The sequence below is a fragment of the Mangifera indica genome, chromosome 2 (genome assembly GCF_011075055.1).
Source record: "Mangifera indica cultivar Alphonso chromosome 2, CATAS_Mindica_2.1, whole genome shotgun sequence".
NCBI lineage: Eukaryota > Viridiplantae > Streptophyta > Magnoliopsida > Sapindales > Anacardiaceae > Mangifera > Mangifera indica.
Window position 1 is genome coordinate 11,422,024 of NC_058138.1, and position 72,089 is coordinate 11,494,112.

Sequence of the window (72,089 nt, forward strand, 5' to 3'; positions counted from 1 at the left end):
TTCCTTAAATAACTCAAGTGGATTATTACCCTAGTTATTTGACTTAATTGACATTGGACAGGTGTTTCCATCTCTAAAACAGTAGTTAAATCCATCTTTTCACTTATAATTCAATTTAAACTCAATATTCAACAAATCATATTCATATTATACTCATTTTCATCAATATATAATATAAAATGACTAAAATAACCTCTATACACACTTGCGAGTATTACACAAACATCAACATCAAAGATGATTTGAGATAAATGCTAATTCTTTGCGTCATTCTTGATGCGATATTAATTGATAAAGGAGTAAATTGCATGATAATCATACCATTGACATGGAAAATAAATCTTCTACTAATTTTCTATCATTTGGATAGTCATGATGCCTTGTTAGAAGTCATTCATGGTTAGTGAATAGAGGGTTGATTAATTCTATATTAATAATGAGTTTATTCATTGTCAACATGATAAAAGACCTATGGATCACACACAATAGAGGGATGTTAGCCAAAATTAGGCAGTTTTAGGTTTACTGCGTATAGAGTAAATTATACCTATATATGGTAATTTCAATCTCTATCAATGAGTGAGTTAGTTCCAATCCTTTAATGATAGCGCCTAAACTCATTATTGGACCTAAGTGTAATAAATTAAAGGTTTATGGACAAAATAGTTATAACCCAAAGTTAAAGGATTGGAATGTAATTTGTGAGAGTATTAACATGGGGGTTGAATTTCATATAAATTCAACCTTTTCTCATTATTCTTAGGTCAACCAAATTTGATAATTTTAAAGAGAAAAATTACTCTCTCAAATTATCTAAACTTTCTCACACAAATTCCATTCAAATCTTCATGTATTAACATTTGTAAAAGTCTCCAATGCCTTTGCCATCATTCATAACTTCCTTGGTACTTTCATATAACACCCACGTGTTGAGTAAGCTTTAATTTGATGTTATACAAATATTGAGTAAGCTCTAAAGGTAGTTAGTGTTTAAATGTGGAAATTTGAGCCGCTGAACGACCGTGCATGAAGGGTGCACACTCGTTCATGTTATGCTAGATAGATAGAATGGATAATGTGCCAGTAGGATTATTTTAAAAAAAAGATGACTGTTCACTTGGGTGAATGCCCATTCTAGCGATTATCATTTAAAAATGCACTTTACACATAATTTAACCATTTTTTATTAAACATGATTTCTTAGCCAAAATTTTTTTTTGGTCTTATCATCTAATAAAAGATATTTTTAGCTAACTACAACGTATTCTGATAAGGAGAAGGGGAGATAACAACAATGATTTCATCTTGTTAGGATATAAAGTAAGTAAGAGACCAAATTAAGTTATATAAATCATGAGATTTTATATTTATGTAACTTGGATATTCATGAGAGGCATGATCTAACATTTGATAAATTCTGGTATGATGGTATGATTAATAAAGGTGTTACGTGTGTGTTTGTAGGTGAAAAACAATAAGAGAAATAAAGCATGTAGGGAATATAAAGTTGTGAATCTACAAAATACATGCCATGCTATCCGTATGAATCTATGTGTAGAAAACAAGTTAAAATATATGGTTTGATTGGTTTATACATGAATGTTTAAATTAAATGTTATGTTGTTGAGATTCTTGGGTAACATAACACAACTATGTTTTGGTATTTGGAAACTATGTTTTGGTATTTGGATAAGTGTATTTCGTGAGGTATTATTGTATTTAATAATCCAGATAGGAGTTAGGGATATTCAAGTTTTGGTTGTTATAGATTTAAAGTGGAAACTTGACAATAATAGTCGTAACAAACCTAAAATTAGCATTTTGTATGTGTAAAACAATTGTTTATAAGACATGTACGATCATTTGTCAATTAGGATAAATTCGTTGATAGATGTCAAATGGTTATATCAAGGGCACATGCAATCATTCGTGACACGCAGGACTAGTTGTGATAAACAGTTGTACTAAAGAGCATATGACTGTTCATGCATAAGAAAAGATGATATTACCCTTATAGCAAGGCATGACGGTGAACAAGAGGTTGATAGATGTTCATAATGTAAGTATGAATAACTATTCAAGGACAAGTAAAGTCATTCATGATGACCAAGACATTGATGATTATGAATGAAGTAAGGAACTATTCATTTTTAGAAGAAGAATGTGTCTATTAATACAATGAGTACGGTAGTGCAATGTAGTGATATTGAATGAATGATCATGGAAGATGTACATCTGTTTGTAGAGTTGTCTTGTCATTGTATAAGGATGTATAAGGTACGTAGTAGTAACAAATCATGCCTATAGTATAAATATGAGTTATGAGAAGGATAAGACAAAAGTTAAGAGTGAAAGCAAAATGCGGGCCTTAGTTATATGATTATATGGTTCAAGTACAAACATATAGATTTCATGAAAGCATATCTTAGTCTAATTTCTTAAGACCAATTTTTCATATGTGTTTTCCTAGACTTAGGGTGTAGAGTAATTTTTTGGAACCGATCCTATAGTGCACATATGAAACTAGAGATCCATAGTATATGTGCTTGAAGTACACATATAGACCTAAGATACTTGTAGTATATGTATGGGACATATTCTGTAGTTTCCAAATTCCTAGAACACCTATGAAAACATGTTTTCTCATGACAATTTTTTATTGGCGCTTATCAACCTATGAGATTCTTTCTACACACGCTTATAGGCATAATAGTCTAAATAATGTGTGTAAGAAAAGGGAATTATATAATTATGCTACTCACATGACCAAGGCTTACAAGATCCCTTCATTATCTACAAGTGATTCCTAATAGAGGGGATGCCTTTATGCAAATAAATGGTGTTTTCCTAAAAGTGTGAGTTATGTTCTACATGTAATAGGTTGACACTTGTGCAATCGTTGTTACGGTTTGCTTGTCAAAGGGATGCCTCTAAGGCAATAGTAAAGTTTCGATAGCAGTCATGTATGACACATTGTTTAAGGCATGAGTTATGACATGCATGTAAAAGTGATTCCTATGCATGAAAGTAACATGTTATTGTCTTCGTTGGTGAAGATGAAGTGTTTTGTAGATGTTTACGAATAACATGAATATAAGTCTACATGTTGATAAGGGAATGAATTATATTCATATATGGGACACAAATTTTCTACACATTGAAGTTTGCATTAGTTATATGTGCATCATATTTGATGTGAGTTCTGTACGTGATCGACAGGACCTTAGGCCTTGGTGATATTTGTTGGGATAGCACGTAAATGTTGAATTGAGGTTTCCATAACATTAGTTAGGTTATGATCAAAACATACAATTGCCTCTCAACTTGTGATGTAATCAATTGATATGTAAGTACATGTTGACTATACATGGGATTGCTCATGGAGGTAAGAAATTCGATAACCAATAACAACTATTTTAGTATGGACAGTAACTATATCAGTTTGGTTAACTATTGTATTTCGTTCATCTTGGGTGGGTAAAGCATTTTGGAAGCATTTTTGGTGCAAGCCATATGAAAATGCTTGCTTTGGAAAAAGTAAACTTTATTGAAAAGTTAAAGGAGAGTTTTTTAGAAACGTTCTTTTTAGTGAAAAAAAATATAGATGTGAAAAATTGCACAAACTTAATTATGAAACTGTTCAAAGATATTATATGAGAGTTTTAAGTAGAGTCCAATAGATAAGTGTTCATGTAATAAGCCAAAAAATAATAAAACAAGAAATGAATAAAACATTTTTAAGTGATCCAGTTGCATGAGCAAAACTTACATCTATTATAGTATTATTTACTTTTTTTTTGATGTTCTCATTAGGAATAATTACAAAACGTGATGTTTCTGAAAATAATTTAGAAAATGTCTTTTGTTTTGGTTTTGGAAGATCAGAATGAGATAACAAAAAATCTAAAGATGAAACCCAAATGATCCAAAAATCCCTTCAATCTGTTTTTCCTTTTGCTCATATACTTTAAATAAGATGTTATCATCACCCATAGGGACACGGTGCTTGAAGGTTTTACTAAATTTGCATATATGCTTGATTAAAGTAATACGTACATACCATCATAATCATTACATGATTAAGTAAGTTGAATGCAGTTTTTATTGCTTTTCATTAAATATGATACATAATATTTGACCGACTCAATCACTTTTTATTTAATATGTATATGGAATAATATCTTTATTTTACATGAACTGTGATACAACTAATTTGACTAACAAGATGATGATTATATTGCTTCCTAGTTTAACAAATGAAATACTTTGCTTAATAATGAGCACGATGTCATGATTTGTTAGCACAAATATTTTCTTTCTTAAAGAACAATATACCGGCGTTATATAAATATATTTGTCTTAATGATGTGAGTCATCTATACCCTGTTAGCGCGAATGATGGATACAATTGTGTGAAAGCGTTAAGTTATTGAGCTGAAGATATTAATGTCTTATTTAATTATGACATAATAATGACATATTATGACAAATTTACCCCATTCCTCCCAAGATTTCTATTCTGCTAGTGCTACTGATTGATTCCGCATGAAGCAACAAGCTTGGCGTTGCGGCGCTGCCCTGTGTTCGATTGTTGTTTAAAAGCAGTTTCTTATTTTGGTCTCCTGATCGCTTGGAAGCAGAGAAAAAAAGAAAACCAAGTAGAAATGAGAGATAATCAGCACCACTGCTGCATATCTCACGCGTTTTTGAGAGCAGCAAAAGAAAACCCCAACAAAATTGCTGTGATACATGCATCTTCTCCTGGGAAAAATTTGATAAATTGCAAATATTATCCTTCAATTTATGAAGGAGACCGTTTTTTCACTTTCGCTCAGGTGTTGGCGTCCATTGATTCCTTCAGTTCTCGCCTTCGTCACACTCTTCATGATTCTGATGAACGTTCAGGTTCTTTTCTTAATTTATCACGAATGCCATTGTTTTTCTTTAATTCTAATTAACTATCTTGGTTTATCTGCAGGCAATAATTTATATACGCCAAAAATTATTGGGTTATATATGCCACCGTCCGTGGAGTATATAATCTCTGTTCTTTCGATTTTGAGAATTGGGGAGGCTTTTTTGCCTCTGGATCATTCGTGGCCACGACAAAGAACAATGTCGATTATTTCTTCTTCAAATGTTAGTCTTGTTATTGCATGTGGGTCTTCATTTGGTGAGCCAATTCATGAATCACATTGGCTTGTAAAATGTGGGATTTGTCCTGTGTTGTGTTTTTCCATGGAACAGATTGTTGAAGAGACAATTCGGCCATCAGAATTAAATTCTGCTTGGCATTGTGAAAGCCAGAGACAGAGATTATTCTGTTATTTGATGTACACCTCGGGTTCCACGGGAAAGCCTAAAGGCGTATGTGGCACTGAGCAAGGTAAACAGTTAGAGTTATTGATAAATTTTATGAATAATACATATGTAAACTCCTAGTACAGAAAAATTCACACAAACTCATATGCCATAAAGTGATTTGATAAATGCATGTAAAAAGTCAACCTAAGAAACATTGAAGAAAAATGTGGAAATAATGAGGTATGCTGCATCAGTTTAGTTTGTACTTTGTACATGTAGCACCACAAATTTTATTTTTCTTCCTTTAATTGATGATGCTATCTCTTTTATTGGTGATTTTAAGGTCTTTTAAACAGGTTTATTTGGATGCAAGACTCTTATCCCCTGAACGGAGATGAAGTTTTATTGTTCAAGACATCAATAAGCTTTGTGGATCACTTACAAGAATTTCTTAGTGCTATTCTTACTGCTTGTTCTCTTGTCATACCTCCCACTATGGAGCTGAAAACGAATTTGTTTTCTATCATCCATTATTTACAGGTACACTCAATACACTTTCATCCTTTTCCTATGTTAATTAGAGCAGTTTTATACATTCAAAGTTGGATGCCATATTTTAGTATAAATAAAACAACTATCATAGCTAGATTGCACATGCACCTTTAATTAGAAATTCTATGTAAAGGTGTAAGTCTTGAAATTTCAAAATAAGATATTTATTGTATGAAAAATAAGTGTTTTGCATGAAGTAACTTACCTGTGAAAAAAGTTCATCCATATGTGTTGATGTTTTGTTGTTTGTTTTTGTATGCAAGCGTGCAATTTTTCCTATATTACTTTCTAGTGGCATATTCTTTTACTTATGCTTTCATTCTATGGCTAAAGCTAAATGTTGAGTTTACTTTGTAGGCATATTCTATTTGTAGGCTTACTGCTGTTCCATCACTGCTAAGGGCAATACTTCCTTCTTTGCAAAGTCAACATGACTTAATTCCACGTTCATTAAAATTGTTAGTGCTCAGTGGTGAAGTTCTACCTTTATCCTTATGGAATATGCTATCCAAGTTACTTCCAAATCTCTCTATACTGAATTTATATGGGAGTACAGAGGTTAGTTATTGATACTCTTGTTTTAGAATTCCAAGAAAACTTATTGATTAATGTTTTTTTAATCTGAAAGTCTTCTAAGGATTTCAATATTCTTTATTCTCACTCAAATCTATCTTAGCCTTTATCTATTCTTTGCATTATATTATATGATTGTGCATTCAGTCCTTGAATGGATAGAATATTTCTTCATGTATTAAATATATTTCAAATGCTTCTTATTTGTTGCTTTCTTCTTTTTATTTTCTTTTATTTCTTTCATATGAGTTCTTAATGCAAGTCCTGGTTGTTTAAATTTAGGTCTTAAGAAAGATGTTGCAACCTTGTGCATCTATAGTTGAACATATATTGTGATTTAGCTTTAATTTTAAGTTAGCGTGATTTAGCATTTGTTTAGGTATCTGGAGACTGCACATATTTTGATTGCAAGAATTTGCCTACAATTTTGGAGACAGAGATGCTTACAAGTGTACCAATTGGTGTCCCTATTCCAAATTGCAATGTAGAGCTTGTTGAGAGTGATATTGATACACCTAATCAGGGCCAAATATATGTTGGTGGTCTCTGTGTTTCTAGCGGATACTTTTCTGAATCAACTTCTATGTTTTCAGAGTTTGTCAGGTTACATAAGAATTCCATATGTAACTGTCGTGTCAACTGTGGAGCCCATTTGTACTTCAGAACTGGTGATTTTGCTAAAAGACTACCAAGTGGTGACTTGGTTTTCTTAGGTAGAAAAGATCGTACTGTAAAGGTGAATGGGCAACGTATGGCTTTAGAGGAGATTGAATATACACTAAGGGAACATCCAGATCTTGTTGATGCTGCTGTGATATCTCACAATGTTCATGGGGAGCCTGCATTCCTTGAAGCATTTATATTGTTACTAGAGAAGGATAAAGCTAGGGAAATATGCATAGAATCTATAAAAAGTTGGATGATCAACAAACTTCCTTTAGCAATGATTCCTAGCCGCTTCATGATCATGGACTCGCTGCCTATGTCTTTTAGTGGAAAAGTTGATTATGCATCATTAGCGAGTATAAATGTCATTGGGCCTGCTCATGATGTCACCAGGGAGACCAAGAATAGCGACCTGAAAGTTATCAAAAAGGTTTGCTGTCTATACGCCAAATATTTTCCCAACTTTATTTATGATCAAACCCTTGTCATCTTTGTTGTATTATCACAGAAGAAAAACTAACTCATTTAGAATTTATTTGAAAGGCATTTGCTGATGCTTTGATGATCAAAGAGGTTTCCGACAGTGATAATTTTTTTAGTATGGGTGGTGATTCCATTGCTGCAGCACATGTTGCTCATTGTTTAGGGATCAACATGAGGATGATTTATACCTTTCCAACTCCGTCCAAGCTTCATATTGCTCTTCTTGAGAAAAGGGCATCATTTAATGTAGACATTGAAGCAGATGCTAATTGCTGGGTTGATCAAGAAGCTGATATAGGGAATGCATTAAATTCAATTTATTCCTCAAACGATGATCTACTTACACGAGGGTTGTTGATGACTTCATATAACGAAGATGTAAATGTAATTCCCTTAAAACGTGTGAAGGTGGATACAAATGAAGATGTCTCTCCAAAGTATACTGATCAAAAGGATGAGTTTTCATGGAATGTGCCATCATTAACCGTGCAATGTTCATTCAGTCGATGCAACAAGGTTATGTATGAAGAGAAGTTTAGGGGTACTCATACTTGTCAAGTAACCTGTTCAGTTGAAGTTCCAAGAGATAGAAAAGGTTATATGAAAGAATTGTGGAAAGTTCACTTGGAGTCTTGTGTTGATGCATCTCCAATTGTTATCCTTAAAGATTCAGATGTTTATCTCTTTGTTGGGTCCCACTCGCACAAATTTCTTTGTCTTAATGCTAAAAGGTAAGCTCCATTCTGTAGCCCTTGAAATCAATTTATGTATTTCTATACTCCTAAAATGAGATGCGTGTTTATTGCTATAATTAACAATAGATCTGATTCTTCATTTCTCTATCATGTGTTGTTGTGGTGGTTGAATCATGATTTGATTGCTCTGTCAGTGATGGTTATTCTGGATTTGCTATCTCCATTTTTTATAATTATTAATATATATGGTTGATGTAGACTTAAAATATCTAAGGATTGAGTATTTTTATTCTGAAATGAATTGGTTGATTTTCAACTGCAGTTAGAATATATTTGAATGACATGTTTGTTTTTACATTATGATATCTAAATATATATATTGATTCAGTTAGGAAATTTCTGAAAGCTGATATGTTTACTTATAAACACTTATAACTGAGTTAAATATTAGACAATACTCAATCCAGTTGTTTAAATGCGTGAAACAAAAAGCCTAGATATTTAATCTAACAACTTAAGGAAAAAAAAGGTTAATAGCAAAATTATGTTAACATTTATGTACTCAAAATTGAATACAATCATGTTAGAGCCAAGGATTTAGGTCACCTGCAAGAGAAGGGAATAGGGAGCAGAAGTGGCACACAGGGCAATTATGAAGGCATGGTCAGATTTGGGCATATGAAAACATGGAGACATGGAAGAATGAGAGTGAGATTGAGGAAGGAGAGAAGTAAGGAAACATGGAACATGGGCAAAACATGCATGGGCCATATGAAATGAACAAGCATAAAAGGCAGTGGAAGTGGAGAGAGTCTAGCCTCTTGAATGCTAGAGAAGCAAGGTCTTTTTCTGTATTTTGTTTTGGGAACTCTGTATCTGTGGTTTTTCATTTCTGTTGGTTGGTTTCATTCATGTGTTGGCTGAGTTTGTGGATTCAATTGGTTACTGGGTGAATATTGGTTGGGTTCCGAACATATCAACCCGTGATGTCCCAATTTAAGTGGTTCATTGTTTGGCAATTTCCAATGATCATCACCCTCTCATAGAACTTGAAATTGCTTTCTGATTCAAAATATTTTGGCATATGGACTTTCTAGGGAATTTCTGTCAAGCTATGCCTTATCTATACAGGATGATATGCCAAATGGTTGTACATGGTGTCTGTTTGTTGTCTCTTATTTATTCTGGAAAGTGTAGTTCTTATTTGTTTTGTATGCTTTCATAAGTAGAGGCAAGCATATATTCATGTTTGATGATATGACTCCCACAGTATCCTGTGTATATACTTTTTGTAGATTGTCATAAGCATCAATGGGTATGTATTTTATGCCTCAGTTGGTGCTTGTCTAACATTTTTACAAGTCTGCAAGTTCTACATTGATACTAGCTATAAAAGTTTTCTTTATGCTAAATTGTAAGAATTAATATTCATTCAGATAAAGGCAGGCAAGAGATTTATGTTTCTGTTAATGAATCTAATGTATTTCTAACAATGCATTTGGCATGAAATGTAGAAGCATTTGAGCATGATCTTCATCTTCTAACTTGAGTATTGTATTATCACATATATGGACTAGTGGTTCTGTTCAATGGGAAATCAAACTAGAAGGTCGAGTTGAATGTCCGGCTGCAATTGTTGGTGACTTTTCTCAGGTTGTTCATATTAATGTGTGTACTTTGCCATGTCGTTCCCATTTATGCCTAGCATTATAAGGGTTGTTAATATTTTCCATATGTGGTGGCTCTAGGTTGTTGTTGGATGCTACAAAGGAATAATATATTTTATTGAATTATCTAATGGCAATATATGTTGGACTTTCCAAACTTGTGGTGAGGTATGTTATGCAAAAGTTATTTCATATTTGCTTAATTTCTTATTTAAGAGGTCAATGTTCACTCATATGTGATTACATTATTCTTTTCTTGCAAATGATATGCTGTCTTCTGAAATCTGCAGATTGTAGCAACCTGAGAATGTGTATTATATTTGTGGTGGCCTAAGAACTACTCAAATTTTAATGATAGTTTCTGTGATTCAAAAACATGTTTTGAAAATGCAATATCTTTCTACTTTCTTCAACTCTCTAGCAATTTATTGCTTTATTCAATTATCATTACAAAATTTGTTCACTTCAACTGCTACTACTGTTGATGTTTATTACCTTTTCAACATTTGAAGGTGAAGTGTCAGCCTGTTGTTGATGTACCAAGACAATTGATTTGGTAATCTTTCTGTCACTTTGAATTTATCTTATGTTGGATTTGGAAGAGTGAACAAGTTATGCTCATTTGCGATTCCTGTTTTTGTACCTTTGGTTGAGATTAAGGGTCTCAAATTATCAGTTGTGGCTTTAAATAGTTGAAGTTTAAATTTCAATCATGTAAATTCATGCAGGAATAATGTTCTCTTCCATTTCATTTAAGAATTAATTATGATGTTTGACCAAAGATCTCACTACATGTTTTTATGGCCCTAAATATATCACCAACTATAGTCTAGCAAAATAAAGTGTCTTACATTGTCAGTTGTGGCTTTAAGCAATTGAATTTGAAAATTTAATTATGTAAATTCATGCAGGAATAAAGTTCTCTTTTATTTCATTTAAGAATTAATCATGATGTTTGATCAAAGATCTCACTACCTGTTTTCATGGCCCTAAATATATCACCTACTCTGGTTTAGCGAAATAAAGTGTCTTACTTTCTGGTTTATTTTATTATAACCAACAGAGGCACCCTAATCTAAGTGAAACTCCTATCATTATAATTTAGATCTATGTTTCCACGATTGAAACTTCTGTTTCTGTGGTAGAATTCTTATATGAAGATACAAAAAACAGTCTTACAATTGTAAGATAAGGTTGATGCATAAAGTTTACCACTCTTTCTATCCATTGTTGGTTATTGCGTGGAGATAGATAATCTTCAATGCAAGTTTGAATATATTTCCACACTCAATTTTGATTGTAACTCTATGTGCATAAACCTTTGTAGGACTAATTCTGGCTTGCATGGTAATACCTTGCATAATTGAAAGATGACATAAGACATACTGGAATATCCAAGATAACTCTCTTTGATTTTCTAATTTATGCCACATTATAGTTTCCTAGTTCTTTTTGCTCAGGCTTTCATTGAGAAGTTTATTCAGCTTCTCTTTGGTAATATTTCAAGCCATCTTCATATAAACTAAATGAGATTCTTTATTCTTCTGTCTGCATGTGGAATAAAAGGGTCATCAGTGTGTTGACATTGTAATTAGATTATCCAGTGCTAGGAGTTGTATCATGGCTAATCTTGTGCAGGTATAACTTCTAGCCAGAAATGCAGTAGCTTACTGATTTGACTAAATCTTTATGGTCAACGCAGGTGTGGATCACATGACCATAACCTATATGCTTTAGATTATAGAAACCATTGCTGTGTTTACAAGCTTCCATGTGGTGGCAGTATATTTGGGGCTCCTGCAATTGATGCGGTATAACTTTTCATTCAGTAATTGGTTGGGCTGACCAATTTTTTTATTTTATTCTTCTGCTTTAGACAATCAGAACAACATGCTTGATTCATCTCAGCATTTTACCGTGAATGGTCAGTCTCAGTAGCTTTGATTTCTGTCCTTTTTCATGAAGAAATGTAAAGTCATTATGTATGCTCAGAATCAGGTTTCTTTTAATCAACTATTTCTTTCTTCTGAAAATAAATATTACCTGGTTATTAGTTTTGAGTCATAAAACTTGATATACGTTAAGGTAGGATTGCTTGCTGAATGTTCCCTCTTGTGGATTAAATTATTTACTTATACCTAATTTTCCCAGTTTTTGGACCAACTTTGAGTCTTAGATGATATGACCATTCAATTATTATTTGATTTTTTCTGAATATTATTCATATTTCTATTACATTAAAAAAAAGGATACTGTAAATAGAACATTTCAGGTTGATAACTTAATCTAGTATGTTATTTATATTTTACGCAGGTCCATGAGGCACTGTATGTTGCATCTACTAGTGGTCGGGTATCTGCAATATCAGTGAAGGTAAAAGAGAAATTAATTAATTATCTTTTGTTTAGAAGATAGATTATCTTCAAGAAATTTGGATTGTTTCAAGTAATTGGACTCTGATAAAATTGAGTTGAAATGCCTGTTTTCTGATATGAAGTATAAAATTGAATACAATTAGGAGCTTGAGTTTCTTCATACCCTTGATTGAATTGCATGTATGTGTGTGTGTGTGTGTGTGTGTGATATTAATTAAAAATAAGAGGGACTCATTTAATATTTTGTAGGGTAACAACTGATATTAGGGGTCCCATATGTAGTTTTCGATATAATTCTGTTGCACAGTACACTAAAGGATGCCAATTTAGATATAAATTTGTTATATACCAATTAAACTCCTAATATTCATTATTAGTTTATTTTAAACCCTGCATAATGTCACATAAGTATCTAATGTTTCTCATTGATATCACAGATCCCAACTTGTGTCAACGTAGGACACTTGAGGGCTTGAGTTTTTTTAATACCCTTGCTTGAATTGGGTATATATATGTAATATTAACAATAAAACTATAAATATCCACTTTGATTAAGTGATTTTGAATTAAGAATAAAATAACATCTAATCACGTAATGATACACATAAGTGTGTATCCATTTGTGTACTAGAAATAAGTACATATAGTATTGCTCTAATATTAATGAAAATAAGAGAGACTTATGTTGTATTCATAAGGTAAACATTGTTATTAGTGCCCCTATTAATAGTTCTTGAAATAATTCTGTTGGTTATGACACTAACTGAAGGACAATGATTTGCATATAAAATTGTTAAATATCAAGAAGACCACTAACATTTATTATTAGTTTATTGTTACCCTACATAATGTCACATAGTATTTAATATTTTTCATTAACATCATATGTACCTAGCTTGAGTCCACCTATGAGACTCGATGGCTCAAGTTTCTAAATACTAGTGTTTCAGAAAACGGGGAATTTCTCCTAAGTTTATAATTCTAACATTCAAACTCATTTTCTTTTAAAAAATAAGGATCATTCAAGTTAACCTGAACACTGTGTTAGTCTAAATAAAATCTATTTATGTTTTAAACTAATGCAAAAAATATGAATTCAGATAATTGATAATTGAACAGAAAGGAAAAGTCTTCTAAGAGATGTAGTGTTAGGATCCATTTGGTTTATGATGCAAAAATAGTTTTCAAAAATCAATTTATAATTCAAAATTCTGAGTTATGCCTGTGTATTTCTAATTTGTTAATATGTTTGATATATAATATATATAAAGTTAAACTGCTTCTAAAAGCTAAGAGCTTCCTGGCACCCCAAAATAAATAAATAAAGCTTAAAAACTATAAGAAACCAATTTTTTTTCTATTTTTCTATTTGATTTATATTAGTTTGTTCGATCATAGTCAGAACATTTTTTTTCAAAAACAGGTCAGCACCATTTCAAAAAATATTTAAATACAATTTATTGTATCTTTTGTTTTCCTAAACAAAATGTTTAGATCTACGTTGTGCAAGCTCATATAGATTGGACATATTTGACAATTTGAACTCATTTTTTGCTATGTAGTTTGCTGAGAATAATGTGAAGTGTGTAGAGTTAGAATAAGAGGAAATGTTGAAAACAGAATTAGTTTAAGAGGTTGAAGATGAGAGCAAAATTGAACGAAAGTTAGATGAGTAGTCAAATATGAATGGAGAGAAAAATTGTTTGAATTATTCTGACCCCATTTTTTTTTTCAAACAAATCAATTTCCCTTAATCTGCTTACACAATTCCTTAAGCCTTTTTGCTGTTATTACCATCACCGGTCCCATTGCCTCACCAACTCTATAGAAACTCTGAAAGAAATTAAGACATATTAATTCTTTTGGAATTACAAAGTCAACAAGTTATTCAACTGTGAAATAAAACAGAAGTTAATGTGCTAGAGAATGAATTCATAAACCCTGTTTTTCCATTTAGCATGAGAAATTCTATTAATTTCCTTGTGGTCTGCTTTCGTACTTGCCAATCTATGCAGTCAATTGAATGTATCATTTGGAGATAGCTGATACCAGGATTAATGTGATATCATGTAGATTTGCTGTTGCATGATTTCAGTGCAATGTAATATGACGGTTGTATACCAAAAGTTCTTTGTATGCTAGCAATGCATGAATTTAGGTGTATTTGTTCTTGGCAATTTTTTGTAAGCTTTGTATTGCACTGTTTTGCTTTCACATATGACGTAATCATTTATATCTTATGTTGATTGTTTTTCAAGTCTAAAATTGGAGAATATTGTTTAACAGTTCATGCAGAAAAAAATTCTTTGTTCGAAGATTCGATATATGTGATAGGCTTGTCAATTTTGATGGTTAACTTGGGCTATTTTGGAAAATGTAGGGTTCACCATTTCATACATTGTGGCTGCACGAGCTAGAAGTGCCAATATTTGCTTCTCTTACTATCACCTTGCCAAATAGATATGGTATATGTGTGCATTTGAGTGTCTCTTCTTGTCATGGCTTTAGTATCTGTGTGAAGAATCATTTCGTAAACAAAGGATCTGGATTATTCGTGAATTCTTTTTTTTTTCTGATAAAAAATAACAAAATTTTGAATATCGTGTATGTGCTTTGTGGCAGTTAAAAAAATAAAGAAAATTTTTAATATTGTGTACATGCTTTTGTTGCAGTTATTTGTTGCTTGGTTGATGGACATATAGTTGCAATTGATTCAACCGGATCCATTATGTGGAGGGTATGCATCCTTTTCCTGGTAGTCCATTGTTTGTGTGACTTTGCTTCACAAGCTGTAGTTTCTCATCGACATCATGATGAGAGCTAATTTGATGTCAATCACTAAGAGAATATAAACTTACTTTCCACTAGTCTTATTTATCACAAGTTATTGATGGAGGAATATCATACTTTGTTCTTTCCTGCTTTCTGGGTGGGCTAGATAGTCACTTTTAAAATTTGAACTTTGTTGATTGGTTTAGATGTGTACTATTTTCTGTTCAATTGATGGATGATATTTTCTGTACACTTCATGCAGTGCCAATGATAAATTATATTCCTCCCCCCCTGCCTTTGTTTCTTGTTCCTCTTGTCCGAACTGTTCATTCTCAAGTTCATGTCTGACATAATTAATTCAATTTCCAAGTGCTGTTTTCGGATTCAAACTTTGTGGATGAACAAAAACACTTTGGATGTAATCATTATTTTTCTTACAGTCTCTTTTGCTCTATAAAATGTATTCAAAGCTTCCTTGTTAAATTGGGTTTACAGAAACGTCTTCTTTTCATTTGTTTTTGTCCAAAAGTTATGATACTTATTCCAATAAATAGTTTGTTCCTTCAGTGTAGGACTGGTGGTCCAATTTTTGCTGGGCCTTGCACAAGTTTTGCCCTTCCTTCTCAGGTAAAACATTTTCTTTAGGTATAATGTTGGAAATTATTATTATTTATCAAGTTATGTATCTTTTTCACTTTATTATTTTATCTTATGCAACAAAGCCTAAAGCTCTTAAAATAAAAATGCCTTTTCTACCATCAAATATGAACTTGTGTCAGCATGTGAAATGGGAATGCGATTTAATGATCATTTCCTGAGATTATCTATTATTATCTGTCCTTAAAGCTGATGACACATTTGTAGGAGACCTTCATTTTTGCTGTGAACTATTAACTTGTGTTGGCATGTGAAATGGAAATGTGATTAATTATCTTCCCCTAAAAGTATCAATTATTTGTTATTAAATCTGATAGAGTGGGAGACATGCATTTTCAAAGCATTGAATCTGAATAACTGATGTGAAATTGTGATTCTATCTGGAATTTTTAAGAAGATGATTTAACTCCCTTTTTTCCAACTCAGGAAAACATCGTAATGACTGAAGTATCATGATAGTCTGCCATGCCATGATGTTTTATAAATGCTTTCACAATATGTCATGTTGATACCCAACTCATGAAGCATGGATTACTAAAATTTTGCGTTTTTTGAAATAATGTCTGCTTATATCTACAGATGCTGGTATGTTCCAGAAATGGAAGTATATACTCTTTTGAATCGGTATGTAGATTTTTGTATTAACTTTTCTCAATGTTGATTTTTTGTGTAGCATAACAATTAATGATTTCACTTTTTTGATAATCACCTACTTATGTATTCGAAGAATTCTCGTTGATTCTTGAACCATGGAAATGAGTTTGATTTCTGCTTATAGGCTACTGGTTTATGGGAACATGGTACAATGATGTTTGATTTCCATCTAATGATCAAATTTTATATTCTGCTAAATCAGGTTTTTTATTTTTTGTGTACTTGTTCACATGGTGTCAGTTCCTTGAATTTGGATTAAATTCATTCGAAGAAACAGTTTAGCAAATATTTTTTTGCTTCTGACAGGAACTTGGATTGGATTGTCTTATTTTTTTTATAAGTTTTTGTTATATGAAAAATTCCAATTTATTGTTTCCAGTTACAGCACACATTCGAAAAACTTACAATGATTTATCCTAAGGCTTTTATTGGTCATCATCATGATTATTATATTTTTAACAAATTTTCTATGATGTTGAAATTGCAACTGCATAAGTCATTTGAGTCATTGTCATAGCTGGTCAACTTTTAGTTACCATGTCTCAGGTTGTCTATATCATATTTTAGTGTCATGACTTTGAATCTAAACATACTTATGGATCCCTCGGATTCCCATTGTACTTTGCCAGGCTCTTGCCAAATACTTAGTTACACCAGGTCCTCCATTAAGTAAAAAACACTTCCATCACTTAAAGAATCCTTCTTTGTAATTATAATAAATATTTAATAAGGAAAATTAGTGTTTTACTGTACTGGCTTTTGGTTACCAATTTATGCATCTTGACTGCTCATAAGTTCATAGAAGGTTTGGGAGATTGCCAAACATAATCACTGTGCGGCTATTTATTGACTAAGAAATCACAGACTTAATCTACTACCTGTTCCTTAAATCTATCAATGGGCTCCCAAGAAGCACCATAAGTTGCCTCTTCTGTTCTATTTGTACCCTTTGTATCAAGTTATATATCCATTATCAGGGCAGAAACTACTTGCCCATTCTGTTGAAGCACTGAATTTGTAAAGGTTTGAAGGTTTTGTTTCATTTTTTCTTTAAAACTGTAATCCAAAGGTCGGTATTTAATTATAATTATGATTAAACATGTTTAACAATGTTACTTAAAAAAAACTAATTTATGTTGGGATGTTATTTGCTTCAGGAAAAGGGAGATCTGCTTTGGGAATTTAGTGTTAAAGATCCAATAACAGCATCTGCTTATGTTGATGAGAACTTACAGTTGACATATGAATCCTCCCCTTTACCTAGCAGGTAAAGGAATTACATATAAAGCATACTTATGATATGATATTTATTTAACTCGGTGATCGTCTACATTTTGCAGGTTGGTTTGTGTATGTTCTAGCTCAGGAATTATACATATACTTCATATCAATTTAGATGCCACAGGAAAGGAAAATGAATCTAGAGAGATGGTGGAGGAATTCGCAACGCTGAAGCTGCCGGGAGAGATTTTTTCTTCGCCTGTGCTGATCGGTGGCTGGGTTTTTGTTGGTTGCAGGGATGATTACTTGCACTGCATTAGAGTTTGTGTCAAACCTGAATCTTATTAGAAGAATAAGGATTTTCTGTACTTAACTTTGCCCAATTAATTCTTTTTTGTAGCATAATTTAAAAAAGAGGGTTCAATCCAAACATAGAGTTAACTTTCGTCTGAAAGATGCCCAAAATAGTTGCAGCTTTGGATCAACTCTAACTTTGAATTGGGAGGCCTTGCATCACAACACTCCCACAAATATGAAGATCAGCTGAATTTTTATGTCAATTGTTGTTAATTTATTTCCTAATTTTAATAGAAATTTTAGTTAAAAGTCTTCATCTCTATAAATAAATATAGAGGATGGTACCAGTAAATTTGGGTCATGAGCAATTAAAATTATTTAAACAAATATAAGGTAGAAGCAAAGAAGCTGAATTTACAATTTGACCATATGAAATTGTATTATTAATACTCCTTTACCGATCTCAACGGAAGGACCCTCATTGAAGGTAAAGTAGAAGCAAAAGCTCTTCACACAAAATCTTCCCAGACACTTTTATAAATGATATTGTATAAGCGGGGTTATAATTCCCTAGACTGTCTTATACATCACTTGGTATATTTTGACACTAGTCAAATGTAGTCTTCAAATCGAAATTATCAAAACGGTAATAATTGGTTATATTGAAAAATACATGAGGGATCAGATGTTACTCATGGTTACGACAGTTGATATCTTATGGCTCATTAGATGAAGGTTAATAACCATTTAAATATATGGTTATAAGGGGGTTAAGTTGTCACTCAATCCAATGTTTTTTGATTTTTTATTCAAAAGTCAAAAAACATAAATCAAAGGACATTTAAAGGTAAACACTATTTTTGTGTGTCAACCTTGATGAGATATCAATTGATGCAGGGAATTGATTGCATGATAAATATATTGTTTATATGTTTTGGTTTTTCATTGACTCTTCAACATTTAGATAGTCATGATACATTTTTTAAAGGTAATCGCAATTTATGTAAAGATAGATGATGAATTGTAGATTCGTTATAAATCTATTTATTATCAAGATGACAAGGAACCTATAGTTCATATATAAAAGGGATTGATTGCAATATTTAAATTCTATGAGTTGTAAAGAGTGAATTGAATTTGAATATTGAGATGGTGGTTTTGAGTTCCATGAAATTGTTTGACATTAGTGAGACTTTATCTTAGTTTAAGGACCAACTTGACATAATCCATAAATGGATGGGTAAGAGAAACATTTTAGAGAGTTGACCATTATCCAAAGGAGTAAAGATGACATGTCACTAAATAATGGGTGGCCAGCTGATGTATAGTTGTATTGCCGTTGGACACTCATTCCACCTTTTAGATTGATTCTTCCACTATGTGTATATAAACACACAGTTGTGTCACATGTGGAAGCTTTTGGCATTTCGCATACACTTCCGTACACACACCCATAGTGTTCCAGCTACAGGTGTAAGGGGGGTTGGGCCGATCTGAGATATAGCCCGTGGCCCTTTATTTTAGCTTGCCTGGAGCGGACACGATCCATTACTATAGTGGGTTCTGTCGAGCTCCCAGTTTGGTGAGGTCATGTCACAGCCGGCTAGCATAATATTATATTAAAAATATTTAAAAAATTAAAAATATAATAAATAAATTATTATTATAATATAAAATTATAAAATTTTATAAAAATGAAAATTTTAAACTTAAAAAAATAAGTTGAGTTCTTTATATCATTTTCATATATGTGAAACAACCAAAATTTAAGTTTAGTCGAAACATGATGTTAAACTTTGTTTATAATAGGTGAAAGAAGTGAATGCTTGTATTATTTTAGATGGACAAAATTGTAAGTGTAAAAATCTCTCATATTTAAAAGAATACAATCACTCACTTTATTCATCCACGATAAATAAAAGCTAAATAAAAGATAAGTTTAAACTAAACTAAAGTTTTGAATCCCATATTAGTAAAATTGATTATGAGAATTTAACTCAGTCATTATATATAAGTTTGTTTTATTTGTAATTAGAATTTAATTTTCTAATATGTTTTCTTTAATTGAAAGACATAATTTTAAAAAGGGAGAAGGACTATTTCACCCCCAACTTTTGATGCGTTTTCAAACTGCCACCCACAACAGATGAAAATTCACTTTTCCCACCCATGAGCAAACTGCCGTCTAATTTTTCAGTTAGGGACAGGGGCAAAATCGTTATTTACTATTTAAAACCTTAAAACTTTAAAATTTTACTGTTTCCCCCTTCCAGGTTTTAAAAACTAATAACTAACCCATCCTTAAAGTTTAAAAAGTTTAGATTTCACCCTTGGGGTTTGCTTCTTTCTCTGACCACCACCGATGACCGACGTATTCGATCGATCTCCCATCTCCGACTACAAAGGACGACTTTTCGTCACCCAAATCTGAAAGATGAAACGTCATCCAGATATGGAAGAACAGATGAAGGACGAAGGTTCGTCGTCACGTCGTCCAAACATGACGAGCGACGAAGAGAGAAGAAGAGAGACCTTCATCGAGCGATCTCCCAGATCTGGACGACGAGCGAAGTTTGAAACCGATCTCCTAGATCTAGACGACGAGCGACGAAGAGAGGTCTCTTTGTCGCATCGTGCGACGAAGAGATCTTCGTCTCTTCGTTGCACCGTGCAATGAGGAAATGAAGATCTCTTCGTCGCACCACCGCCATCACACCAGGAGAAGAAGGAGGCCGGTGACAACACCGGAGACGACGTCGGGAGATGAAGTTGAAAAATAGGGGTGAACTGCTAGTTTTGAAAGTTATGAGGGGCGGCTGTATTTTAAAAAATATGGAAACCCTAGGTTTGGGGGTGAAAATATTATTTTTTAAAGTTTAAAAACTTTAGGTAAGGTGAAAATTTAGTTTCTAAAATCTAAGGGGGGTGAATGATAAAACCCTCACATCAATTTTGGGAGATTAAATTGAGGGATATTTTTGTCATTTCATCTAACAAGATAAAATGGACATTTTACCCTTATGTAAACAGATATAATCCATATTAACAGCTCATGGGTGGAAAAAGTGGATTTTCATCTACTGTAGGTGGTATTTTGAAAACGTATCAAAAGTTAGGTAGGAAATAGTCCTTCTCCCTTTTAAAAAATATTTAATAAAATAATTATTTTCATTAAAATTAAGTTGTTGGCCATTAAGGATTTGACATGACATGACCCTAAACCTAGTAATTTTTGTGGCGCTTGGGCCCTGTTTAGTTCTAGCAAACATTTAAGCTCATCCATTGATTCATCACATCTGATTGCCTCGCGTGGATACATTGGCTTCTTCCTATTCTTGGTTGAATAGTGGCATACGCCTCATTTTCATATGTAAGTGAAGGAGCAGCCAACAAAAGTAAATCTAAACACTCCCTCTTTGGTTTTAAAATATAGGGAGAAGGACTATTTCCCACCCAACTTTTGATGCATTCTCAAATTGGCACCCACGACAGATAAAAATCCAGTTTTCCCACCCATGAGCTGTTAAAATGGATGATATCTGTTTGCATAAGGGTAAAATGTCCATTTTACCCTTGTTAGATGAAATGACCAAAATACCCCTCAATTTAATTTTCCAAAATTGATGTGAGGGTTTTACCATTCACCCTCCTTAGGTTTTAGAAACTAACATTTTCACCTTACCTAAAGTTTTTAAACTTTAAAAACTAACATTTTCACCCTCAAACCTAGGGTTTCCATATTTTTCAAAATACAGCCGTCCCCCATAACTTTCAAAACTAGCATTTCACCCCCATTCTTCAACTTCATCTCCCGACGTCTTCTCCAGCATCGTCACCGGCCTCCTCCTTCTCCAGGTGCGACGGCCGTGGTGCGACGAAGAGATCTTCATCTTCTCGTCGCACGGTGCGACGAAGAGACGGAGATCTCTTTGTCGCTCGTCGTCCAGATCTGGGAGATTGGTTTCAAACTTCGCTCGTTGTCCAGATCTGGGAGATCGCTCGATGAAGGTCTCTCTTCTTCTCTCTTCGTCGCTCGTCGCATCTGGAAGACGTGACGACGAAGCGTCATCCTTCGTCTGTTCTTTCAGATCTGGATGACGCTTCGTCGTCCAGACTAGGTGATGAAGGGTCGTCCTTCATCGTCCTTTGTAGTCAGAGATGGGAGATCGGTCGAATACGTCGGCCGTTGATGGTGGTCGGAGAAGGAGCAAACCCCAGGGGTGAAATTAAACTTTTCAAACTTTGAGGATGGGTTAGTTATTAGTTTTTAAAACCTGGAGGGGGGAAACAATTAAATTTAAAAGTTTTAAGGTTTTAAATAGCAAATGACGATTTTACCCCTGTCCCTAACGAAAAAATTGGACGGCAGTTTGGTCACGGGTGGGAAAACTGGATTTTCATCTGCCGTGGGTGCCATTTGAGAATACATTAAAAGTTGGGTGGGAAATAGTCCTCCCTAAAATATATATTGTCACGTCAATATTATGATCTTATTTTTGTTTATGGGTGAATGTCATTACAAAGCATGTCAACAGGCTAAGCCAAGTCATGTCATGTTGGCCTTAGCTCAACCCGTCGGGTCAAGGGGCCATGTCAGGCTAAGACTCATTATAATTGAGGTCAGACTGGCCTACCATATATTTAAGGCTTGCGACATAATTTGTACTTTTATGAGTCATGTCATGTCATGTCAGACCCTTAACGAGCTAGCTCATTAAGTTAATAATAAAATATTATTTTTATTAAATAATTTTGTAAAACTAATTTATATTCACTTTCAATTTAATGGAATCGAGGACAATATTTTTAAAATTTTATTAATAATCCTTACTTGTAGAGAAATATCGTGGTTATATGATGAAAATAAAATAAAAGATAATACAAATAAATTCATTTATATAATACACAAATACAAAATCTATTTCTTATTTATATAATTTTTTTCATCTTCCACATCTAAATTCTTAAAATCTTCAAATATATCCTCCGTTATCCAATTATGTAATTTGAATTCAACGGTGATATAATCTTTTATACATATTATCGTCTCAATCATATTAAGGTGTAAGTTGGATTGTATACCATCCAACATGCATCCACCTCCATTAAATTTGATTTGATGCTATAGCAGACATCGAGGACGTTAGTAGATTGTATATCATGACGAAAAGCATAGGATAAGTGACTTGATGGGCTTTCCACTAGGCTAGAATATTGAATGTGTCACTTTCTGGATTCATCATTTTTGGATAATGATCAATATTAATATAATTATAAAACTCATTATAATTTGAACTTTAACCTACCTATTGCTTACCTTTGTGCAAGATAAACCATAAATATGAATTACGTCAACATGAACCACTTGAACTTACCTTTGGTTCAAGAGTATGTTTTGCCTTTTTGTATTTATTTTCATAAATATTATACATTTCAAGTAAAACTTCTTAAATATCTTTTATTCTATAAGATAAATAGTTTAACAAAGTTTCACTTATAGCTTTTAATAAATTTTGTACTCTAGATAATTTTTTTCCTAGAGTCTAGATTAGTGACAACAACAAATAGTAAAGGAGTTTATTTCCAATATTTTTAATTTTTTTCCATCTATTTTGAAATATCTTGAAAAATATTATGATAAGTATATTCTTTAAAAAAAATGTCATTAATTTCTGCCATAGAACATAAAATTAAAGAGGTGGTGAGATAATACCCACTTGAACATTGATCTACGACTGTTTTCAAGGATTTTAACATGTTCATCAAAGCATTGACAATATCTTAATTATACTCTCAGAATCTTTTGGTTGAATATTGAAAAAATATGTTATAACTACTTCATACCTTTCACATATTTTCAACATGAAATATATTAAATTTCAATTTAACCTCATTTGTTTACACATTTGATGATATGTTTGTAAGCATAATAGGGATAACAAAATATAAGCAATAACATGTTTAATTCTTCCTATTTGATCGTTGATAAACTCAAAACTATCTTGAGTTATTAAATTCATGATATGACATGTATACTTAGTATGAAATAATCTTTCAACAATTTATAAACTTAAATGATTCATCATATTCAACTACTTTATTATTATTTTTGACATTATCTAATGTCATTATAAAAATAGAGTTATTAATTTTATATTTATTAAAAGTATTTGCTAATATTTGATAAATAGTATTACGAGAATATGAATATTCTAATAATCTAAATATAATAACTTTTTTGCATAACTGTCAATTAAAATTAATGTAATGGACAGTTGCACAAAGGTATCCCAGATTCTTATTAGAAGCAGTCCATAAATCATAAGTAATAGAAATAACACCATTAAAATTATATAGTTTAGCCATAATTTTTATTTTTATCAATTCATAATTTCTAAGGATGTTTGACCTAAGTGTAAATTTAGAAATTCTTCTAAATATTGGTTGAACACTATTTTACATTATCCATTTTAAATTTCATCTTCAACATATGTAAAAAGTTGGTTAGAATCAACAATATACCTTGTCATATAATCATACATCTTTTGTTGATTGTAGGTGAAGTTCATAATTTCTCCAATGCCTAGACCACTCAGATTACTTGTTATAATAGAGCCACCAACCGATCATGATCTGGTGAAGACAATTTATTGTTGCCCTCTCAGGTATATTGTTGATTCTAACCAACAATATACCTTGTCATATAATCATACATCTTTTGTTGATTGTAGGTGAAGTTCATAATTTCTTCAATGCCTAGACCACTTAGATTACTTGTTATAATAGAGCCACCAATCGATCATTATCTAGTGAAGGCAATTTATTATTGCCCTCTCAGGTGTTGTGAAATTTGTTTACAATATTGGAAAATATAATAATGAATATGACCGGTGCTGCATGAACTAACAAATGTTAAATAGGAATTGTAGTGTTTACACACCATTCGTCAAATTAATTTACCTTTGATTGTTTTTTTGATTTTATCGAAGTGCTCCTATACCTTTGATTTCTATGTTTTTTTCCCCTGATGGTGCCAGATTTTCACATGTCGATGCTCCAGATGCGTCATCAACAATATATTAAGTTTCATCACTTCCAAAGCATTCAAATAAATTGAACTCATTTGAGCTTAGATTTATTTGTAATTTTTTATTAAATAAAAAATAATGATTGATAAAATTGTAAAACCAACATAAACTAAATTGCTAGACATAATTAAATATTGATTGAGATTTGAGAGAGATTGTTGAAGGTGTAAATAAATAAAAAGAAAAAAGGCTACTAGCATGGCTAGTAGTCGTTGGACTCAATTCGAAAGATTTGAAGCAACAAGAAAGGTTAGAGGATATAACAATTATTCTATTGCCCCCTAAGCCCAATCTTTCATACTTCTTCTCACCAATCCATGTTGGTAGGTGCAGAACGACACCCTATCATTCTACACCTACCTTTTGATTTTTTTATTTTTTATCTACGTTTTTCTTTTTTCAATTTTATGTTGCTTGCTATAGTAGTAGGTAGTGTTGGCCTAACCCATGAGCCTAATTTCTAGGCCCAAGCATGACCCATTATTGTAGCAAGTCGTGCCTTCCATGGGCCATGCCATAAATAGACAAGTCAGGCTTTAGGCTAGCTCGACCCCTTGACACCTTTAGCCATGGCACTTAAAATTTTTAATTTACTATATTGTTGTGTTATGTCACTTTGATCTCTTTTATGACCATTTTGATTCTGTAATATTTCCCAACACATAGATATACCAAAATGGATTCAACAAATTAAATAATGAAATAATCGAGCAATCGAACCAAAATGTTGTAATACCCACAAGTGCGTAGCAATGATAAATATGTCTTTTCCTTTGACTTTAAGTTATTTTTATATTTAAGTAAATTAAAATGGCTAATAATGTTTGAGAATTTAAGTTGGTGAACAATCATGCATGAAGGGTGCATGCCCATTCATGTTGTGCAAGATAGACAAAATGGATAACATGTTACGTCAGATATTTTAAAAGAATAAATAACCATTCACTAAGGGTGAATGATTGTTCTAGTGGTTATCACACTTAAGATTCTATAAAAAAAGGCACACTGTGCTTAACTAGGGTTAATTTATTTATGATTTCTAAACACTCAAAAATTTGACAGTGTTTTTCAACCAGTAAAGCAAGGTTTTAGATGATGGATAGTAGTTTTTCAACATCAAATGCATCTAGCAGAGTCCTAGTAAGTAGGAGATCAAGCTTTGGTTCATATATTTCGTGAAATGTATTATATGTTAACCAAAATTATGTATGACTTGATTCACGCATGTTTTGGTGATTTTCGAAATGTATAATGTTAATGTTAAAGATCTACAAGTATAAAATAAATGAATGAGAAGGTTGTGTTTTATGTTGTGAATATGGATTATGCAAGAAATTTTTAAGTGAGATATTGTGATGAGTCTTAATAATATGAGACAAATGTATTCTTAATGCTCTGATCTATAATATTGTGATGTTTTAATTCATTTTCATAATCCAAAAATATGTTGGAAACAATAGGGAAAGGATTGGTTTTGTTTTGGTAGGAAATTCTAGCAAAGACATTTTTCGCACATGAGTGAATGATCCTATAAAGGACATTTAGTTTTAATAGTTTCTATGAAACCCACGAAAACATGTTTTTTTCACATTAGTTTTTATCAATATATTTTCATAAAGGTTGTGACAAGGGGGCAACCATGAGATTCTTCCTACACATACCCGTAATAAGACACAAATAATATTATTGCATTCCAATAGATGTGTATAGGAAAAAGGAACTACATAGATATGTTAATTGTGTGGATTGGGTGCCTATTCCTTGTTTTATAATAGTTCGATGATATAGAGAAAATATGTTTTAAAGAAAAATTATTTCACCACAATATTTATATCCTCAACATTTAGAGAGTCATCATATATTAAGATCCGAAGATATATCCTAGATTACCAAAAAAACGTTTAAGGGAAGTACTATCGTTAAAGTATTGGGAGTAAAGGTGTTCTTTAGATAACTAAATATATGCTAAGAAATTTCATGTTATTAAAGTTTAAAGTTTGAAAGTGTATTTCAGATGATTAAGTTTCGATGGAATATACATAATAGAATATAAAGGATTAAAAGATTAGATGTATAGGATTTAATTCTCCTACATATTGAATGAATATCACTAAACCATTTCCTCTTTTATTTTGTAGTTAACAAGTCGAATGGTGGCAAGTCAAGTCAAGTAGAGGGTAATGCGTGAGTGCAAATAAGTCATTTAACTTTGTATTTTTATGAATGTTATGGGAATAATATTATATGTTTTTATATTTAAAACTACATACTCAAGTTTAATATTTAGTTGTGGACATCTTTTGACATTTTCGTTTATGTATGTTTTACATAAGAGAATTTTATTAATTTTTATGAAGTAATTTAATTTCTACAAATTTTATAAGTGAAGCATACTTAATTGGTCAAGTGTAGTGGTTTTCCTCTCTGAAGGACAATGCTTTTGAAGATGAATATTACAAAAAATACTAATAAGAAAACCTTGGATTTTGAAATGTTAGGGGTGAACATTACCTTATATTTAAAAATACAAAATCTAGAAGTTGGTTCCATAAGATTTAGGCAAAAGAAATTGATTCACAATGTTTTAAGGTAGAAATATATTTAAAAGTAAAATGTATTAGAAGCTCACCTAAATAATATTTGTTTGAAAGATGAAGATATATAGTAATGTTATTAGGTTAAAAGGTATTTGTGACTGTAGGAAAAGTGAATAGTGGCAAAATGATTTTTGTATTTAATTCAAGGGTATTTTTATGATAAATATTTTGTGAGCAGTGAAGTAGTGACATTTGCTGAGGAAAAGTGTAATGTACTCATTCTTAACTCGTCTTTAAATAATACTATTTAATATGATTTCTCTATTTCTTCAGCATCCAAATATTAAAGTATTATTTTTTGTTCAACTTATAAAAAAGCTTACATAAAGTTCATGCTTCTGTGAGAAAGTATTAAAATAGCATATAGGATTTTTGATAATTTTATAAGGGGTTGTTCGTATCTTTAAGGGAGGTTTTAATAAATTTTTTGAATTTTTAATAATTAGAGAAGGTTTCTAAATCCGACCATATTCTGATTAGAAGGGGCATTTCAATTATAATCTATCCCATCGGGGGTAATACAATTAAACCCCCTATTAATTTAGACACATTTACAATTATTTTGACATAGTTTTGAGCTAGCTATTTTCACATAGGAGAAGAAGAATGCAAAATCATAAGATTATCTATCCAATAAACTAAGGGGATGTTGATGGCTAAACTCAAGTGAAACTTCTTCTCCATTAAAGCCCACCAGGATGAACAAAGCAGCACTCTAGCAGTAGAATAAAGAAGAAATTGTACTAAAATTCATATTACATTTCCCGCAATTATCCTATGGTACCATTCAAAATGAAAAGAACCAACAATAGTTACATAAAATATCTTCCTAAAAGCTTAAGAAAGATTAATAGCATGGAATGTTACATTAATAACACAATTAACATTGACTATTGATTCGATAAACGGGGTATTGAGACACACTGTAGCAGCTGGTGAAGAGAGAGAGCAAGGAGATTACATGCTTATTAGGAGGTCTAGCTGGGTTGTTAGGGCATTTTGGAGAGCAGATGGAGAATGGTTGGGTAGCCTTGTGCTAAGGAGGCCTCCGGTTCCTCAAATTGCCCAAGTTAACCTTCCTTTCATTTCATTTGTTCTCTGTTGATTGACTGATCGTGGCAGTGAGTGTGAATAGTTGATTCTCTTGCTATGCTCATAAGTAAAACCAGATTCCTTATAGAATTTAGATGTCTGTGTATGTTGTGGTGTGTTCTGGCCAGATTTCCAGGTGGATAATATCAGACTGAAACATGTTCAGCGTTCTTTTTCATCTTCTTTTAATGTAAGTTCATACTTTCTTTAATAAAGCTCACTTCAACCAGCCATCAAAAGCACTCCACAATTCTCATAATATCACTAGATTGAACTTTACCAGGTCTATGCCACCTAAACAGATCATACAAATTAAGAGAATCCAACTCAACCGGGATGCTGAGTGCAGGTAGAAAAGCCAAGCCAATCTAACATCTCAATCAATAGTAGCATGAGCCAGTATTATAAACACGCCCTCCAAGGCCTCAACCTCTGGGTTCAAACCCATGTTCCCTTGGACCCCCTAGAATACGAGCATGCTCTTTGTATGAGTCATAATGATCTGGGTTAGAAGCTCTGTATGTTTGGCCTACGGCAGCTGCAGCTGGAGTACTGCTGTAACCATGAGGATCACCAGGACCCATGCCACAGTTCGGATAATGATCTATCATGGTTTTCTGGTACTGCTGTTGCCGTGCATGCAATTCCTTCCAAACGAACTCGTCTCTATGGCTTGCATTCCGGGCTCTAAGGGCAGCTGGCTGTTCCACATATTGAGTATTGATAGCCTTTAATTTCTGCAATTAAAAAAAAAAAAAAGATTTCATTGTTAATTGTTTGTCATAAAATAGTTGGAAGATACTTGTTAACATCATTCAATGTATGCATAATCAAGCATGAAGGCAGCATTCTTAAACAATCGAAGGGCACAATGCTAAGACACTTTAATCTCCTCTTTTTTTCAAGCTGCAATGTGCCAAGTCAGAAAATTGGTCAAAATGAACAAATCTCCCAAAAATAAAACCGTTGAAGGCACTAAACTAGATGCAGACAATTTCTCATCTTAGAATGCACTTTCGTACTAAAATTTAACAACCCATACATAATCAGATTAAATATACACATAAGACAATCAAAATTATTCGTTTATTGAAACCCTAGAAATGCCCAAAAGCAGTTTAGAAAACTGGGCCCTTGTGAACTCTACATTCTTTACAAAGTGGGAAACTTGTAGCATTTGTCAGGGAGGTGATTCAGTCATTGAACCTTATAGGAGTAAGCAGACCAAAAGATCTAATCTCTCATAATAATGTTGAAAACTCTAAATAGCTGAAGAATCACAATTTAAGCATTTTGTAAACTCTGCCTACTGAATAATCTTAAAATTTATAATTACAGGCAAGGGTGTACACATAGCTACTTTGTGTTAACAACTGAGTTGATTCTAGACTCATGTTGCAACTTTTCAGAGAGATCTAAAGCACCATTTCTTTTGCAGGACAGGCCAAGCCCCTGAATCAGTGTGGGTGCTTACATTGCAATTTTTACCACTGTTAAACTCTACTCTACAAATGTCTGAATTTCCCATACATGATTAGCTCCAGCCATGAGGAAGAAAGAGAATTTTGTTAACAGTGCAAGGGTAAACAATTCACAAAACATGCACTATTTCTCCAACAATATTATAACAAGAACATTGTGATATGGACCTTAGCTATCAACAGGTAAGGCAACAAACATTTCCTAGAAAGGGAAAAAAAAAATATTATCACTTTTATCTGATTATGAATCACACTTAGTTGATGCAAATTAACACAAGGTAGCTGCACAAATTTTATATTCCAGTGTATATATTTACTAGGCTATTAAATATGTACTAAATTTACTGCTTTCATGGAGTTCTACTTAAATATGTTTAGCAAAACACTGTTACATACTATTCTAGAAGAAGCTCTGATAAGTTGATTATCCATAAGACAACAAACTCACTGCTGAGGAAAAAGAAACGCACATTCTACTTCATTCAAACCTCTCTATGTCTAGCATTTTCAGCATCATTTTGTTCCTTTGCTAGTTTCGTTATGTCATCGATGAATTTCTGCTCAAGACCTTCAAAACTGTTTGATAAAGGCTTGCCCTCATAGCAAACATCCATATCTTCTTCATGAGGTCGAGCTATGGGACCACAGTTGTTTTGTTTCTCTAAAGCTAGTTTTGGATCTGGCCTCTGACCCTGAAATCTCGATCCTGAAGCATCAAACCCTTGACCTGCATCACAAAAGGTATCGATATTTATAGGCTCTTCAAAGCATATTTTGAATGTTTTTCAAGAATAAATTCTTCTTCAAAACAGTTTTAAGCAATTCTGCTAAAGCCCAATTATCAAATCTTTCAGTTTGTTTATGAAGAAGGACCATAAAGTATTGCTCTAGTGATACTGCATTCACAAAGCTATAGGATATTGATATACATCAAGAACAAAAGGCCAAAATGTCTCCAAAGGGCATAAATTTACAGCATATGCACAGAAACTGCAAAATAAATAAATACAAGAAAATAACCAAATAAGATTAAAAAGGGGGCAAGATGCTAAGTTGAAGGACTGAATATAGCACATTGCACCATAATTTCAAATTTTAAATAAGATATTATTCCCAATTGTCCTATAATCTAGCAATACTAAAATGACTCTGATCTCATTTAAAATTATAATGAGAGAGGGAGAGAAAGAGAATAGGCCAGTAATAAAACATGCCTTCATTGAACATTTGAGATGCCATTGGATTGGGAACTTTTGACCCATCCCTTTCCCACCTCCATTGATTCTCCGTTTTTTGTTGGTGGAAACTGCTGCTCCCTCTCAGGAGTGAATGCCTCTAGTTGTCCTTGAAAATGACCAGACTTCTGTTCTATCCTTTGTTCAGACATATGTTGCATTTGTGCCGCACCATATGCACTGGCACCAGGATCAGCATATTGTCCCTACCGTCTCATAACTATTGTTTAATTAATCAGCTTGAATAGCGAATTAAAAAACCCTGAACAGCAGCTCAAAAAACCTTAAAAAAAAATAACAGCAAGCAAAGAGAATGGTATGTTTCGCCATAATGTGTATACTAACTTATGCTATCATGGCAGCAAGAAATTTGACCTTTCAGCATGGGAATAAATTGATAGGGCAAGGCATCATTTGAATTCGCAAATGGAGAGCTATTGAGCCCAAACTTCAAATCCATCACGCAGTAAGATTTTGAACAGCATGAATTAGAATTTTCAAGCAAGTGAAAACATTTGCCACAAAAGCATTGAAAGAGATAGAAACTCAAATACATGGAAGTATGAAATCATCTGTTACCCCAATGAAATATCAAGAGTAACAATGCAGACAATCAAGAAACGGCAAGAAGTGCAAATTTCAGAAGCAGTCTAAGAGAAAAGAAAGACAACTAAACAAATGATACACACTCTTGTAAGGGAGCTTAGTCCAATAAAAAGACTCTTAAAGATCTCAAATTAACAAAAATACGCTAAAAATAAGTATCAAACATGTCAAAATACCAACAAAATTCAATATTTACATTCAGAATTCTAATCATATTTACAGTTTTGATACAGCGACAACAGAAGCACATAAACATATGATGCTTTTATGCGCAGAAAGAAAATATCTCTCGCTGACATTTTATCAAGCAATTGAAGCGAAAATGTAAATTGAATCGACAAAACATGAAAACATAAACATAAAACTGACTAAAAAGTGAAGTAAAAGTGTAGAAAGTACAAATTGAAGAGAAGCCCCTGGAAAGGAACTAGAAATTGTAAAGGGTACTTAAACTTACAGAATCTATTAATAAAGTAATACAACTGTCTTACTTTTAGATGTTCTTTCTTCTTCTTCCCCTTGGGAGACGAGGGCAGGCTGAAAAGAGCGCAACCCGGCCGCTGTTTGGGACATAAAAGTAATGTTAATTTTATTATAATTATATTTTTATTTATTAATTTTTTAAGATGTAAAAAATAATATAAAAAATATTTTATGATAATTATTTATAAAATACAATTAAGTAATTTATTAATATTTTTTTATTAATTTTAATCAAATATAATAATTATTTATATATATTAAATTTTATTAAATATAAATATAATTTATATCTAATAATTTTCTAAATAATTTATCTTTAAGATAATATTTTAATTTTGATAATAAAATATTACTCTAACTAAACGCCTCATGTTTTAATAAAACCAAAACTTTGAAGGATCAGATCTGAATTTGCAACTATTAATCTACGGATTTGTTTATTGGTGGGTTCAACTTGGTGATGTGGTTAACTTAGTGGTAGATGCGAACCGAGCCAAGACTGAATATCGCTTGGTTTGAGTTTAACTCGAATAAAAAATAACTCGGTTCGAATTTATCAAACCAATATTAAGGATGGTTTAAGTTCGATTCGAATAAAAATAGATCAGTTCGAGTTTAGCTAGAATTTATGGGTCGGATATGTGGTTTAAATTCATAGTTTGAATTCATAGTTCATTGACAAGACGATGTTATTTAACAATTATTTAATATAATTCAAATTAAGTCACGAGTTAAGTTTAAACCAAATCGAACCATCTATCTAACTCACGAGCCAAACCAAAGCCGAACCTCTTAATTCGAGCTCAATTCGTATTTAAAATAAACAAATTCAAACCGAATCAAATTAAGTTAAGTCAACTTTTGAACCTAAATCAACTCGTTTCGGATCTAGTCCCAGGTTAACTAATGCCCGAGCAGAGGAATTTAAAATAGAGTGATTTGCATTTTCAACCCAAGCTTTCGCCTAACTGTACCATTTTGTCTCTTCAAATCCTATTTTGTTAATTGAAAGTGAAATCTAATAAAGGTATAGAGACAGAAACTATCATATTGTCTTTATTTGTTTTATTTTTGTTATTAATTATTTAAAGGATATTAATTAAAATATGTATAAAATTTTATGCTTAAATTTTTTTAGACAAACTTCTAATAAATTTATTTTTTAAATAAATTTAATATTTATTCTAATAATATCTTTTTCTGATAATTACCCTTATTTTTAATCATATATTTTTTTTTGATAGCATTTTCTTGGGGAGCATACTTTAACATCATCATATTAATTGTAAACTTGATAACTTATAAATTGAAATTTTTATAAATTTGTTTGGAAACAAGTCGATTTTTAGTTTGATTGTTGATATATTTATATCAAAACAAAAAGCAAAACAAATGCGAGTACGAGTGCGAGAATACTAAATATTATTATAATATTTATATAAAAATATTTTTTATATTTTTATACTCTTCGCACTTTACATACTCGCACTCTTTGCACTCACACTTGTATTCTTTATACTTGCATTCTTTGCACTCGCATCAATTCTATTTTTCATTCAAATCTGGATATATCAACAATCAAACTAAAAATCAATATGTTTTTGAACAAGTTTATGGATGTTTCAATTCATAAATTATCATATTTACAATCAATGTGGTGATGCTAGAGTATATTGCCAAAGAGCATGTTGTCGAAAAGAGAACACGACTGAAGAAAGGGAATTGCTAGAAAGAAGTATTATTAAAATAAATATTGAGTTTGTTTAAACAAGTAAATTTATTAAAAATTTACCTAAAAAAATTTAGACATAAAATTTTATGCCTATTTTAATTAATATCTCATTATCTAGAGACACAAAAAATAATTGAAATACTCTTATTAACTAATTATTATTTAGTTACCGTTTAATAATTTTATAACATATAATAGAAAAGATAGTTTGAAATTAAAAAAAAAAAACAAAAGAAATGGAGAAGATTTTGGTTGCAAATCACACCCAGATTTGTCAACAACAATAAAATGACAGCAAATTTAGAAATTGAGATCACACATTGGTCATTGTGATTCTAACCATCGATTATAGAAAACAATGTCATGGCTAAAGACAGGGGCTCAATCAGTGGCTAGAGGTTGTTGGATTAGACGAGCCAATAACTCAAACATGTTTTGTCTAATTTTTTAGCAAGAATCACAATGTTATCTTAGCTTCACCATGATACGGACTTCAAGTTCTTATGGCATAGCACAAGGGGATTTATCATCAATACTATGCTTGGAATGAAAACCAGAAGCACAGTTGAGGTCTTTGTGATCCAAAAGGATAAAACAAACAATAACTTACCGTAAAACCATTGGCTTACAATAGTATTTTAATTAATTTTGTTAAACATTTTTGCATGTGAAGCATTGTCCCCATATTATTGGAAATAATTTAATTTTCATAAAACAAATTCATATCCTAGTATTGATAAGATAATCCACTAGTATAGTGTAATTGCAAACTTGAATATCCCATGAAGAAAGACATTACTCCAAAGCAATAATATTTCAGAGTTGATTAGATGCAAAAAACCTAATGTTTTATATTATGATCTTTTATTGATGGTGCGTCTTTGATCCCATCCCTATTCTCTGCCTCGCCTACATTGTTAAGATAATTAATTAGCATAAAAGAAAAAATTTGGACAGCCAAAATAAGAGACGCAATTTGGAAATTTTCAGTGATGCCTTTATTGTTTTACAAATAATTATATTTATGGCCTACAGACTCAACAACTGATCAGAGAAAAAATAACAGCAACTGGAGAGTGGTCACGTGGTAGCTAACTAAATAATAGCTCATTGTGATCATCTTTATTTTACTATTGCTAATTGCACCACGGCACTTTTACTAATTATTTTTAACTAACTCAACAAATGCAAATAAAATATAAATAAACTAAAATATTGACACATGGCATTAGACTAACTCAACCAAAATATAAATAAACACATTGACACTTTAAACCTTGCAATTAGGAATTATCTTTATCTCTCATATCGTCTCTCCCCACCTTCAAAACTTGATAATCTCACCCTCACACTCCAGAATCTTCTCTCACTTCTGCCCACCAACACGTAATCATAGTTTTTGCTTTGCACTCAACCATGTTCCCTCCACCAATAATCTTAGCCAATGATTTATGTCATTCCCTTCTTGCTATTGTTTGGTCTCTATTAGTTCACATCTCGTTGGACGATTAATCTCTAATGGCATACCCAATCTCTACGACCATTGTCCTGACAATCACTAGCTCTGAAAATCCACCTTCTGGTTTTCCAATGGTGAAAACCTCTTTTTTTGTACTATACTTCTTGGGTTTCCAATGATAACAACCTTTTCCTCTCATTTGACATTGTCATAATCTTTTGCTACTATCATCACTATTTCCACCGCTACTGATTCTTTTTCCTCGATACTACTATTGGTTTTCTTATCCCATGCCATTACTGCTATTCGTTAAGTAGTTCTCTTTCGCAGTTGGTTATTATCCACTGCCTCCACTACTTACAACAATGAAAAGTTCTTTTTCTTCACTAAAGGTGCAAAATATGCATCATCGGTGAAAATCCCAAATTCCTTACATCCTTACCATTCACAATTTACAATATGTGATTGTCAGTGATGCACACCCTCCAAATTCATTCCTTCTCAATGACACTCCAGGTTCGAGTACTCTAATTGGTTATGGATTGATACATTGGTTTCGACCTAGATCAAATCTAGAATTTTTACTTCCATTGTTCAAACTTTGTTATTTTTTTACATAACCATTATCGAAGCCTGATTCCTCATTGACTGACAATTGAATTTGCTCTTTGAGATTCATGTTTAGTTTATTTGTGACAAGCTACAAAATCTCTAAAAGGCCTTTGACCAAAAGATGGTTGACTATCATACGAGTGCCAAATTCATATTTGACTCTCTTGCCATAGCTTGTTTCTTGATTCCAAATTATAACTTGGTTAAGTACTTCATGGATGGATTAGGTCTTGAGTATCAGATATTCATCACCTTATTGCAATCTCCTCTTTCAAGAAGAATGCCTCTAATAGAAGCACTCCAGTTTTTTTCGCTTTAGTTGTTGCTATAGCTACAACTCACTTCTTATGATAGTTGTCCGACTAATTTGGTTCTTTAAAAAGGTGTAATTCTTGTACTTATAGTTGTAATAACCATAGTGTGGCCAATCTAGAAGTGTTTGTAGCCTTTGTGTTGTTCTGACCAAGAACAAAAATCATGTAATAAGTTTATCATTATATTGAACAACCTTACCAAAAGGCAAAGACAGATCTCAAGTATTGAAATATTTAGAGTCAATTTGGTGCAACACATGAGCACATATGTTGACTGAATGTTCACCAGACTAACTTGTTAAAAGGTTTTATATATATGGTAACAGTGCCTGTGAAATAAATCCTTTTATAAACGGTGATGTATGTGATCCTTGGTATTAAGATCACTTAAAATGTCTCATGCACCAATTGATCTAATTTGACATTAACCTAATGTAGTCTTCTTGTTAGGGCAATCAATATAATAGTTGTTAGCTATGTCAAGAAGTGTAACGAGGTTATGGTGGATCGACATAGGATTTATCACTCTCAGTTATGAGATAAGATATCTTATGGTGCTATTTAACAGATAATTATAACCAATTAAATTTATAACTATAATGGGATTGGGCCAATGCTTGAATCTAATGATACATAGTTATTACTTCGAAAGTTAAATTTTGAAGTCAAGAAAATCTAAGATAGACACTATCTTTGTGTCTCAACCTTGATGAGATATCAACATGATAAAAAAATTCAATTACACGATAACATACTATTAAAAGGTATAATCAATTTAACATTTATTCTTTATTAGTTAGGTAGTTATGATGCCTTATTAGAGGGTGTTGTAACATCCAAAGGTGCATCTTAAGGGTAAAATAGTCTTTATGCATGAGTTTAAATGATTTAATATGGTTTGAAAGTCAAAGTATGAGTTTTAATGACACAAGACCACGTATAGTAAGATCATGGCTATGTATCGTTGTCACGTTAGTCGGAGAAGATGATTTCTATATAAATTTTAAGTGACACATGGTCGTGTACCATAGGTACACACTCATGTGTGTTGAAAGCATTTCAGTTCTATAAAAGGCACATTCACTATGTTTCAGGGATTTTTTATCCCTAATCAAATGCACGCACCTTTTGAAAGGAAAGAAAGGGTTTAAAGGCTGATCCTCAAGCTTTTTATTGGCAATTTTGACGTCTTAATTTTAATAACATGGTGATGAGGAAAAAAGAAAGAATGTGTTTATTTTCTACAAATAAATGTAAGTAGGACATGTTGTGGCCTTTATGATTTGTGTTGATGATTTATGATCTTAATTGTTATGGTAGTTAAAGCACTATATTATGTTTAAATGGAGGAAATTAACAAGAGAGGTGGATGTTCATGTATTCATTAAGATTTCATGGAGATTGAATGTGTTTAAACATTATTTGTTGTATCTGGTTGCCTTGATCAGTTTTAGTTAATATATGCAAGTCCTTTAAGGATGATGACTATGTATTTAGATGATGAGGGCATGTTACTGAATGTATATGCTTGCGATGTTGATTTTGATGTCATTGATATATATGTATATACAATTGCTCTTGTGATAATAGTATGCTTGCATTATAGAAAAAGAATGAATGTTTTTATGGCTTTTGGTATAAGTTTAGCACGACTGTGTGTACGGGAGATATGATCGAAATACCCCTATGAAGTGACATGGTTAGGATAAGTTTTATAAAGGAAAGTAAAATAAATATTTGAAGGGGCACACACCCGTATGTATAAGGCATACCCTTGTGTGTATAAGAAATTGTCACACGGGGGAAAGCCATGAAGAGGTTGGCCATGTGTAAGTATTAAAAGGACACACACCTATGTATCAAGTAACACACACTCGTGTGTTTAATGCAGAGCAAAGACAATAGAAGAGGAATTAGGCTAAGGATCTAAAGGTCATCCTGAGAATTAGTAAAGAGATTTGATATGCAATAATACCCGATGTGCCTAGGAGATGAGATTTTAGTAAGGCATGAGAAAAACTTAAGATGGAAGTAAGTACGAGTTAGAGTTTAATCAAGGCTCAAGATTGGCTAAATGTCATTGGATCGTTACGAGGGGGCACTATGAGTACATATTCCCTACACTGCCTATAGTAGGACATGTCTGCAGTAGGATAACATACCCGTAGTAAGTAATTGCTTGCAATAAGCCCCAGATGAGATACAATGACTAAACGGGACATAGCTTGACCCGAGAGCTAAGACATGTAGCTTAGACATTCCTTAAAGTTTAGCATAAGCACAAAGGTGAAAAATAAAACCCACCATCATTCTTATGGAGTTTAATGCTGACTATGGATGACAAAGTTAGTGTGGGTCAAAATCAAGAGCATCTTAGAGATTTAAGTAAAAGTTAATAATGTAGTCTCCTACTTACTGAGTGTTTTGTCACTCACTCCCCTACTTTCATATGTGCACATGAAGGTGATTGTGATGACTATGAGACGAGCGGCGGTCAGTGGGCATAGAGTTGTGAAGACATTCCAATCATTTTAGTTTTACCAATTATTTTTTGTTATGATTTTTTACATGTATTTGAGTACATTTATGAGGACTTTTAATTTATGTTATGCATAAACATCTTTTGTAAGCTTCCAACCGATGTTTTATTAAGGGTATTTTGATCATTTTACAAAAATTAATAAATCGGGTTTTTATTCAATTATTTTATAAGTTTAATTGTATGTTTTCATAAAAACAATGCTCAAATAGTCAATTTAGTGACATCTTCCTCCAATGGGTAGTACTTCTAAATAGGGATGTTATAGGACACACACCCCATGTACATGAAACTCAAAAAATAAATTAAGTTTTTTTGGTGATTTTATAACCGTTAGACGTCATTGACCATTGAACAATCAACTAGGGTATAAAGGTTGCTCATACATAGTTTTAACACGATTGTGTGTAGGGTCAAAGGACCAAAATACCTTTAATAAGTAGTGCAATCAAAATAAATATAAAGATGGAAAGTGTACTAATTACCAAGAGGGCACACGCCCATGCTAATGAAACACACCCTTGTGTATGGTGGATATGGCCTACACAGGAAAAGGTCATTAGTAGAGCAAGTCGTGTATGACTCAAATAGGACACACCCCTATGTATCCTAAAGAACACCTTCGTGTAAGAAGGGTAGAATAAAGAAAAGAGAAAATGAACTAGGCTAAGGATTTATTGTAACACCCTCTTTAGAAGTACTGAAAGGGGTCACTAAATTGACTATTAAGCATTGCTTTTTTTGAAACATATATTTCATCTTGGAAAAAAATTGAATAAAGACCTAATTTATTAAACTTTACAAAATTACCAAAACACCGAAGTCCGAAGCATATAAAAGATGTCATAACTCAAAACATAACTGTAACATAATGATAAAGAGTAGTCAAATACCTAAATAAACTTATGACAAAATAAAACTCATGAAAGCTGAAATAACATAAATGCCCTCACAAATTTATGCCCTCTGACCATTACTCATCTCATAGTTGTCACAATCACTTATTCTTGTACACATAAAAGTAGAAGAGTGAGTAATAAAATACTAAGTAAGAGACTCTACTAGTAACTTTTACTATACTCTTCAAAATGCCTTTGATCTTGACCTATTCTATCTCTATCATCCAAAATTAGTATTAAACTCTATAAGGATGATAATGGATCTTATCTATGAACTTTGTGCTTAAACTGTACTTTAGAGAATGTCTAGATTACATATCTTAACTCTGAGATTGAACTATATCCCCTCGATTACTAAGGAACTATTAATCCAATTCCTATTTAGAGCAACCATACTTAATTCGATAGAAGCATCTGTATCTAAAAGCTATATCTAAAACTATATACTAAGTTGATTAGACCAAATCGAATATAGAGATTTTGGCACCTTGACCATGGAAGTTATCTTTCTATTCCATTACGCCAAAACTATGTCTAAACTAGGCTTTTATATGAGCTAGTACTTTACTATAGATATGCCCTACTATGGGTAGTACAGGGAATGTGCACTCACAGTGCCCTTTTGTAATGATCATGTGATGTCTAGCATTCATACAGCTTAAGCCTTAACTAAACTCTAGCTCGTACTCGCTTCCACCTTAAGCGTGTCTCGTGCTTGCTAAAATCTTATCTCTTAGGTACATCAGGTATTACTATGTACCTAGAATCTTTGTACTATCTTTTAGGATGACCCCTTAAACTCTAGCCTAGTTCTCTTGCCCTTTTTCTTTCTTTTGTCCTATACACACAAATTATAAATCTGGACACATAGAGGTGTGTCTTTTAATTTTTTTAACACATGACCATCCTCCTTATGGTTTATCCTCATGTGTTAATTTTATATACACATAAGTGTGTGCTTTTGCTAACATAAGCGTGTAATCCTTTCAAATATTTATTAAATTTTCCTTTCTAGAACTTGTCTCAACCACTTTGCTTTGCAAATGCATTTTAGTCTTTTCTCCCTCACACACAGTCATGCTAAAGCTACACATATGAAATTCATATGCCCTAATTGACCGTTTATTGGTCAATAGTGTTTGACGGTCACCAAAACATAAAAAAATATAGCCTAAATTCTAAAATCCGTGCACATGAGCATGTGTCCCATACCGCATATCCGTGTAGCATCTCCAAAAGGTAAGTTGAGGGACCTAACGTGATCATGAACATATGAACAGATAACCTAACAAAACAACAACACCTCATTGACCTCATAATAATCAGAATTTCAATAACAATTAATCTAACATGCGAAAGAGGTCTTAAAGGAACTTACTTCTTTCCCCACTAGTTCTTATGTTACCAATCTTAAAACCAATCAACCAAATTTGGCAATTTCTTCAAATATATTCATGAATTAGACTTCATACTCTTAACTTTTCTTTTAAACTCATTAGGTAGTCATTAAAATCTATCACAATAATAAATAAATACAAACATATCCTTGTAACATAACTGGACCATGCTTATGATGTTGTTCAGCATGAAAAACACAATACTTGCATCCAATTCAATAAATCATTATCATAACATTATGTTTGTTGTGTATTACAACAACGAACATCTTTTCCCTTCACAATTTATCAAATAACAGAAGTAGATTGACTTATTTACCTCAATTCCATAGAAACACAAAGTGTGCAAATAAGCCTTCTTCTCTTTAGATTATCTCCAATCCTTGCTATCGAAAATGTCACCAAAAGCTGCCACCACAAAGCCAGAATATCAAACTTTCTCACTTTCTCTCTTTTCTAGAAAACTTGTGTGTTTAGGGATTACAAATAATAATCTCTAAAATATAGTAATGTGTCTTTTAAAAATTAAAACTGCGTTCAGCACACATGGGAGTGTACCCAGGGCACACGACAATGTGTCAGTAAATTTGAAATTTATGCAAAATCATCTTATCCAGTTGATATGGCAATAACACATGAGCATGGTCTCACTATACACAATTATGTTTCACTGAAACTTTATGCTTTAACTTTCAAATCACATTAACTTATTCGTGCATAAATTAAACTTACATATAAAGACTATTATACCCTCGAGATGTACCTCTAGGTGTTACATGTATAGGTCATCCCAAGAATTAGTATAGAGGTCTTGGATATGTAGTAGTACCCTACGTGCTTGTGAGATGAAATTTAAGAAATCTTGAGATATATAATTTAGGTGAAAGCTATGACGAGCCAAAAATGATTTAGGGCTTGAGATACATGCATGCTAAACATAATAGGATTGTTACAAGGGGTTACCTTGAGTACATATTTCCTACACCACCAATAGTAGAACATGTCCACAATAGGGCACTGTACCCACAATAGGGTAATTGCTCGTAGTATAGCCTAATTGATATTATGTTCTAGTGGTTAAGGTGTCAAATCCTTGTATTTGATCCAGTCTAATTAGTTTAATATACAACTACATATAGTTTAAGATAATGACACTTTCATTAATAAATGATATGATCAAACCAATTAGGAATTCAAGGAGTGGTTCCTTAATAATCAAATAGGACATAATTGACCCTTAAGGTTGTACGATCACACTAGTTAAGAATTTGGGAAGTGATTCTATAGCAATCGAACAGGTCATAGTTTGATCCGAGAGTTAAAACATATGGCCTAAATGTTTCCAAGTTTAGTATAAGCACAAAAATGTTATATTGGACCATCATCCTAATAGGAGTTTAATGTCTGACTTTGAATGGCAAAGATAATATGGGTCGATATCAAGGGTATTCTAAAGATTATGTAAAAGTTAGCAATAGAGTTTTTTATTTATTAAGTATTTTACCACTCATTCTTTTACATTCATGTGTTCAGGTGTTGGTGATCATGACAATTACAAAACGAGTGACGGTCCACGAACATAAAGATGAGGGGGGCATTTTTGTCATTTCTAAATTTTTAAGTTTATGTTCTTTTGTTTACTTTTATATATTTGGCTGCACATATTCATGACTTTTTAGTTTATTTTGTATGTTTGGGATATATTTTATACGCTTTCGATGCATGTGTTTCAAAAGGTATGTTCATAATTTTCACAGATTAATAAATAATGTTTTATTCAAAGGATTTATGGAATTTATTTATGTGTTTTTGAAAAAAACGCATGCTCAAATGGTCTAATTAATGTCATATTCCTCTAGAGAGTAGTACTTCTAGAAGGGGTGTTACACTTTTGACCTCTTTTTTTTTCCCATATTTTAGCCTTATTTTCTTTTTACGATTGAAATGCCTTGTCCCCTATTATTCTCCTACACTAAAAAAAATAAACTCACCATCGAGTCATCATCATATAACATTCCATCCACTTATATCAAGGATTGAACCAAAGGTTAAATTTAACCTTCATTTGAGGGTGAAAATTTTGATTCCAAAGATATGTCCAATCCATAATAACCTTCCTATGTTGATTGACAAACTTCTTGTAATCGTCTTCATGAAGAATCACGAATTTTCTTTGTTTAACATAAAAATCACCCTCATTAATTTCCTGATTTTGTATTTTTCTTGAAAAGAATGAATATTTTCTTGACCTGGGGGTATTTTGTCAATCTCTTTAGTTTCTTCAAAATCCACAAGTTGTTCTTCCTTCTTCACCTCATCAACTTCTTTAAATTGATTTCTAGAAATTCATCCTCCTATGATAGCACAATCTCTTCTCCCTTTTCTTCTACTATCTCCTAGTATTCTTTTTCTTTCATTACTTCTTTAGGCTTACAGATTTCTTCTCCACATGTGGGTTTGAGTTGTGAAGAAACTTATCTGTCCTTGGTTGCATCTGTCTATGAAGAATTGGAATCGTCCTTTGTAAATTAAAAGCAATTTGTGTAGATTGTGATTTAGATTGGTTGGCTAGTAGTATAGTGAATTTTTATATATAATTTTAATATCTTTTCACTTAAAATATGGCTTTGTTTTAAATGAATTGTTTTGTTGGACTTAGTTTTATTTTAGTTGTGTTAGGTGAATCAAGGAAACAAAATAATGTGAAAATAATTTGCAAATTGTATATGTGTGAAAAGGAGAAAAATGAGGATTAGAGGAAAATTAGGGTTTTAATGCTACAATTAAACATTGTGTTATGCATTTTATCCTTTCACCTAAATGTCATAATTGCTTCCTATTTAAGTCCAACTCTTGCCAAGTATACATAGAGGAATTTGAAAAACATTGAGGGGATTGGCTAGCTAAGTGAATTGAACGTAACTTTTGGGAGAAGGTGATCAAGACTAAACATGAAGAATTATTGAAGAGTTTTTTTTTCTTTTTTCTTTTTTCTTTTCACTAATGAATTTTCATATTGTAATTTAGTTATTTTTAAATTCAGTATGAACTAAATTTATTTTTCTAGGGTTATTTGTTACTTTAAATATTTAGAATTATTTCAATTGATTTTCTTTATTCATATTAAGAGTTTAATAATGATGTTAATGTTTTCAAATACTTGATCACTATTCAATATATTTGTGATTGTAAAAAAGTACTAAAAGGAAAGTTTTGCAATTAGACCAAGGCATCAAACTCCATAAGTAAATAGTTTGAAGTAGAAGCCATATAACTTGACTTGTGTGGATCCAATTGAACAACCATAAAGCTTAATGAATTAATCAAGGTTTATTATTGTTATTGGAAAATAAAATAATAAGTTTTGATAAATATATTTGCTATGACTTGGAAAAGAATATCAATGAAATTATGGATGTTCAACAGTAATATGAATCATTAATGTGAGATTATCAGTGAAATAATTTGAATGAAATTAGTACAAATGAAATTAAAATACTCTAGACTATATTCATGTTAATTTAACTATAGCTATTTAATATTTTGTGATAATTTCTTTAAATTATGTTCATTGGCTCAAGTTTAATTTTTGTTTCAAATTATTTAGGTTCAATAAAATAAAAAATTCAAATTCTTGTTGGTTTAAATAATAATAGAGAAAAGACAATTTTGGTACTTAGTAAACAATCCTCGCGGGAATGATTCTTAACTCGTTACTATATTACTTGAACGATTTCGTGTACTTGCAAATTTTGCCATCAACTAGCACTCATCAAATTGTGTAATTAGTCTCTCTATAGCTCTAACTAACGTTGCAAGATGTTGCTCCAATCTATCAATACTAGGATGCCAATCTTGATTTTCTCCATGCCTAGTCATCTCAAGACAAGACTCTGATACCACTTGACATGGGATTGTAATTTGTTCACAAGGATGATTTAAGGTTGATATCGTGATAAACAAGAACAATGCTTAAGAAAACAATGTTTCTTAAAGAAAATTCAATCGAATTTTATTGATAATCTAATAAATTGATTGATTGATTTGAATTACATAACTTATGCCTGTATATAGGGTTATTTCCTTAACTAGACTAGAAAAAACTTATTAAACTAGGAAACTTACTCTAGGAAACTATTATTCTCAAAAATAATATTACTAGACTTCAAAGTAAATCAAACTTTCCTAAACAAATATTCATAAAAGCTCTTTATTCCTTAAATCAAAATATGACTCCTTAAAGACTTAATAATTAACCATACAATAATAAGAAAATGACTTTAAATAAATTACTCAAAAACATTAGGGGACTTGAATTAAAATCCTAACTAAAACTGGCTCACAAAATTTTGGGATTCCACATGCACATGTTACCCCATCATCATGCCATATCACTTTGTCATGTTATGCCAAACATGTTGCCACATCATTCTTGACTGTTGTGTCATCCACCCATCCTCCCTTTTGCATTTTGCTCGTTTATTCAATGTCTTCGTTAGTCTTTTCCACCAAACCTCTCTATTTCCTAAGATCTTTTTCCACCTTTTTTCTTCCATATTTTAGCCTTATTTTCTCTTTACAATTGTAATGCCTTGGTCCCCCATCACTATCATCATATCATTCAAAAGTATAATCGGTTTAATGACGATTATCTATTAGTTGAATGGTCATGATGTTTTGATAGAGATTGCCTATAACAAAGAATAAAAAGATGATTAATTTTATATTAGTCATGATTTTATCTACTACCAACTTATTATAAAACCTATGGACAACATACAATAATGTGTTGTTTAATATGACTTGGAAGGTTTGGGTATATTGTATAAAAAGTGAATCAACTCAACCTTTTTCTAAATACGGTGAATTTAGATCTCTGTAAATGTGTTTTGATATTTGAGAATAAATATGTGACATATTGTTGGGCTCAAATGAGAGAAACCAAAAATTTAAGGCCAAAGGTAGTAGCCCAAAAGTTAAGGGTGTGGATTGTAAATTGTACAAATAAGGTTTATTGGATGTCTCATATAAATTAAGACTTTTCTCATTATCCATCATCATTAGTTGTATCTCATATGAAAAGAGAGAAAATTTTCTTTATAATCATGCATTCATTTGGAAAAAAAAAAAAAAAAAGAAAGCTAGAATCTGTGAGACATCCCTAACCCCACTCTCACAATTAGTGGTGTTGTAGTGCCTCTATGTGGATGAGTAAGATGTTGTTGACATGAAGAATGAAGCAAAAACAAATATGGGATGGAATTCTGTGTGATGGAGCCTCCAAACATAGATATAAGCCTATACACTTGTTTTACTGCACATATGATGATTCTTTGATCCATATGGATATTTTTGATGATCTTATTATCATGTGTTTGAGTTTTTGGCTACTATTTTATGATTTAAATGAGATTGCAATTCCAACACTAACCCTGCCCTCCTATTAGCCTCCTCTACTTCCTACTCTAGTTGGTGTTCTTCCTTAATATGCTTGTTAAATTTTTGATAAACATGGGAACTCTATTTTGTGTTTGTCCCTTACGAGGCAACTTTCCCTATCCAACAAATACAATGATCATGCCCTTTATAATTACGTCCATGTGTAATCACTTTGATTCTAACTAGACATTTGACTCTGATGCCTCCCACTATATGACATCCAATGTTATTACCTTGTCTTTTGTTGTTATTGGGAATGGTTAGTATCTTTCGATTTTGTATTTGGAGTCCATTATTCTGTCCTAGTCTCCCAATTCTAGGATTATTTTATTTGATGTCTTATGTGTACTATCACAATGTTAGAATTTTTTGTCAATTCCTAAATTTACATTTGATACAAAATTTTTTTGCCTTCTTGATTCATATGGTTTTGCAATTATTTCTAATAGACAAGGCAAACTCCTCATTGGTCATATTAGTAATGATCTATACCAGTTTGCTTCTTTCGTTGTTACTTATTTTTCCTTTTTTTCATGCGTTGTGTGATGTCTAGCATCGTTATCTTTGTAATCCCTCTTCCATTAGTGCTAAGGATTGTGCTTGCCTCCATGTCTTTTCTAGTATGTAGCTTGTAGGATCTCTTGTATGTGTGCATTGTGTGTTTTCTTAATAAAAGCAATAATCTTCCATTTACCACATATGCATACACTGCTCGGGATCTTTCAGTTTTCTTCTTCTTGATGTATGGGGTCTTGCACTTGTCCTATTGTTGTCATCATTTATGTATTTTATTATAGTGGATTATTTATGTAAGTATACTTGGCTATACCCATTGTTTACTACTAATTTTGGAAATTTTAATTTAATAATTAAAAAACTCATGTTATAATTGAATTGTGTGTTCAATGGTGGTGGTAAATTTAATAATAAATTATTTCTTTCTTTACTTAATTCCCACAATATTACCCATCAATTGTTCCGCCCATGCACCCCAACCCAAAATAGTGTTGTTGAAAAGAAACACGATACCATGTTGGAAAAAAGATGTTGTCTTTTCTTATAGCCTAACCCATGACCACCTTTTTTGATGGAGATCTTTTCAGTTGCTGTCTTTTAATCAACAGGTTGCTCACACCACTTTTATAAAATCTTAGCCTGTTTGAGGTTCTTGTTCAACGTCTTCCTGACTATGGCTTTGATGTACCCATTAGTTTTGTTTACATCTTTCGTCATGTGGTATTTCATAAGACCATAATTTTTGGATATTACTATATGGGTGTATATAGTCCGATTAAGGAAAATTTCCAATTAAACTAAAAAACAATTTGACAAAAGCTCATATTAAACCAAACTATTTTGTGTTTTAAATCAAACCAAACTAGCAAATTGTGGTTTAGTTATGTTAGGATTACAATTTAAGCATATAAAAGAGATTTCCATAGAAAATATTAATGTACAAAATTATTAATAACCATAACATCTGCATCGTCACTTAAGTTATATAAAGTATAACGAAAATGTGATTGGAAAAAATAGAAAGTCAAACACACAAAAAATAAACATATCAAAAGAATAATATGGTCAATGAATAATTCCTTTTATAAAATTAATGTATCAACAATAGAGTGAATAAACTAACTACCAAAACGTTTCCTTCATGTGGAGTAACAAAACTTCTGTATTCGAAGAAGTAATGAGTTAAAAATATTAAAATAGTAAACCCTTGTAGTTATAAAATAGGGGACACAACATACCAATTCCAAGTAATTGATGATTATTTACAATTTCCAAATTCTTGAGTTTAAGCCCGTTTATAAAGATATTATTACTGGTGCAAACCAACCAAGGCATAGTGCATGCTATTGAATTGGCAGAAAAGAGCTTTCTTAATTTATAGGGAAACAACAAAAGACAATGAAAAAAATTAAACATTAATTCTTAGATTATTAATTATGTAGTCAAGATTCAAAATCTAAAACCCATCAACTTCAATGAAGCATCAAATTTGTAACACTTAATAGTATTACTACATGAGATGTGAAGCTTTTGATTTTGTAACAAAAAAGATCACATTATGATACAAATAAAACCATAGTGCCAATATAACATTATTACATTAAAAAGGCGTTTGGTTCATGTATTAAAAGATTTTTTTAGTAATCTATTATTTATTACTGAAAATAATTTGTTTGGTTTATCATGTATTAAAAGATTTTGATAATTTTTTATTATTAATGGTGATGTGATTGATTATATAAGAGATAATCTGATTACCACATTTACTTTAAGGGGGCGTTTGGTTTGAGTTTTTTAAGATTACCTTAGTAATCTATCTTTTATTCCTTTGTTTGGTTTATTAGCAATAAAATATTATAGTAATCTTCTATTACCAATGCTGATGTGACAGGTAATATAGGTGGTAATTTGATTACCACCTTCACCTTAGGTATTTAAAGATTACCGAGGTAATCTTGATTTTATTATAATTATATTATTATTTATTAATTTTTTGAGACAAAAATAAATTTATTTTTAATTAATATGACAAATAATATAAAAAATATTTAAAAATAATTATATTCAAGACCATTTAAATAAAATAATTTGCTATTAATCATTTATTATTTTTAATCAAACACAATAATTATTTATAGCTACCAAATTTTATCAAATATAGTAATAATTTATATTCAGTAATCTTTTAAGTAATCTATCTTTACGGTAATCTTTTTATTTTGGTAATAAAATATTATTCAAACCAAACACCCCCTAAGTATTAAAAAATTATCAAAGTAATATTGATTTTATTACAGTTATATATTTACTTATTAATTTTTTAAAATAAAAATCATCTTATTTTCAATTAATATAACAAGTAATATGAAAAATATTTTAGAATAATTATATTAAAAAATATTTAAGTAAAATAATAACTTAATATTCTTTTATTACCTCTAACAAAATATAATAATTAATTTATACCTATAAATTTTTACTAAATTTTATTAAATATAGTAATAATTTATACCTAATAATCTTTTAAGTATTTTATATTTATGTTAATTTTTTATTTTTGATAAAAAAATTACTCAAATTAAACGTACCCTAAAGATATTAAAATAAGACAATTAGATGGTACACTACAACTTTCACTTATTAAAAACATTGTCCAAAACTATTTAGAAAATGATTTACAATTTTGTTCAATTTGAAAACTGCCCAATGACAACCCAAATTATAAACTGTTTTTTTTTTTCAATTTTTCTAGCCCCAGCCCAAATCAAGCCACAAATTTTAAATGGCCTGGGCATATTTTATGGCTTGAACCATTTTTACACATCCTAATATATTGTTATCACTTCCTTCTTAGTTCTTCCTTCAATCTTTAGCCCCATGTTAGTTTCATCCATGGTTGTATAGTTTGACAAATTTGGTCCATGACATTTAGTTACCCTAGCTGGCAATTATTTCATTGTAGTCCTCTTAGAGATCCCAACCTTTGTTAGATTCGATTAGTCCCTTTATGTCACCAACAATTGCTTATATTATCTCTTCCTTTGGTCAACTCCTTGCAGTCCTTCTCAAGCTCACAACAATTGTTATTCTCTAATAAACTCTATATTTGACAAATATAAGACAACAATACCGTTTCATCCAATATAATTTGCAATATCAATGTTACCATGTCCTCATCTCTTTATGCACTTCCTCGTGCTCTTTTAGTTGAGGCTTTGGATCTTATATTGCATGAATCAACCTCTTTTAAACATGCATAGACTTAATCTCATTGGCATTAGATGGTGAGTGAAAAATATGATGTTTTCATGCAAAATAACATTTAAGCTCTTAATTTATTGGCTCCTCAATAGTTATAGTTGGGTGTCATTAGGTACACAAAGTTAAACATCAACTTGATAGGTCTTTTGAAAGGTAAAAGACTCATTTACTTGTCAAGGGTTTTCAACAATTATCCCACATAGATTTGAAGATATATTCAATCTTATTGTCAAACTGACTACCATTTGAACCCTTCTTGCTATTACAACAATGCATAATTGGTTGCTTTGCCAGCTTGATATTAAGAATGTTTTATTCATAAGGTTTGTTGAAAGGTACAAGGCTCGTTTAGTGCCAAGAGTTTTCTTCTATGATCTTGCACAAATTTGAGGATACATTCAATCTTATTGTCAAGCTAACTACCATCTAAACCCTTCTTGCTATTACCACCATGCATAATTTGTTGTTTTGCCAGCTTGATGATAAGAATGTTTTCTTCATGAGGTATATTCAAAGGTGCAAGGCTCGTTTAGTTGACAAGGGTTTTCATCAATTATCTCGCACAAATTTGAGGATACATTCAATCTTATTGTCAAGCTGACTACCATCCGAACCCTCCTTGCTATTACCACCATGCATAATTGGTTGCTTTGCTAGCTTGATGTTAAGAAAGTTTTATTCATGTATCATAATTGTCATTATTATATTCATTATATTTATTTTTTTTCAAGCAAACAATTGTGTATTGGCTATCGTTTACTAACATTAGGATTGTGCATAAAACATGATTAATTCTAATGTGACAATCAAAATAAACAGTGCACAATTGAAGGAATGGACAAAGGCACTTCATTCATGTAGGATTGTAATGTGGCCTAAATCCAGCAAGGGATAACTTGTGTTGGCTATCCCAACACTGACCCCTAAGTAGGGAAAGTGATACATAATTTTGGTAATGGACAAATGTTTTAGACTTGGACTAAAAATTTAATTGATTCATTAATAATTATGTTTGAGTGAATCAATTCATTTTGACAATCATTAGTATGATGTTCTTAATCCTATGTGAATAATTATCTTCATGTTTATTAACTTAACGTTATTTGATATACCAAAGGGTCAAGTCCTTTTGTCGGTATATTGGAACATGACTCATTAAACAATGAGAGCTCTATTCATGGACCTGGAATCTATACCACCACTAAAGAGTTATATAATCCTCTTAATACATTATTCATGATATTGAAAATGGATTGGATCGAAGGTCGTTAGCTTATATAGATTAGTTATTTACAACTCATGTTAGTTGTGATTTGGGGATTTTAAATAGGTTGAATAATATAACATTAAGACAAAATAGTCCAAAAGGTAAAACGAAACATGCCATTAAGTCAACCATGGATTATTATATGAATATCACATTGATGAAAGGTCATGGACTATGGCCAATTGTGAGATTTTGTAACTTGATACATAAATGGGAGAAGTTCTTTAATGGTTTAAATTAATAATTAAGATACTCAAATATTGTGATGTAGAAAATTTCATTAATTAATTATTGAGCTTGTATTAAGTATGTCTATCAGTCCTATCAGTAGCTCCATTACTTCTTACATTAATCTAAGTTATTTCTATGAATCCATTGTCTTGGTGTTGGTTTTTTACCGATCTGTGTAAATTGAAATGTGATGTGCACGTTATGTATTTTGGTTGTGACACATGGATTTTTCTAAAAAAAGTTATTAATTGTTGATTAATTAGATTTTCGAAAACATGTGAAAATTACTTAATTGTTAATTTTTTTATTAATTACGAATTTATTTAATTATAAATGTTATATAATTATTTTTGAAAGAGATAATTATATTTTAATAACTGACCAAAAAAATTGGATTTCAATATAGTCAAATTTGGAAAAGGTTTTATTTGAAGCATAAAAAAGAAGTTAAATATTTTTTTAATTATTTTGTGCTTAATGAAACTAGACTACATTGTGATTAAATGCATTAGGATTTTGAGTGGAAGAAGTTTTCACGGTAGAATTCTACCAATGTGGGAGAATTTTTCTCAAGGTCAAGAGTACTCCAACACTAGGAAAGACATAGTATGCATTAATGTCTCACTATCCAACCAAAAAGAGAGCACAACTTTACTACACAAGTCATTGTTCATAAAAAAATTAAGAGAAAAAAAACTCCAAAATCCAAAGGACTTTTTAGGAGAGGCTATGTCGATTCCAAAAATATATTGAGAATGCCCTTGCATTTTTCAAATCATAAGAAGAGAGAATATAAGAGAAAACTAGTTAGTTAAATCTCTTCCTATGACACCATTCAGTCTCTTCTTTCATCAGATGATCAAATAAATTGGTCGCTTTGGTTTGAGATAATTATGATTAAATTAAATAACATATATGACAACATAAGTTGCAGCTCTAAATTGGGTTTAATTAAATCTTCAAAACTCTTTCCCTACTCGCTTTTATTTTCCCAACGTGAGTGGTCTCCTAATTTCACTTATTAAAGTTTACTATTAATTAAAAATAATTACAAAAATTGACTTATAATAACTAAAATGAATGTAGTCACCAAAAATTGATTTCATTTTTTAAAATCCATTCTTTTGGTGGAAGGAAACTATGGACTACTAAAGTCTATTTTCTACAACTAATTTTTTAGTTGTAAGTAATTATGTTCTGACAACTAAACTTTTAGTTGCAAAATAATTTTGTTTTGGCAACTAAGTATTTAGTTACAAAATAATTTCATCCTTTTGGTTATTTTAACAACTAAAATTTTAATTATAAATAAAATTTTTTTGGCAACTATAACGTTCATTGAGAAAGGTGTAATTAAAATTAATTTGTTATAACTAAATTTATAGTTGCAATTAATTATGTTTTGGTAACTAAGTTGCTAGTTGCAAAATAGAGGTAAACTTAATATTCTATAACTAATTTTTAGTTCCAAATAATTATAAATTGTTATTTTAACAACTAAAATTTTAATTGTAAATAAATTTGTTTAACAATTATAATGTTAGTGACAAATTGTGTAACTAAAATTAATTTTAGTTGCAAAATAATTTCTTCCTTTTTATTACTTTTGTATTTAAAATTTTAGTTATATAAATAAATTTATTTAACAATTATAACGTTTGTCATAGGACATATAATTAAATTTTTTTTTGACATATGAAATTTTAGTTATAAATGAAATTGTTTGATAATTATAACCTTAGTCGCGAAATATTGTTTACAAAATATATAAGATATTAGTAATAACTAAATAAAAAATCATGTAAAATATGAGAAAACTTAAAAATAACGGTTTAATTTTAGCATCATCTAGTTAGAGAAGAAAATTAAAAAATAATTTGCCTTGTAGACATTGTACTGTTAATATGTATTTTGATTATTAGTTTTTAATATAAAATTATAGATTATATTCTTATATTTTAATTATATTTACATTTAAATGATTAAAACACTTTTGTATTATTATTTTGTTTCATAATAATTGATATATGCTTAGGTGTAGAACAAATCCAACTAGATTTGAATTAGTTTTTCATTTGGTTAAAATCAAAATTGAGTTAATGGTTTAGTTTGATAACTTAATCAGAGTTTGACTTGAATTCTCATTCGATAATAATGTTTATTTTTGCTAATGAAAGAATTCATCTTTTCAATAATATTATTTATATCGTTAATAATATTATTAATCTAATTGACGGTACTATCTATTCTAATAATATTATTGCCACTAATAACGTTAAGACAACTTCTCTCATCAATTAGAATTTGATATTATATTAAATATAATATTATTAATAAAATTAATAAATTGAATTAAATATGATTGATAGTTTTTTTTGGTTAGATTGAAGACGATATTATTATATTATAAAGGGAATAAACCTAATGGTGTGCTTTGGTGCCGCCTTAAAGCTTTGCACAATCTCCAAACTTTTTTCCCTTTCATTTTTCTCTGCCGCCCTTTAGTCTCAGGCGTCTCCAACTCTTTTTCTTCTGCCGTCTTTAGTCTCTCTCACTAATCTCTTCATCTCCGGTGTCCAAAATTCTGACTGTCGCCGGCGTCTCGAAGTCTAGGCGAACGCATCTCCGGCTTCATCAGACTGCATCCACGGCTTGGACGCTCTGTTCCGTCCCCGGCTTGGCGGCTTCATGCTTTAGGTTCGTTTATTCTACACAATTTATGAAATTCTACACTGCTTATTCAACTTTTTCCCATGCATTATGAAATTCAGGTTGCTTATATATGAAAATCCACGCTGCTGCAACTGATTCCTTAGCCATCTTGTTATTATGTAAATGTGTAATTCTTGTCGTTGCAGAATCTTGCTGAGCAGCTCAAGTGTAGTGTGCATGACAGATCCTCAATTGCTTTGTGGGTATGCCTCAAAACTTATACGTTTGTGATCTGATGAGTTGTTTTTTAGATTGTTTAACTCTTGGCTTGTTTATTAGATTTGGGTTTTGAAAGTTATGAATATGTGTTGTGTTTTAGAAGTCTTTATTTCTTCCGCATTTTTTTACTATGAGGATTTGATGTCTCATGTATGACTAGTTTTTTCTTCAATTTAGAGCTTCTGGTTTGATTTGAATGTTGCTTTAAGATGAAAGCTTTTTTTGAGATCAAGTGGGTTGAAAGATTTTTCCAGTTTGAATTCTGGGTTTATGCGGGCCAAATTTTTACAGTTTGAAAATTACAGAACTTGGTTATTGTCTCAGCTTTACTGATATGACTTTCTGGAAGTTGGAAAGTGTTAATAGCTTGATAATTTCCAATACAGTTTTCTGGTGATGATGTACTGATGTTGTTCACCTATACATAAATTTGACTTTAGGGTTTAATAGTTCATTCTATAGTTTAATATTGTAGATGTTGCTTTTTCAACCACAGATTGGCTAATTATACTAGTATTATTTTTCTGTGTCTGTCTTTTTCTTAATATATATATTTTTATTGGGTTTTTTAGGCCTTCCTGATTCTTTAATTTTAATTAGAATGTAAGAAGATCACATATAAATATTTGTTCAATTTTATTTTGAGGCTATAAAGTGACGAGAAGTTAATACTAAATTGTTTTAATATTTAGTGTTTGAATGATAATGACAAACAACATAGGATCATGATAGTCATTTCTAGTATTGCACAAAGTAGGCATAAAATTTATAGTTATTTATAGTAATATGACTTAAATGGTCTGTCAATAAATGGAACATCTACATTATTCAATTAAATTGTTTTTTTTTGGGTCTTTTTCATCTTCAAATTTAAAACATTGTTTTTCATATTTCTATTTCTGATTTATGTTTTATATATTCTAATTATGACTTTGGTACAAGAAGAAACCTTGCAAAAATTAAAAATCAAGTTATGGGAAGAGAGAGTTCATCACTGGTTGCTTTGGTTTGCGGTGATTATGATTAAATTAAATATTGCATATGACAACATAAGTTGTGATTCTAAGCTTGGTTTAACTAAATTTTCAAAATTCTTCCCCCACTCGTTTTAATTTTCCCAACATGAGTGACCTCCCAATTTCGCTTACTAGAGTTTACTACTAATTAAAAATAGTTACAAAAACTGACTTCTAACAACTAAAATGAATTTAGTCACCAAAAATTGATTCCATTTTTTTAAACCCATTCTTTTAGTGGAAGGAAACTATAAGCTATTAAAGTTTATTTTCTACAATGAATTTTTTAATTGCAAGTAATTATGTTTTGACAACTAAATTTCTAGTTGCAAAATAGAGATAAATTTAATGTTCTGTAACTACTTTTCTAGTTGTAAATAATTTTTATTTAGCAACTAAATGTTTAGTTATGAAATAATTTCATTCTTTTAATTATTTTAGCAGCCAAAATTTTAGTTGTAAATACATTTTTTTGGTAACTATAATGTTAGTCAATAAATGTGTAACTAACATTAATTTTTTATTGCAATTAATTATGTTTAACAACTAAGTTTTTAGTTTTAAAATAGAGGTAGACTTAATTTTTTGTAACTAATTTTTTAGTTTTAAATAATTATAAAATATTATTGTAGTAACTAAAATTTTAGTTGTAAATAAATTTATTTAGCAACTATAGCATTAGTCACAAAATATATAATTAAAATATTATTTTGACATATGAAATTTTAGTTATAGATAAAATTGCTCGGCAATTATAACTTTAATTGCAAAATATTGTTTACAAAATATATAAAATATTAGTAGTAACTAAATAAAAAATCATGTAAAACGGGAAAACCTAAAAATAACAATATAATTTTAGTATAGTCTAGTTAGAGAAGAAAATTAAAAAATAATTTGCCATTAGTATTGAACCGTGAATATGCCTTTTGATTATTAGTTTTCAATATAAAATTATAGATTATATTCTTATGTTTTAATTATATTTACATTTAAATGATTAAAATACTTTTTTATTATTATTTTCTTCAATAATGATTGATATATTCTTAGGCCTAGAACTGATCCAACTAGATTTGAATTGATTTTTGATTTGGTTAAAATTGAATTTGAGTTGATGTTTCAATTTAACTTAAATTCTCATTCGACCATATTGTTCATTTTTGCTAGTGACATTATTCATTCTTTCGATGATATTGTTTATATCGCTGATGATACTATTTATCTAATTGACGATATTATTTATCCTGATAACATTATTGCCACCAATAACCTTAAGACAACATATCTCATTAATTTAGTTTCGATTTGAATTTGATTTTATATTAAATATAATATTAATGAATATAATATTAATGAATATAATATTATTAATAAAATTAATAAATGGAATATAATATAATAATATTATAAAAAAATTGTTATAAATATAATTAATTGGAAGGGAAAGATGAAAGCAAAATCACAGTATATAAATTTGATTTAGAAAATGGTAAACAAGTGTAGAGAGAAGTGTTGTATTATTGCATCAGTTAAAGGAGAGGTATATTCCCTAATACAAAGGGAGGGGATTCTTTATATAGACATCCTCTCATCGCCTAAGACAATAAGAATCTTGTCTAATTAGAATACATGCAATCAAGGCAGTCCTCCAAACACTAAATGTATTGACATTTTATTCTTTCATTCACACTTTATGTAATCATAAGCCACCAAAATATTTAATGCATTCACACATCAAACTTCCAACTTGTGTTCATGTGGTGGAAAACTCTACCTTATATAACACTCTTCCTTACATTTCTATTACTTATAGATAATTACATTAACTTTGTTATAGAAAAATCTAGTGGTATAAAAACCAAAGTACAAAGAATGAAATTATTTAATGTCTTATAAAATAGGGTTGAACGTGCGTAAATTGCTTTATTAAAAACTTTACTAGGAAAATCCAGTGGGACAAAACCTAGTAAAGGGGAAAAAAGGATAGTGCACATTTTATCCAAAATGTGATAAACATCAAAATTTACTCTCCCTGATAAATGCTCTCTTTGATGAATGCTCCTTCTCTTTGATGAATGTTCCCTCTCTTTGTAATGAGATTAATTTGATTGTTTATTGAGTCATCTTATGTTGATATTATACACTAACTTTGCAAACGTTGATGTTGGTAATGTCTTAGTGAACAAATATGCAAAATTCTCATTGAATCGTATTTACTTAATATTAATCTTTTGGCTTTGTTGGAGCTCATGAGTGTAAAAAAACTTCGATGAAATATGTTTGATTATGTCTCTTTTGATGTATCCACCTCTCTTCATATATTGTGGAAGGAATGTTTGTTGTAGAAAGAATATTGCATGTATTTGGGTTTGATGGATGATAGACTGTGATAGGTACCTGGGTAATCTGGCAGCAGCAAAGCCTTACCTGGTGGCTTCCTCAGCTCTCACAGCCTCTCCGGTATACCTATCTCAACCACAACATAGCAGACACTGGAACAGAAATTGCAACACAAACACACATGACAATGAAAATATGTATTGTATTGAATACTTTTCCAGAAATGAATACAAATTAATTCTCCAATACAATGACTATTTCCATCTATTGCCCTGCTTAATCAATTACATTTCCCTTCTCTAATTTTTCCAGAAAAAATAAACAAAAGACCAAAAGCAAAACTAAGAACTGCAACAATCATACAACAAGTACTTAAGTGCACTGTTACTTCAGGGTTCCGAGAGGCCTGCACTCTCCCTACATTCCCTCTGTCTTCTGATCCCCCTTCTTTTTTCCTAGCCCTGCAGCTGCCTTTTCTCCTTTTTGTTCTGCCGCCAACTGCTTTGCTGCCAAGTTTCTGCCAAGTTTCTTGTTTTCTCCAAAATGACCTTGTAATAAAATAATAGTGGACTTTTCTACTTGCTCCAATCTCTTGCTACCACTTGCTCGGTTTCTTTTCTTTTCTTCTTTCCTTCGAGAGAAGTAGACGTGAGTCCTAACAGACTGTAATCATATACATTCGTGGTTGGCTTCATGGAGAGCTAAAATCATTGAATGGTTTGAAGATATTACAACCAAACTTTGTTTGATGGAGCACTATGATATTGCTATGTCATTATAAGTGAAAACATATCCCGTTTGTGAACATACCTTATAGGAGTCAGAAAGATAACTAGTATTAGCTTATCCAACCAAACTAAGATTTTTAGGGGATTTGACATAATAAAATAATCCCAAATCTTTAGTCTCATATGGGTAATGAAGTATATGTTTGATTTCATTCCAGTGATGATGGGTTGGTGCAAAGCTCAATTAGGCCAATAAATTGACTACGAAGGATATATCTTTTCTAATGCACTGGGCCAAATATAATAGGGCTCTAATGATATTAAGATATGATACTTTAGGACTGAGTATCTTTTCATCTTCTTCTTAAGGAGGAAATAAGTCTTTTTTCAGATCAAAAGACCGAATAACCATTGGGATGCTCAAAGGATAAACTTTATCTATATAAAAATATTTTAATAATTTTTTAATATATGTTGACTGATGGATAAGTATTCCATTTGAATTGTACTTGATCTGTACGTTGAGACAATATTTTGTTTTTTCCAAATCCTTTATCTTAAATTATTTTTTGAGGTATTTAACAACTTTATAAAACTTTTTAAAAGTCTTAATTAAATTAGTGTCATCAACATAAATTACTAAAATGACAAATCTAGATTCTGACCTTTGATAAAGATACATAGGCATATAGGGTCATTCACATAGTGTTTTTTTTTTTCAAATATTTACTAAAACGATTGTATCACATTTTTTTAGATTGTTTTAATCCGTATAATAATCTTTGTAACTTGATTGAGTACATGCCGCTTGGATTAACTTTTTTGCTTCTAGCAATTTATATCCTTCAAAGAGTTTCATATTAATTTTAGTATCTAAATTTTCATACAAATAAGTAGTAACTACGTCCATTAGACGCATAATCAATTCTTTAGAGATTGTTAAGCTAAGTAAATATCTGAATGTGATTATATCCATAACAGATGTATATGTTTTATCAAACTCTATACTTGACTTTGGGAAAAACCTTAGGCTACAAGCCTTGTTTTATATCTAGTAATCTCATTTTTTTTATTTCTTTTTCTCACAAATACTCATTTATATCTAACAAGTTGTACGTCCTTAGGTGTTTGAATTACAGGCTCAAATACTTGACGTTTTGCTAGAAAAGTTAATTTTGCTCGAATTGCTTCTTCCCATCTAAGTCAATCATGTTTTTGTCTGTACTTATTCACAGTGTGATTCAAAATCATTATCATTCATAATTTTAGTAGCTACTACAAATGAGAATACATCATTAATGTTAACCGTTTCATAGTTTCATATCTCTCATGTATAAACATAATTTAAAGATATTCAATATTATCATTTTCCTGTTTTTTAAGAGTTTGTGCCATTTTAGGGACGTGAGTCTCTTTAGAGACGATAACCTCTTTTGGAGAAATATTAGAGAGTGGATTTTTCATTTATTTTAGGATCATCATCATTGATATTTTGTTTGATTATTTGTATTTCTTTTTCGAGAAACAATATTCTTTGATCCAACAGGAATATGATGTTTCTAGCATGCAATAGATTGATCAGTTATGATTTTAATAGACTGTTCAACAGTCACATTAATTTTTACAAGTGTATTGGCAGGTGATATGTGTGATCTTGTCACTTTTGTTTTATTCGCAAATGCATCAGATATTTGATCGACAATAATTTGTAAACGTATCGTCTTTTGCACTTCAGTTTCACTTTGGGATGTGTGAGGATCTAAATAAGACATAGTAGATATGTATCAAGTAAGTTATTGCTTAACTTCAGGAGATATTTTCTTTTCCCAAAGGTGGGAATATTATCTCATTGAAATGACAATTTGCAAATTGTACAATAAAAAGATCACATTTTTAATAGTATATCTGATAATGGATAGTGAATTATATCTAACGTATATTTTCAAACAACGTTGGGGTCTATTTTTGTGCGTTGAAGAGATGCAATAAACACATATATAACACAACCAAACATCCTTAGATGAGATATATCGGGGTGGTAACCAAGAACAAATTGCAATGAAGAATATTGATAATAAGAAGAAGGTCGCAAGCAAATTAACGTTGTAGCATATAATATAACATGTCTTCACATAAAAGTTGGTAATTGAGTTTTTAGTAATAAAGTTCGTGTAATTACTTGGAGATATTTGATAAGAGACTTAACTAATCCATTTTGAGTGTTGGCATGCGAGATTGGATGTTCAACATTAGTCCTTATAAACATGCAATATTCATCAAATGTTTTAGATGTAAATTTATTTAGTCGTATTGATTGGATTGAATAATCTAAGAAATATGTCTTTAGTTTGACGATTTGTGTTAATAGTTTAACAAATGCAACATTTTGAATTGACAATAAACAAACATAAGACTATCATGTAGATGCATTAATTAAGATTATAAAAATAACAGAAACAAAATGACCCACTTGGTGGATGAGTAGGTTCATATATGTCCTCTTGAATCCTTTGTAGAAATGATAAAGATTCAACTCCAATTTTGGAGGGAGATGGTTTGATTACTAATTTGCCTTGAGAATAGATAATACAAAATTTTTCACTAGACAATAAAAGCTTTTGATTCTTTAGTGCATGTTTATGTAAACTTTCAATAATCTTACATATCATTGTAAATCTTGGGTGACTTAAATGGTTATGCGAAAACATAAATACTTTTGGATCAGAAAACTTTTGGTTTGATAGTACGTAGGTTTTAGCTGTCTTTATAATTGTATAATACAATCTAGATGATAAAACGGATAATTTTTTTAGAACATGTTTTTTTTCGAAGGCATTATTAATTATACATAGATATTCTGTACAATTTTCATTTAGGGTTTTAATATGATAGTCATTCTTTCTTATATCTTTAAAACTAAGTAGATTTCTTTTGGATCTACTTGAATATAATGCACCATTGATACTTAATTTGGTCTCCTTTTTCAATAAAATTGTGACTCTTTTGGAGTCTTCAGTCATATTTATTGATCCTGATATAGTGTTTACTTTACCCTTAATTAATGATAAAGTTAAAAAGAATTTTTTTCCATCAATATTATGCACATTGTTACACTATCCATCAGACACATGTTTTTATCATACTCTTTTAAAGTAAACACTTTAATTTTGAAGTCCATTTCCTCTTATTTTAAAATTTACATTAGTTATTACAAAATTTGAAAGGACGAAATACATAGTACTAATTACACAATATATTATACATGATTTTTAAGTCTTGAAGAAATTTCAAAATATCAAAATTCTCCAAATTAATAGGATCTGTATTATCAAATGATTTAAATTGATCTTCTTGTTTGTATTTTTGATAGATACTTGGTATAAATCCACCAGATGTCTACCGATACAAAAGGTAAGTGACTAATAGCTGTTGAAACTACATTTATAACATTTACTTTCTTGATTTTGTGGTTTACTTTGTATCATTTTACCTCTGTCCTGTTTTGCTTCATCTCTAGTCCATTTATTGTGGAAAGATTTTCTATTATGATCACCTTTGGATCGAAATTTATTTCGTCTAAGACCTCATCTGCGCCCGCGATAATTGTTATTGATAGTTAAGTTCACTTCAGGGAACAACACAGTGTCAGTGAGGCATGTCTGGTGGTTTCTTAGTAATAATTCATTATTTTGCTCAGCCACTAGCAAACATGATATTAATTTAGAATTTTTTTTTAAAATTTTTTTCCCTATATTGCTACTGTAAGAATATATTTGAGGGCTAAAATGTGGGGAAAGTTTTTTTTAACATATTCGTTATTTTTTCCCCACATAATCTCATTCGGGAAACTATTTTAAATATTACAGAGTTATATTCACTTATAAATTTAAAATCTTGTATGCATAAATGGGTCTATTCATATTAGGTTATTGGCAATGTTATTGACCTATGATGATCAAATCTTTCTTTCAAGTTTTTCTATAACTCTAGTGGGCCTATAATATCCTCGTACTCTGTTCGTAATCCTTCGTGAATATGGTGACAAAGGAAAATAGTAGCCTTAGATTTATCCTACTAGAATGCTTTATTTTTTTCTTTTATTGTTTCTCCAAGGCTCATAGTTTCTAAATAGAGAATCGTGTTTAAAGCCCATTTAGTGTAATTTTCTCCATTTAATCGAAAGACAACATATTAAAGTTTTATGAGGTTTGCCATTTTCACCAATTGCAAGTTGATGAAGTAATACAAATTAGTTATATGATGAAGAAAAATTATGTTAGAACTTCAAGTTCATATTTGTCTCATATTCACAAAACTTCTGGTTTTGTAATTAATATTCATAATATTATAGTATATAAAACTTAAATAATATCTCAGAGTTCAATATTATCTTTTTCATAACTTATGCAAATTTCAGGTTCCAAATGAGCTCTAGTTATAATAAATACTTTGATTAAACTTGGAACTTTGGCCCATATATATATTTTCATGATTTTGTAAACTTTAGATTACAAATTAGATACAATTGTTATCATATAAATAAATATTCCAATGATATTTAAGATTTTAGATCCAAGTTCATGTTTTTGTAAACTTCGGGTTACAAATAATATTGAGAACTTCGGATCCAGATTTATGATTTTACAAACTTTGAGTTGTAAATCAGATACAATTATAAATGAAAAATTAAATAGAAGAATAATAAAAATTAGAATATCTATAGTTTATATTTTGCAAATATCCATACTTGCAATATACAAACAAAACAATAACATAATTGAAAGATAATATTAAAATATATCTAAACTAATTATGCTGGTTATGTGTTATAAATATAATTAATTGGAAGATCAAAGTATATAAATTTGATTTAGAAAATGGAGAACAAAAGTAAAGAGAAGTGTTATATTATTGCACTAGATAAAGGAGAGGTATATCCCTTAATACAAACGGAGGGGATGTTTTATCCCCTATCGCCTAAGATAATAAGAACCTTGTCTAATTGGAGTACATGCAACAAAGGCAGCCCTCCCAAACATTAATTGTATTGACATGTTATTCTTTAATTCGCAGTTCATATAATCATAAGCAACCAATATATTTAATGCATTCTCACGTCCCTTTAGTCTCAGGCGTTTCCAACTCTTATTCTTCTTGTGCGCCTTCAACTCATCTCCATCTCCAACTCCAACTCTGGCGTCTTGAAGTCTAGGCAAACGCATCTCTGGCTTCATCAGAGTGCATCCACAGCTTACACGCTCTGTTCCGTCTCCGGCTTGGTGGCTTCATGTATTAGGTTCGTTTATTCTACACAATTTATGAAAATCTACACTGCTTATTCTACTTTATCCCATGTATTAAGAAAATCCAGCTTGCTTATATATGAAAGTCTACGCCGCTGCTGCTGATTCCTTAGCCATCAATATTCATCTCTGCAGTGCACACATGTAAATTATTAATTATGTAATTTGTAATTCTTTTCCCACAAATAAATTTTAAGCTTCATAATACATGGCTTCTGAAAACCTGGAATTCATTTATTTGAACCTGTAATTCTTTAGCCATCTTGTTATCATGTAAATGTGTAATTCTTGTTGTTGCAGAATCTTGCCAAGCAGCTCAAGTGTAGTGTGCATGACAGATCCTCAATTGCTTTGTGGGTATGCTTCAAAACTTATATCTGTGTGATCTGATGAGTTGTTTTTTCGATTGTTTGACTCTTGGCTTGTTTATGAGATTTGGATTTTGAAAGTTATGAATATGTTAGAAGTCTTTATTTCTTCTGCATTTTTTACCATGAGGATTTGATGTCTCATGTATGACTAGTTTTTTCTTCAATTTAGAGCTTCTGGTTTGATTTGAATGTTGTTTTAAGATGAGAGTTTTTCTGATATCAAGTGGGTTGAAAGACTTTTCCAGTTTGAATTCTGGGTATGTGCAGGCCACATTTTTACAGTTTGAAAATTACAGAACTTGGTTATTGTCTCAGCTTTACTGATTTGACTTTCTGGAAGTTGGTTAGTGTTAATTGCTTGATAATTTCCAGTACAGTTTTCTGGTGATGATGTACTGATGTTGTTTACCTTTACATAAATTTGAGTTTAGAGTTTAATAGTTCATTGTATAGTTTAATATTGTAGATGTTGCTTTTTCAACCATAGATTGGCTAAATATAGTAGTATTATTTTTCTGTGTTTGTCTTTTTCTTAATCTATATTTTTTTATCGGGTTTTTTAGGCCTCCCTGATTCTTTAATTTTAATTAGAATGTAAGAAGATCACATATAAATATTTGTTCAATTTTATTTTGAGGCTATAAAGTGATGAGAAGTTAATACTAAATTGTTTTAATATTTAGTGTTTGAATGATAATGACAAACAACATAGGATCATGATAGTTATTTCTAGTATTGCACAAAGTAGGCATAAAATGTATAGTTATTTATAGTATTATGACTGAAATGGTCTGTTAATGAACGGAACATCTACATTATTCAATTAAATTGTTTTTTTTTGTCCTTTTCATTCTTTTCCATCTTCAAATTTAAAACATTTTGATATGTCTATTTTGGATTTATATTTTATAGATTCTAATTATGACTTTTGGTACAAAAAGAAACCTTGCAAACATTAAAAATCAAGTTATGGGAATAGAGAATTCATCACTGTCTTCTCAAAATGGTAAAAACACAGGTAAAAACATAAAATTCATTTATATATCAATGTTTTTTTAAATTTATATAAATCATGCATGTTTTAATATAGAAATGACTTATACTTTCTTAATTGTTTAAGTTGATCAATCAGTTGCTCAAGATGTGATATTGTATATTCAATATTTTATTTTGAAAAGATTGTTGAACTTAAAATTTGTTTTATAATTTAGAAATTCAAGAGACATCAATCATCAAATGGTTATTTTTTTAATATTGTTGAATGTGTATTAGTACTATTTGTAGGTGCTATTTTGATGACGAAAGTGCAAGAAAAGACTCGAGGAGTTGGATGTGAAAAACTCTTACAAGTAACAAAAACCAATTTGCAGCAACTATATTCATTATCGTATGAAAAAATGAATATGTTTCTTATAGGTAGCAAAAGAGTTATGTCTTTTGATATTATTCAAATAATTGTGATATTGTATTATTTCGTTTTAGTATATATAAAATCAGGAAATTTGAAAAATATAGTGCTAGAACAAAACCATTGATGTATAATATCTTTAATTGTAAAAAGTATCATTTTAGTAACTATAGAAGTAGTTACAAAATGTTAAAATAAAAAACAAGCAAAACATTAAAGAATACCTTTTATAATTAAATTAATTTAGTTACTAACAATATTCATCTACAACTAAATTTTTTAATTGCTAATGATATTTATCTTCGATTAAATTTTTTATTTGTTAATGACATTCATCTACATCTAATTTTTTTAGTCGCGAATGACATTTATCTGCGACTCATTTTTTTAGTTGCTAATGACATTCATTTATATTTGTTAGGAATCTGGCAAGATGGCAGGCTTCCCTTCCGAATTTTGAATCCAATCCTATGAACTCTTCCCCAGTAGATCACCTGTTCTGTTTTATCTAACAACATACTCCAATATTATCAACCAACACGCAACACCAACATTTATCACTCAGTCAAACTAAGCAATAATGCTAACTAATGCAAGAAGAAATAAGGAAACTACAGCTCATTTCATTAATCCATGACAGCAATGACATGTTTCACTTCCAGTGTTCATAATCTCCCAAATCAAGGGAAAACAAGCAAAATAACAATAACAATAATAACAACTATACTAATACTGGAATTCGAGAGCCAGTCCCCTCCCTGTCTACTTAGCCAACATTTAACAAATTCTTCAGAATAAAAGTCCCCTTTTCTCTTTCTTTTTCTGCCATATAAAGGATGTGCAGTCCCTAACAGAATCCTCTCCTTTGCTTCCTCACATGCTGCCATCTGTACCAACTGGATGGACAAGATCATTTTGTTCCAGTGCAGCTTCCTTGATTCCCAGATTGCCCTCCTCATCACTGCTCTCTGAATCTTCAGCTGAGAGCTTCTTTGGGTCACCTTCTCTTTTCTCCACTGGACCATCTCCCACTTTCTTCTTTTTGGGCCTACGAAAATACACCTTTGTGATCAAGCCTCTATCAATCCCCCCCCCCCCCCCCCCCCCCCCCCCCCCCCCCCCCCCCCACGGAGACGCACCTTGTCCTCAAGGTGGAATTTGGGAAATTGGTCTCTAACAGTCAGGTAGTCTTCCCAGGTATTTTCACAGTTTGGGAGAGATAACCATTTGATAAGGACCTCAAGGTTGCCACTTTTGGAATAACGAGTATCCAACAACGTCTCCGGCTGGAGCTGCAGTTCCAGGTCTGCAGTGAGGCAACCTGGTAATGGTTGTGGGTGTACAGCAGATCCAATGACCTTCTTCAGCTGCGATACATGGAAAACTGGATGAATTTTACTAGAGGGAGGCAGCGCCAAATGATAAGCAACTGAACCAATTTTTTCTGTGATAGCATAAGGGCCATAAAAGCGGGGGTTCAACTTTTCATTAAGCTTCTTAGCAAGTGTCTTGAACTGATAAGACTGAATTTTAAGGAACACCTTCTCACCAAGTTCAAAATGAGTTTCATGACGTTTTAAATCAGCTTGCTGTTTCATCCTTTCCTGGGCTCGATGAAGTTGGTCTTTCAATTCACGAAGGATAGCATCTCTTTGTTGTAAAAATATATCAACCTCATCTACTTTAGACGCTTCGGAACCCCATCGAAGGAGGGTTGGGGGGTCTCGCCTATATAAAGCCTTAAAGGGTGTCATGCCAAGGGAATTATGAAATGTGGTATTGTACCAATACTCAGCCCAAGAAATCCATTTAGTCCAAGTCCTCGGTTGTTGAGAGTAAAAACAGCGAAGATAGGTTTCTAGCCCCCGATTAACGACCTCAGTTTGGCCGTTTGATTGAGGGTGATATGCATTGCTAAATTTAAGAGTAGTGCCCGCCAAACGAAATAGCTCCCCCCAAAATTGACTCATGAATAGGCGATCACGATCGGAGACAATAGAACGAGGATATCCATGAAGGCGAACTATCTCTTTGCCAAATAAATTAGCCACATCTCTCGCCGTAAAAGGATGAGAAAGTATCAAAAAATGGCTATACTTGGTCAAGCGATCGACTACCACCAAAATAGTATCACCCTTCTTGGTTCTTGGTAGGTCCCCAATGAAATCCATGGATATATCCTCCTAAACTTGATTAGGTATGGGTAAAGGTTGCAATAAACCTGTCGGGCTCATGGCTTGATACTTGTTTCGTTGACAGGTCTCACAGCTAGCTACAAAGTTCTTGACAGATTTTTTTATACCATTCCAATAGAAAACTGTAGCAATCTTCTTATAAGTGCGGAGAAAACCCGAGTGACCGCCAAAAGGGAAAGAATGGAATTCATGCAGTAGGGCTGGAAGTAAGGCAGAAGAGGAAAGCAACACCAACCTGTTTTTGTAAAATAAAGTCCCATTCTTTAATAAGAAATTGGCATGGCTGGAGGGGTCCTGTAATAGCTGCTGGATGATTTGTTTATAACGACTGTCGGAGCGAACCTCTTGATCAATCACTTCACCCTCGATCCAATGCCCGGCTGAAATGTAGTTTAAAGTAAGGAGGCTTCCGGTAATCTAGACAAGGCATCAGTTGCTTTATTCTCCATTCCCGAACGATACTGAATCTTAAAATCAAAGCCAAGTAGTTTCATCACCCATCGTTGTTGCTCTCCACTAATGATGGTTTATCTATTAAATGTTTCAAACTCTTCTGATCGGTGCGAACAATAAAATGCTTCCCCAATAGATAATGACGCCACTTTTGCAAGGCCAACACAATGGCCATTAATTCATGTTCATAAACTGACTTAACTTTGTTTCTAGGTGAGAGAGCCTGACTCATAAAAGAAATAGGCCTACCCCCCTGCATAAGAATAACCCCTATGCCTGTGGAGGAAGCATCCGTCTCAACTATAAAGGCTGGGTAAAATCAGGCATGGCAAGGACTGGAACAGTAGTCATGGCTGCCTTCAACCTCTCGAATGCTACTGTAGAGTCTTCATTCCAATGGAAAGAGTTCTTTTTCAACAGTTGTGTCAATGGGGCTGCAATTTGTCCATAGTGGGGTACAAAACGGCGGTAATAGCCTGTAAGTCCCAAGAAACCACAAAGTGCAGTAATATCGCGAGGTCGCGGCCAATCAATCATACACTGAATTTTCTGAGGATTAGCAGCCACTCCTTCAGCAGAAATGAGGTGACCCAAATACTCCAAACGAGAGACCCCAAAGGAACATTTCTTCTTGTTTAAAAGCAGGTGATGATTAGAAAGCAGCTGTAGTGCTAAATTCAAATGATCCAAATGAGCAGTTAAATCTCTACTATAAATCAGAATATAATCGAAGAAGACAAGAATAAACTGCCGTAAATGGGCCCGAAAGACTTCATTCATTAAGGCCTGAAAAGTGGCAGGTGCGTTGGACAGGCCAAAAGGCATTACAAGAAACTCGTAATGGCCGTCAGGTGTCCGAAAGGTAGTTTTCTCAATATCAGAATCAACAATTCTAATTTGGTGGTAGCTAGATTTCAAGTCCAGTTTAGTAAAAATGGTGGAACCAACTAACTCATCTAACAGCTCATCTATAATAGGAATAGGAAACTTATCTGGAACAGTGATTTTGTTGAGGGCGCGGTAGTCAACACAGAAGCGCCATCCTCCATCTTTCTTTTGCACCAGGAGAACAGGACAAGAAAATGGGCTGTGGTTTGGTTGAATAATGCCAGCATGAAGCATTTCGTGAACCTGTCGCTCAATCTCATTTTTTTGGTGGTGAGGATACCGATAAGGCCGTACATTCGGTGGGGCAATGCCGTCAAACAAACGAATGGCATGATCGTGTGTCCGACGTGGCGGTAAATTGCTGGGCTCCTCAAATAAATGCCGAAACTTTGCCAATAGCCCTTAAACTGCTTTCGAGCATTCTGTTGAAATTGTTTCGGAGACTGCTAACTTAATCCAATAACAATGGCTGCTGAATTTAAGTGTTTTCCAGACAGCCTTCAGAGAAGCTTCTTGGGTGACTAAGGAGAGGTCTCCCTGAATTGTAATTTTCTGCCCTCCCCAATGAAAAACCATAGGGAGATTTTGCCAATCAGTCCGAATGATGCCGAAAGTCGCCAACCAATCCACCCCAAGGATGACATCCACATTGCCCAACGGAAATACATAGTAATCATGGAAAAAGTGCATATCTAGTAACTGGAGTTTGACCCCTGGACATATTTCACCGCCGATGACCTTACTACCATTTCCAATGACCACCTGGAATTTTTCTGGTGAGACCGAAAGCTATAATTGGTGGACCAATTGCTGAGAAATGAAGCTGTGGAAAGCGTCGGAGTCAACCAGAATGACGACAGAAGAATTGCGAATCTTGTCGAGAAACTTCAAGGTCTTAGGGGAATTGATACCAGCAACTGAATGGCGAGAAAGCTCCACTTCATCGCCTGGTCTTAACTCGGGTTGGTTGTTGTCCTCTGGAAATTCTGTGACGTCCTGTTCATCATCCTTGTAGAGCATCAGACGGAGCTGTTTGAAGGGACACTGATGGTTGGGTCTGAACTTGCCTCCACACTTGAAGCATAAGCCTTGAGCTATGTGGGTCTGAATTTCTGATTGGAAAAGTCGTGGGTACTCAGGCCTGGAGGATATGTTGGGGCGACGATTGAAAGAGTTGAACCGAGCTGAAGAAGGAAACGGTGGCTGATTTGGTGTGGATGTGAAGTTATGAGGAAGGTGACGGTGGGCGTCCGATGGTGAGGGAGTTGAAGTAGCGGGAGAAGCGATTTCCGTTGGAGGAGTTGAAATTAGGGCAGAATTATTAGGCAAGTGTGAATGAGAAATTCGTGCGCTGGAGGAGGAGAAATTATGAGCTGGGTCGGGGCGACTTAGTGAATTCGGGTTACCCGGGTGGGCTTGAAAATGGGTTTGGTCTGACTGTTTGGGCTGTGTGGAAAGGGGCTGGGGAGTGTCAACCCATTTATAAGATGGGTTGGAGTGTTTTGAATAGTCCAGAGGCGATGTGGGGGGAAAAGCAAACGGGCCGGTGTGGTTAGCAGGCTGAGTGGGATGGAATTTTGGCATTGGGGTAGGGCTGGATTAGGTGTTGGGCTGGGCGTTGGGTGGGGTTACAAGGAAATTGGTGGGTGCACACGAATATGGGCCTCTTGGGCTTGTAAGAATCTGGGCCGCTCCATTTGGATTCGGGTCCCATCCTGACCCGAAAACGCCCGATCGCGCTCCTCTATATCTACGACTAGCTGCATCAGAGAAAAGAGGTCCACTGGTGCCTGGAGGCGAATCTCAGCCTGTATTCGATGCTTAAAACCGGCGATGAAGGCTCCCCTCACAATCTGCTGGTGCCGTCGGAAGCATTGCCACCAACTGTTCAAAACGCGCCCTGTACTCCGCCACTGTCCCAGTTTGTCGGTGTAGGATGATCTGCTCGTAGGGCGACTGACGTTGCGACGACCCAAACCGAAGGAACAACTCTTCCTTCATTTCTCTCCATTCTCGGAAAAGACGCCAGAGCTCCCTGAATTGGAACCAGCTTAGCGCTTCTCCTTCTAGGCAAAATATTACTGTTGATAATCGCTCCCGTTCATCCATTCCGTTCAACAGGAAATAGCGTTTGGCCTTAGCTGCCCATCCCCAAGGATCCATCCCATTAAACAAGGGTATCTCTATCTTTCTGTGATACTGGTCCCGGCGATTTGTCGTCTCTAGAGTAGCATAACGTGGGTGACGATGGTTTCTGGATGATTCCCCAAACGCTGTACCGACGTGGTG

General features: G+C 31.9%; 4 protein-coding genes across 14 annotated transcripts; 2 read left to right on the forward strand and 2 right to left on the reverse strand.

Annotated features, from left to right (window-relative positions):
• The first annotated feature begins 4,394 nt into the window (after nt 1-4,394).
• Nucleotides 4,395-18,179, forward strand: LOC123208854 (putative acyl-activating enzyme 19). 6 transcript variants are annotated; one of them, XM_044626452.1, is made up of 17 exons: nt 4,405-4,905; nt 4,979-5,386; nt 5,648-5,844; nt 6,214-6,414; nt 6,809-7,525; nt 7,639-8,309; nt 9,851-9,941; nt 10,022-10,108; nt 10,453-10,496; nt 11,643-11,751; nt 12,254-12,313; nt 14,696-14,780; nt 14,988-15,052; nt 15,655-15,714; nt 16,324-16,329; nt 17,556-17,665; nt 17,739-18,179. In XM_044626452.1, the coding sequence occupies exons 1-17, from the start codon at nt 4,665-4,667 to the stop codon at nt 17,965-17,967; spliced, it is 3,381 nt and encodes a 1,126-aa protein (XP_044482387.1). In that variant the 5' UTR covers nt 4,405-4,664; the 3' UTR covers nt 17,968-18,179. The 6 variants fall into 6 exon arrangements, 4 of the variants coding, with proteins under 4 accessions (XP_044482387.1, XP_044482385.1, XP_044482386.1 ...); XM_044626450.1 differs by having other exon boundaries at nt 4,407-4,905; nt 16,324-16,368; XM_044626451.1 differs by having other exon boundaries at nt 4,408-4,905; nt 9,851-9,926; nt 16,324-16,368.
• A 10,071-nt stretch (nt 18,180-28,250) lies between these two features.
• Nucleotides 28,251-32,590, reverse strand: LOC123197388. 3 transcript variants are annotated; one of them, XM_044611674.1, is made up of 4 exons: nt 32,507-32,588; nt 31,389-31,629; nt 30,663-30,901; nt 28,251-29,430 (listed from the first exon to the last, which is right to left on the reverse strand). In XM_044611674.1, exons 2-4 carry the CDS (start codon nt 31,411-31,413, stop codon nt 29,119-29,121), a joined length of 576 nt encoding a protein of 191 aa, XP_044467609.1. In that variant the 5' UTR covers nt 31,414-31,629; nt 32,507-32,588; the 3' UTR covers nt 28,251-29,118. The 3 variants fall into 3 exon arrangements, with proteins under 3 accessions (XP_044467609.1, XP_044467618.1, XP_044467599.1); XM_044611683.1 differs by having other exon boundaries at nt 31,389-31,615; nt 32,507-32,586; XM_044611664.1 differs by lacking the exon at nt 31,389-31,629 and having other exon boundaries at nt 32,507-32,590.
• A 22,002-nt stretch (nt 32,591-54,592) lies between these two features.
• LOC123209823 lies at nt 54,593-67,346 on the forward strand. Of its 4 annotated transcripts, XM_044627980.1 has the most exons (7): nt 54,593-54,861; nt 55,023-55,079; nt 58,508-58,574; nt 64,786-64,842; nt 65,769-65,874; nt 66,141-66,272; nt 66,686-67,346. In XM_044627980.1, the coding sequence occupies exons 2-7, from the start codon at nt 55,054-55,056 to the stop codon at nt 66,736-66,738; spliced, it is 441 nt and encodes a 146-aa protein (XP_044483915.1). In that variant the 5' UTR covers nt 54,593-54,861; nt 55,023-55,053; the 3' UTR covers nt 66,739-67,346. The 4 variants fall into 4 exon arrangements, with proteins under 4 accessions (XP_044483915.1, XP_044483914.1, XP_044483916.1 ...); XM_044627979.1 differs by lacking the exon at nt 66,686-67,346 and having other exon boundaries at nt 66,141-66,485; XM_044627981.1 differs by lacking the exons at nt 65,769-65,874; nt 66,686-67,346 and adding an exon at nt 64,309-64,478 and having other exon boundaries at nt 66,141-66,325.
• A 1,866-nt stretch (nt 67,347-69,212) lies between these two features.
• LOC123208541 lies at nt 69,213-71,384 on the reverse strand. Its single transcript, XM_044626073.1, has 3 exons — nt 70,605-71,384; nt 70,296-70,562; nt 69,213-70,187 (listed from the first exon to the last, which is right to left on the reverse strand). The coding sequence occupies exons 1-3, from the start codon at nt 71,382-71,384 to the stop codon at nt 69,213-69,215; spliced, it is 2,022 nt and encodes a 673-aa protein (XP_044482008.1).
• Nucleotides 71,385-72,089: the final 705 nt, after the last annotated feature.

Coding starts and splice junctions, on each gene's coding strand:
- LOC123208541 (XM_044626073.1), bottom strand. CDS start 71,384: ATGCCAAAATTCCATCCCACTCAGCCTGCTAACCACACCGGCCCGTTT. Junction 70,563..70,604: donor GCTTCATTTCTCAGCAATTG/GTCCACCAATTA, acceptor GAAAAATTCCAG/GTGGTCATTGGAAATGGTAG. Junction 70,188..70,295: donor AAGAAGCTTCTCTGAAGGCT/GTCTGGAAAACA, acceptor CTATTGGCAAAG/TTTCGGCATTTATTTGAGGA.
- LOC123208854 (XM_044626450.1), top strand. CDS start 4,665: ATGAGAGATAATCAGCACCACTGCTGCATATCTCACGCGTTTTTGAGA. Junction 10,109..10,452: donor CTTTCCAAACTTGTGGTGAG/GTATGTTATGCA, acceptor CAACATTTGAAG/GTGAAGTGTCAGCCTGTTGT. Junction 14,781..14,987: donor CACCTTGCCAAATAGATATG/GTATATGTGTGC, acceptor CTTTTGTTGCAG/TTATTTGTTGCTTGGTTGAT.
- LOC123197388 (XM_044611664.1), bottom strand. CDS start 32,588: ATGTCCCAAACAGCGGCCGGGTTGCGCTCTTTTCAGCCTGCCCTCGTC. Junction 30,902..32,506: donor AGAAGAAAGAACATCTAAAA/GTAAGACAGTTG, acceptor TTTGTGATGCAG/GTCAAGGGTTTGATGCTTCA. Junction 29,431..30,662: donor AAAATGCTAGACATAGAGAG/GTTTGAATGAAG, acceptor TTTTAATTGCAG/AAATTAAAGGCTATCAATAC.
- LOC123209823 (XM_044627979.1), top strand. CDS start 55,054: ATGACAGATCCTCAATTGCTTTGTGG. Junction 64,843..65,768: donor GATCCTCAATTGCTTTGTGG/GTATGCTTCAAA, acceptor TATATTTTATAG/ATTCTAATTATGACTTTTGG. Junction 65,875..66,140: donor TCAAAATGGTAAAAACACAG/GTAAAAACATAA, acceptor TACTATTTGTAG/GTGCTATTTTGATGACGAAA.